At 36.0% G+C, this 72,089-nt stretch overlaps 4 protein-coding genes across 7 annotated transcripts in view; 3 read left to right on the top strand and 1 right to left on the bottom strand.

The window, feature by feature from the left end:
- LOC109063460 (gamma-aminobutyric acid type B receptor subunit 1-like) overlaps positions 1-21,782 on the top strand; it is a 130,604-nt gene extending 108,822 nt beyond the window's left edge. The window contains exons 16-24 of one of the 2 annotated variants that reach the window (XM_042745955.1): positions 964-1,114; positions 1,766-1,898; positions 2,725-2,841; positions 5,899-6,006; positions 6,127-6,220; positions 14,466-14,593; positions 17,708-17,836; positions 18,827-18,970; positions 20,405-21,782. In XM_042745955.1, coding sequence (XP_042601889.1) covers positions 964-1,114; positions 1,766-1,898; positions 2,725-2,841; positions 5,899-6,006; positions 6,127-6,220; positions 14,466-14,593; positions 17,708-17,836; positions 18,827-18,970; positions 20,405-20,689 — 1,289 coding nt within the window. In that variant the 3' untranslated portion in view covers positions 20,690-21,782. Of the gene's footprint in view, positions 1-963; positions 1,115-1,765; positions 1,899-2,724; positions 2,842-5,895; positions 6,007-6,126; positions 6,221-14,465; positions 14,594-17,707; positions 17,837-18,826; positions 18,971-20,404 lie in introns of both variants that reach the window. The other variant, XM_042745954.1, reaches the window with a different exon arrangement.
- A 6,628-nt stretch (positions 21,783-28,410) lies between these two features.
- On the bottom strand, positions 28,411-31,074 carry LOC109063472 (tumor necrosis factor). Its single transcript, XM_019080543.2, has 4 exons — positions 30,784-31,074; positions 30,647-30,674; positions 30,482-30,553; positions 28,411-29,549 (listed from the first exon to the last, which is right to left on the bottom strand). The coding sequence occupies exons 1-4, from the start codon at positions 30,937-30,939 to the stop codon at positions 29,110-29,112; spliced, it is 696 nt and encodes a 231-aa protein (XP_018936088.1). The 5' UTR covers positions 30,940-31,074; the 3' UTR covers positions 28,411-29,109.
- Positions 31,075-37,622: 6,548 nt separating this feature from the next.
- On the top strand, positions 37,623-57,220 carry LOC109111246 (phosphatidylinositol-3-phosphatase SAC1-A). The gene is made up of 20 exons (XM_042745811.1): positions 37,623-37,729; positions 43,733-43,830; positions 45,493-45,567; positions 45,684-45,811; positions 47,953-48,102; positions 48,304-48,363; positions 48,444-48,477; positions 48,713-48,814; positions 48,894-48,979; positions 49,085-49,171; positions 51,302-51,370; positions 51,464-51,543; positions 52,666-52,764; positions 52,863-53,001; positions 53,280-53,349; positions 53,452-53,524; positions 53,601-53,694; positions 53,770-53,862; positions 54,022-54,079; positions 54,942-57,220. The coding sequence occupies exons 1-20, from the start codon at positions 37,701-37,703 to the stop codon at positions 55,076-55,078; spliced, it is 1,761 nt and encodes a 586-aa protein (XP_042601745.1). The 5' UTR covers positions 37,623-37,700; the 3' UTR covers positions 55,079-57,220.
- Positions 57,221-60,039: 2,819 nt separating this feature from the next.
- LOC109110893 (zinc finger and BTB domain-containing protein 12-like) lies at positions 60,040-69,315 on the top strand. 3 transcript variants are annotated; one of them, XM_042745813.1, is made up of 5 exons: positions 60,040-60,300; positions 60,777-60,993; positions 62,779-62,973; positions 66,219-66,410; positions 66,795-69,315. In XM_042745813.1, exons 2-5 carry the CDS (start codon positions 60,790-60,792, stop codon positions 67,812-67,814), a joined length of 1,611 nt encoding a protein of 536 aa, XP_042601747.1. In that variant the 5' UTR covers positions 60,040-60,300; positions 60,777-60,789; the 3' UTR covers positions 67,815-69,315. The 3 variants fall into 3 exon arrangements, with proteins under 3 accessions (XP_042601747.1, XP_042601748.1, XP_042601746.1); XM_042745814.1 differs by having other exon boundaries at positions 60,041-60,365; positions 62,782-62,973; XM_042745812.1 differs by having other exon boundaries at positions 60,041-60,365.
- The last annotated feature ends 2,774 nt before the right edge of the window (positions 69,316-72,089 follow it).

The following is a 72,089-nucleotide window of genomic DNA, read 5'->3' as shown; positions in this document are numbered from 1 at the left end:
AAGCCTATAAATCCTAAACAAAAACTCAAAAATTAATTAAATTAAGTGAGCACATGCGACAGATGAGTCTAAACAAGCATGCAAAGTTTTATGAAGATCGGACCATAGGTGGTGCTATAACAGTCATAAATATTAAAAAATGTCATATTTGTATGATAAGTTAACTGGATTTTCCAAAAATTTGTTATTAAATAATTGATTTAGGTGATTAGAGGCTTGCTAAATAATATGTAATGTATTTTTCTTCTTATATGTTTAAAGTGCTTGAACACAGAGAATTATTAATACTCTGTTTAGCTTTAGTTTATTTAAATTTATTATTTTTATATCAGTTTTAGTACTTCAACTTAAAATTATTTTATTTTGGTTAGTGGCTTAGGCAACATTTAATAAAAAAAAATGTCATGTAATTTTTGTATTTTATTTTATTTCAGCTTTATTTAAATTAACAAAAATAATTTTAAATTGTTTTCATTTTAGTTAACCATAACACTGATCTTAACAGATTAGCAGTTCCTATACATGCTTTTTAAGTATATATAATTTGAAATTAGCTTTATTATATTTTCGGTTTGTAGTTTTAGTGTAGGTTTTTTTGTAATGTTGTTATGTGCTTTTGTCATTTTTAATATTTATCTTTATTTGATGCAATTTTTACATTAACAAAAAATATTTTCAATAGTTTTGTTAAAAACAATAACACTCTACTTTACATATTAGCAGTTTACATACATGCAATGTGTGTGTGTGTGTATATATATATATATATATATACCTGCTTCAGTCCCCTTCCCTCTCCCTCTTTCCCTAATAATTTCTTCCAAAAGCCCTTATTTAGAATGACTAAAGAGCTAGAACCTCTAATAATGTTTTCAGTGTTATTCATGAAAGTATTTTCAAATTATTTCAATGTAATACTGTATAAAATAATCTAATACTAAAATTCCTCATTTCTCTCTCCAGGCTCTGATCCACCTGCTGACCAGACGGTAGTGATTCAGAAGTTTAGATATCTGTCACAAAAACTCTTCGTCTCAGTGTCTGTTTTCGCTGGCTTGGGCATTTTAATGGGGATCGTTTGCCTCACTTTTAACATCTACAACAGCAACGTCAGGTATGTTTAGCTGTGGATGGAAGTATACGCTCCTGCCTGCAGGGGGGTGTTCATTTATATTGCATACTCACGTGTGAGTTCAGTGGAGAGGACAGAGTGATACATGCATACAATTAGCTGGTGTTTCCAAGGGTCTCATTCACATATTTATGCATTCTGTGTGTGTAGAAACACGCCGGTTTCAAACTGGCTAATGCATTGTGAATAGGAAATTCACACATATTCAAACTCCACTGACACATTCAGACTAATGTTTGGCGTTTCAGTCTTTTTATCTTAGTGACACTTACCCTTTCAACACGATTTTCTCAGCAGACAGCTTAAGCTAATACCCTGAACACTTACAAATCTCATCATGCATGTGAGTAAATGTGTGAGCATGTCTATGAATCTTTGTGTGATAAAAAGACAGAGGAGTGTAAGTCCTATTCCACTGTGGGAGATTAACTAAATGAGCTGAATCAGAGTTCACTGTGCTAACAAAAATTACCAAAAAGTATATAAAATATGCATGTGGTAATCATTCCAAGCTATATATATCACAGTATATGGCATGCACTACATTAGCATCTGTTCAATGTATGATCCTGTTTTTTGAACACACATCTTTTTGCAAATTCAGCAGTACTGTATGTATGTCTATATGTAAAGGTACATTCAAAACTCCCAGCCGTACCTGAATAACATGACAGCAGTGGGCTGTATGATGGCTCTGGCTGCAGTTTTTCCTCTGGGAATTGATGGACTGCATGTACGCAACTCTCAGTTTCCTGTGGTCTGTCAGGTAAGCGCTCGAGCATTCTGGATAACACCATTTTGTCATTTATATTGATGTTATTTATAGTACTAGTAATTGAGTTTATAAAACCTCCCTGAACGCTCTTCTTCAGAAGGGCTTTAAGGAGACATATCAGGGAGTTTTTTTTGCTTCATTTTATTTATTTTTTTTCCCTGAGGCACACTGATAATGTTAGTCAAGGTTTCTTGCATCAAAAAATATGAATTATTTATTTTTTCATGACCATTTTTCACCCTCTCTCAGACCCTTAAGTATTAAACACACTTGTTTCGCTGCCTAGCTTTCAGAAATCTATATATATGCCCTCTTCGCTTACACTTACTCATAGGTCACAGGCTTGCCGTCAGGTTCAATTTAGTTTGCACTGTCCCTTTTTTCTGGAACAGCATCTTAGCAAAGCCTGAAGAATTGAACGAGCTGTTTTTGCAGTTTAATTTGAATAAATGCAGTTTTATTAGAGTTTTAGTTTTATTAAACTTTTCTCCTATTTTTACTTTTAATTCCCCTTTGGCAACATTTAACACTTGTTAATTAATTTTTTTAATTTTAATTAAACTTTTTTGATATTTATCAATTTTTCATGTTGTACATTGTAATGTTGTGATATGACAAAACGGAATACATTATTTTGAGGATTTTAATATTGGGCATTTATTGTTTATCTCCCATAACATTAGAATAATTAAAAGCTGATCGATACTTGCAATCATTTTAATATTGGTGCATCCTTATTATATTTCAGTAATTGTACTTTGAAGTCTTTTAAAGTTAAACGCTGAAATATTGGCTTTTTTAAAATTGTTTTTTCTAGTTCCGCTTGTGGCTGCTTGGACTTGGCTTCAGTTTGGCTTATGGAAGTATGTTCACAAAGATCTGGTGGGTTCACACGGTGTTCACAAAGAAGGATGAGAAGAAAGACAAGAGAAAGGTGAGTAGAGAACCAGGGTTATTATTGCTTACACAACTAACACAAATTTTGTTGATTTCCATAACTAAAATTAAAATGAACATGTAAAAAAAAAAAATTAAAATGTAAAATATTACTAAAAACATATAATAGTATCTAAGTGGTACTAAAATAAGACTGTGTGAGGTTAATTTGAGGTGTTTCAAGACAAACTATCTGACCCTTTAAACCCTCATAGGGATTTACTCTAGACTTGCCACGTCAAGGGCTTTCGGTACGCCGCTGGAATTATCAATATATCATAGTGGAATTATTGTTCTTTATAAAATATATATCTCATTCCTCTCTCTGTTATCATCTTTAGATCTCCATCTCACTTCCACTGCCTCACTGGCTTAGCCACCGTCTCTCTGTCTGATCTCATAGAGATGGGTCCCCCGTTGTCCTTGAGCATCCTTAAACAGCACATTTATCATACAGCACAGCTCGATGAGCCAGCAGTCACTCCATCACCACAAACACACTGCAAAAGATCATTTACAGTTGTTATGTTTGATTTTTTTGTAACTCTTTACAATAAGGTCCCATTTGTTAATGTATTAGTTAACACCAGTTAACAATGAGCAAGATACTTTTGCAGCATTCATTAATCATGGGTAACGTTAGTAAATACATATACATACATTTTAGCCCACAGTGCAGTAAATTTATCAATAAATGTTGAAATTAACAATAACTAAAAGTTAATAAAAGTATTTAAATATAAATATTTAGCATTGTTAGTTCTTGTTAACTAATGTAGAGTATCTTGAACAAAGTTTATTTGTCTTACATTTTTTAAAATTCTGTACATATACTTCACTAAATTGTGATGGATTTATGCTTAAAAAAATGAAATGCTTAAAAAAATTAAAATGTTATCTTAATTTGTTGTCTCAATTAAATATATCTTATTTAAGGATGTTTCAATATTTTATGGAAAGACTAAAAAAAAAAAATTAAGAAAGTGATGTTTTGAAGTGCAGACCTCACATCACCAATCACACAAATGCACAGCAGCCATATTAACTAAAATAAGGAAAAGACAGAGATAAAGACAGAGGAGAAAGGTATTTTCAGGATAAGTACATAATGCCTATTATTGAGCATTCATGAACGTCCGTCTAGTGGTGGAGAGGAGCTTATCATGAGCCCCTGTGGAGAGCTCTCTCTCTCTCTCTCTCTCTCTCTCTCTCTCTTTCTCTTTCTCTCTCTTTCTCTATCTTCCTCTACACAAAGAAAGGATTCAGAGATTGAGAAATGATCTGTGATGTGCAGTGGGGCATCAAATTGACAGCTTAGTCATTTTCAAGCGTGCTTCTTTGACTGGGGCGTCACTACTGAGATTTTTTAATGTTAAAAAGAAAAGTTCAAAAACAAACAAACTGAGCATCAGTAAGTTTGTTTGAAGTGGATTCTTCAAAGTCATTGTTAGGGATACAAAAGGGAAATTTTGGAATAAAGAATAGTTTCAGATTTTATTATAGAGCATAAGACAGAAAGAAATATTTGGGACAAACATTCTATTTTAAGTACAGAGGAACTCGTGATGGGGAATTGTGAATTGTCATGAAAATGTCCCCTCAACACATTCAAAACAAGTTAAATACCTCAGATAATGTCTCATGAAATGCCAAAAAAAACAGAACAGAAAATAATTTAGACTTGTCTCTCAGTTTGTAAAAACATACTTGAGATGGAAGCCATGGGGAAACTGTCTGTTGTGAAAGTATAGCCATGAGACTAACCAGTCTTTTTTTTTTTTTTGAAAAAGAAATTAATACTTTCATTTTGCATTAATACATTAAATTTATAAAAATGACATTGTTACTACATTGTTACAAAATATTTTTTATGTCAAGCAAATAGTGGTATTTTGAGTTTTTTTGTAGAAGATAATAGAATATTCTTTATTATAAGTAATAGGTGTACAAAAGCTGTTGTGGTGTTGTATTTTTTAAAGGTGTGCCTTTGTACTTAAAGGGTCTAGATTGGTACTTTAAATGTACATATTAGTACCTAAGGTGTATATATTAGTACCTAAAAAAGGTACAGAAGTGTGAAAGGTACTGCCAAAGTGATTTTGTACCTTTTTTTGAGAGTGTTGGAAAAAAAGTATGATGGTTTCCACAAAAATATTAAGCAGCACAACCATTTTTAAACATTTTGATAATAAGAAATGTTTTTGACAGCTAATCAGCCCTTAAACCTTTGAGTGTAGTGTATGTGTTAAAAGACTAAAGTAAATAATTACTAATCTTGTCTGTGCAAAATGATACAGAGTATTTTGATTTCTGTTTTTACTATGTTGCTAAAAATGTCCAAGCAGTAAAGCCTGTAACATTCATATTATATAAACACCAGAAAATGTATGTTTACTTAGAGAAAAAAATTACAGCAATGCAAAACCAGAAGCTCATCCACCTAGAAAAGTAGTTCCACCACTTAAAGGATGATTGAAGCCCCTTTAGAGCTTAATATAAGCACTTGTAAACCCCCTAAATGTCCATTTCTAGTACATTCTTGTTCATTTTTTAAACAGAGGCATGAGTCAAAGTTCTCTGGTAATTAATAGCAAGCCATATATAGAGCTTAACCTGTTTTGAACCCAGAAAATTCCTTGAGTCAGTTGTCTGGCTATGCGTGAGTTCTTTCATCCTCGCCGTTGTGAAGGTGTGTTTGAGGTTTATGAGCTCTCAAAAGTGATGATAAACAATATGAGTCACAAAGAACATAAACGTTTTTTATGTTGCTCTTTAAATAAATGCTTTTTATGTTTAATTGCTCACAAACGCCATCCAGTGTTTGTTGCACTGTTATGATCTCAGCCGAAATCCATTAAAGACACTTTCCTTACTTAAACCGTAAAGTGCGGCCACCGTGTGGCGGATTGAATTGGCATCCTGATAATGGGCCATTGTTTCCCCTTCAAGCTCTCTGCACTTACGCTCTATATGATGTTATGAATCACGGCGCAAGCTGTGTCTTTCACTGTCCTGGATGGAAAGTTGATTCACTGGTCTTTTTATATCCCAGCAGCACCTGGAGCCATGGAAGCTCTATGCCACCGTGGGAGTCCTGCTGGTTATCGACATCCTGTCCCTTATGATTTGGCAGATTGTGGATCCCCTGCACATCACAGTGGAGGTATGGCAGCGCTCAGTTTTTGTGTTTTTTTTTTTTTAATAAGGTACAGTTGGATTAATTATGTTTGGCCTCAAGTTGCATATAAGAGCTGCTGTTCTGTTTCTCTTTCTGTCTGAGCAGAAGTTCACTAAAGAAGCACCTAAAGGGGACGTGGATCAGCTGATCGAGCCTCTGCTGCAGCACTGCAGTTCAGAGAAGATGAACACATGGCTTGGTAAGAACCTCTCTGGGTTTGACACTGTATTTGTTCACATTGCATCCAGTTCTGATTTGTTTTTGTCATATGTAAATGCTTACACTCTTAAAAATAAAGGTTCCATATTGGCATGTATGGCTGGATGACTAATCGAAAATAAATCAAAACCGTAATTCAGAACCTCTAACTGACGTATTTTTCCCATGTTGGTTATTTTGTTTTTTTTACTCCTATTAATACTTTGCCCTTAAAAATCATGTTTTGCAACGTCTCGCACGTGAGTGTTTATATACATATCTATGCACTCATCAAAGTCCATTCTAAAACAGTGGACCAATCAGAAGACCCTGGAGGCGGGGCAAGCGTTGCAAGCTTTTCAGACTGTTCTGACTCGGGTTGCTATATCTTTTCAGACTGATCAGACTTATGGTTTACCAAGTGCCATGGTTTTCCTGTTTCCATGCTAGAAACAAGCTAATAACATGCTAATCATACTAACAACATGCTAGTAGCATGCTAATCATGTTAGAAATATGCTAGTAATGTGCTAATCATGCTAGAAACATGCTAGTAATATGCTAATCATGCATCATGCTAGTAACATGCTAATCATGCTAGCAACATACTAGCAACATGCTAATTTTGCTAGTAAATTGCTAATCATGCTAGCAACATGCTAATCATGCGAGAACATACAAACCATGCTAGAAACATGTTATCAAAATGCTAGTCATGCTAGAAACACCCTGGCAACCACCCTAGGTAACCTAGAAATATGTTTTATATCTGTTTCAAACTTTAATCTTTACAACTATTTTAAATGTCAAACAACTTAAAAGTGAAAACTTTCAGACTGCTACTTTTTAAAACATTCTGGCTAGGCTTTATCAAGCCAACTTAAAGTTTGTCTACAAACCGTTCAATATAGTTTTAAGAACTGTTCTCTGAAAGGTTCTTTGGGGAACCCAAAATGGTTCTTCTATGGCATTACTTCAGAAAAAACTTATCAAACCTTTAATTTTAATAGTATAGAATTGCATTTTATCAGTTAATGCATTTCCTGACTTTTAGTGTGCTGTTTTTCAGTTCAAAAACCTGCTTTTGATTTACCAACCACTCGTAATTCATTCTAACCTGGCACTATCTGTGCTGATTTATGGCTACGGCAGGCATATTTAAATTAAGATGGTTTTGTAGAAAACAGGCGGTAAACAGAATTTTCTTTGAAAGAGATGTTTGTGTAATTTTCTAGCGATCATGCTGCGAGTGATCCATCAAATGATGATTAAATGATATGTTATAAGCGGTGTATATCTAGATGCGCAGTGTAGTCAAGCATCCTTAAGACATTTGAAAGAGCCGACTGAGATCTCTGGATCACACTGGAGGAGTGATGCTGCATATTTCCAGTAATGTACGACAGAAAGAAGTGAGCTTAATTATTTATTGTTATTATTATCATTATTATTATTATTATTATTAATATTATTATTAATGTTGAAAACAGCTGAGAATATTTTTTTTCAGGTTTTTTAGGGGGGATAAATTGAAAGAACAGCATTGTTTGTTACGTTTGTTACAATTACATTTATTTGTTAATTTATATTTTTAACATCAAGCTTTTGAATGGTATAGTAGTGTATGTTGTTATTGAAACTTCATAATATTTCACTTGATTATACATTTAGTCAGGAATTATAGTTTGGAAAAAGTCTTTGGAAAAAGTCTAACTAGTAAAATGTTTACCGGTTATGTGAAAACTAGTACAAGTATATAAATAAATAAGAGACTTACTCGTGTTTATGGTCTCTGCTGAATTAAGCACTTCATTCTTTTTTTCTGAGGAAATCCAAATCCTCAACTACATCGCATCTTTTTGGGGTGAATTATGTCTTATTCCTCTCATCGCGAAGCAAACAGTAAAATAAAAAAAAAAAACTTGAAGAACAGTCTCGCTGCGTTGTCTTCTGTTGTGTGGCCGTATTCAAGCCGCGCGCTTCAGTGAAACATTTGAATCTCAAAAGCGCATTCAGCGCGGGAGCGTGGTCGCATTATAAGATAATGAAGGGAGACGTGAAAAACGGACATTGCGTTGTTTTCATATGGATTACTTTATCACAGAATATTTGTTTTCCGGCAGCACTTGTTTTAGTTTAAAAGTAGACATGCAGCAGCACTTGTTTAGTTCTCTCTCATGTCTCTGTGTTGAGTATTCACTGAGTTACAGTTCATTTTAATGACGCATTTGTAAATGAAGATCAGCGCAGACAAAGGCTGCAGACAGCACTCCTTGTAAGCCATTTTTATTTTATAAGTGCACAAAGTTTTGTTGTTATTATGTCTGTATACAAAAAAAAGTAGACCCTTTACAGATTCGATTGATGTATTGCTCTTATCTGTACGATCAAAACTGAAAGTGTAATTTAAGTTCTTTTCGGGGTTATCAGGAGAAAATGCCTCATAACGCATATACGCGTTAATCGACTTCAGAGGGTTAATCACTTTACCCCAATGTCGTCCAAACCCATAAGAGCTCCGTTCATCTTTGGAACACATTTTAAGATATTCTGGATGAAAACCGGGAGGCCTGTGACTGTCCCATAGACTGCCAAGTAAATAACAGTGTCATGGACCAGGAAAGGTATGAAAGTCGTCGTCAGAATACTCCATCTGCCATCAGACGTGCAATCTAGGTTATATGAAGCGACGGGAACACTTTTTGTAAGCGAAGAAAACAAAAATAACTAAATTCCCGTCACTTCATATAATTAAAAAACAAACAAAAGATTGCAAATAAAAAGCCTTCTTAAAACTTTTTTAATTACAAAAATAATTTTTATTTTATTTTTTGGATACTTTCGACAACAAATATGCATATTTATACCTGATAAAAAAAATAATTTTTCATCATTCAGACTTTTTTATTGTAATTGTAGGCTTTAAGCCTACTTGCAAGATTCATATAAATGACAAGATCTTTTTTATAGCATTGCAAGATTTTTATTTGTATTATCCACTAACATACAGTAACAATGCTGCAGTGATGCGCAAGCTCCTCCTACACCAGTGGTCAGTTATTATTAAACATACATATATATCACAAGATCTAATCTATATTACGAATTAAACTATGCAACGTAAACATTTTTTGAACATTTTTGGATGTAAACTAACTCAAAAACTCTGAACGCCGGTCTCTGCAATTACACTATTGGCTGAGGTGCCTCACATGACCCAAGCTAGTGGTTATGCTTTCTAAAGCATTAAAACCCCAGACCAGGACTGGAGTGGGAGTCATTTTCAGCCCTGGAGTTTCATGCCTTAGATCGGCCCACTTTGGTTCATGTCTGACTATAGCTATTACAATAATGTAATTAAAACTTCAGTATATAAGTCTGCAATAGTGCACTGTTCTCTACAGGCTGCCTTTTCAGCACTGCCTTTGCACTTTTTTATTATCCATTTTTTAATCAATTATTTTTTGTTCACATATCTCCAACAAAATATTAGTACTTTTCAGCACTGCCTTTGCACTTTTTTATTATCCATCTGTACTCATAATGTCTGCCTGCAGTTAAAACGTTCTCAGAAATAGTCACATTTGTTTTGCTTAACCTGTTTATGTACAGTTATTCTAAAAGTAATTTTAATGCCATAACAAAATTATAAAGAGTAAGATGTACCATTATAGAATTGTGACTGCAAAAGTAGTGTAGTAATTTAGGAGGTGAAAATACTGTGAAATTACATACAAATTGCAAAAAATTTGAAAGCATAACAACGTAACATCTATGAAACTTCAGTCAATAATATACTTTTTTTTTTAAACAATGGCACTTGAATTTGAAGTAAAATAGGCTATTATTGCAACCATACAGCCTATGAATGAATGAAAATGCATATTTTTCAATTAACGAAAACTTAGAGAGTGTGGTCTGCTTCTGGTGCTTGGATTTCTACTTCAATAAAATGAGGTCCAAGTTTAAGAATGCGCTAGAAGTAAAAAAAAATTAAATGCATTTTTTCCCCTCTATTTAACAGCATTAACTTACAGTAGTGAAAGACATCTTCCCTCAGGTAGATTAAATGTTTTCCTGCCTTGCTAAACTGATTTGCCAAAATCAAATTGCAGACGTAAGCGTGAGTCCCGCTCGCTGTGAAGCAGGAGCAGCCGACAAAGGATTCATCAAACGGCTACATTCACAAAGCTCAGAACTGACCCACAAGATGGGAATTACAGTGTGCAGCTTGTGGTCAGCATTATTTTTTGATTATGTTTGCGTCATTACCTGATTTGCATAATTCCTATATTAAATCAGATACTAAACACAGACGGTGCATGCAAATAAACGAGACTAATAGCTCTTGTTCGTCATGATCTTGTCATGGTGTTGGACACACAAAAAAATCTGCTGTCTGAATAAAGCCTGTAAGCCTATGAGTGAAAGGGATTTAATGAAGGTACCCCAGTGGTTTCGACCTTCAGCCTCTCTCCTCAGGTGTTTCCTACTTGTAAGCGTTTAACTAATTAAACAAATTAATTGCTACCTTTATGAGACAAATTGGACCGGCCTTGCTCTTCCAGTTACGGTCTGTAAAATGAGCCTTCTGTGTATTCAGGCAAAGTCCTTGAGAAACGAGCACAGCTGTCTGTAAACAGACCTGTCATACAAATACTTTCTGTCATAACAGTTTCTCTGCATAAACCATTTAGGGCATTTGGTCCAAGGACGCCTGGACACCAGTGTTCTTTCACGACATCTGGATGAGAAAATAATTGATCGCACACAACTAAAACAAACCAAATATAGTAGAGTTCTCAGTGAGATTATAAAGGTGTGGATGTAAGGGATGAATGGTTAGATGCAGGCAAAAGTCATGGGAGCAGGCAGCGTCTGCGACTGACTGATTACCCTGTCAGTGTGATAATGTCCACCTATCATGTTTGCATTGGCCTGAATACATCAAACTAGTGGAAATGGATGGACTAATTACATAGTAAACAGCTCACCCACTCAGGTAGCACCATTTCTGGTCACATCCAAAGCCAAATGAACTTGAAATGACTTGACAGTGAGCTGGTTTTTAGCAAACACTCAGTTAAATTAAATCTGCACCCCCCGTCCGCGACCTTCATTACACCAGCAGTGTTTACTGAGGATTTAATGATCAGACAAGAAGGTGATGATAAATAATAGACAAGCAACAGTCAGTAGGAACAAATGAAAGCTCAATGAATTATGCTTGGTATTGTTGTATATTGTTTTTGAAGCACTGTAAAAAAAAAAAAAATTAAACCTATAATTTTGAGGAGACTTTGATTTGGCTTGATTTAACAGATAATTCACGCTATCATTCAAACGTTTGCGATTGTGAAAGATGTTCTCCAAAGCGGCATTTATTCGATCAAAACATAGAGTAAAAAGAGTAATAATGTGAAATATTATTGCAATTTAAAATAACTTTTCTATTATAGTATATTTTAAAATATAATTTATTCTTGTGATGTCAAAGCTATTTTCAGCATCATTACTCCAGTCTTCAGTGTCACATGATCCTTCAGAAATTGTTCTAATATGCTGATTTGCTGCTCAAGAAACATTTCTGATTAATATCAATATTAATATTGTAAACACCAGGGAATTTTTGATGAATAGAAAGTTCAAATGTACAGCCTTTATATGAATTGTTTTTGATCAATTTGAAGAAAAAAGTGTTTATTTTTTAAACCAAAAAGTTCTCTCTGACTCCAAACTTCTGAACAGTAGCGTAAATAATCAAAATATCATATTATATTGGTATATTAAAGGGATAGTTCAACCAAAAATGAAAATTCTGTCATTAATTACTCACCCTTTTGTCGTTCCAAACCTGTAAGACCTTCATTCATCTTCAGATAAAGGTATTTTGATTAAATCTGAGAGCTCTCTGACCCTCCCATAGACAGCAACGCAACTGACACTTTCAAGACTCAGAAAGGTAGTAAGGATATCATTAAAATAGTCCATGTGACATCAGTGCTTCAACCATTATTTTATGAAGCTACGAGAAAACATTTTGTATGCAACAGAAAGCAAAAATAATGATTTTATGCAAAAGAAAACAAAAATAATGATTTTATGCAATATTTTCTTCTCTTCCGCAGAACGCTTAAATAATACGATTGTTTTTTTTTTTTGTTTTTTTTTTTACCCTTCTATGATTTTTTTATTGTAACGGTAGCAAACTCACAGGAGCTGTCGGGTGTTAATTTGCACTTTAACATTCAAAGTTTTACAGTACTAAGTGGCTTACTTAATGTGGTGTACTAAAAAATTGCTAAATAAACCAGCAGACAATGCACTTACAGAACAGAATGTTATTTTGACAACTTAAATTATTACACAAAGCAGCAAGTCATCTGTAAACAAAAAAAAAACAAAAAAAAGCAACTCTTAATTTAAAACTAGCTAATTGAGGCAAAAAAAATATCGGAATATAATAGCAAAGACCCCAAAGGTAGGCTAAAGCAAATAATGTTGAACTTTTATCAGTACCAAGTTTATGAAACATAAAAGCATTAAAAAAAAAAAAACACTGCCCTTTACCCACTCTTCATCTATAGTGCACATTTTTTAAACACTTAAAATATTCTGAAGCCTATGCAGTAAAATTCACTTCAAAGATTCACTTTTCATTAAATGAAATGTCTATTATAACCAAGAGATGGTAGCGGAGGATCACTCACCTGGGCTGCGTTTCCCAAAAGCTTCGTAAGCCTAATAAGTTCATAAAAATGATCGTACGACTGATCTTAATATTGCGGTCTGTTTCCCAAAAGCATCGTAACTTAAGTAGCACTTGAAAATCATCGTAGATCTACGAGTGCTCTGGAGTAATCGTAAAGCCCAAAGTGCATCATAAGAAGACATATTTATGTGGTCACCTGCAGGAAAATCGGCAGATTACACCTTTAAGTTTATTCAAGTGCAATGTGATTATAATATAAGGATTTGATGTTACTTTATTGTACGCTCTTAAGCGCCAAGATCAATCATTATTGGGAAACCCAGCTCAGTTGCCATTTCCTCATTTTTGTCTTGCTTTTGGATTTATTATAAAATGACTATTATACCAAATATTACTATTTTCTATATATTTTTGTACTTTTTCTTTTTTTGCACTACAGTATGAATAAATAAAGTAATTATTAATGGTATAATAAAATACTTAATGCATTACTATTTAATTATGTTTAACTGTAGAAGCTGCTAAATATATTCAGCCAACACAGACTTGTTACTGCTGTAAGTTTGTTACTCTGAATATACTCTGCATCACTTCATGCACAGGTTTTTTTTTTGACATCTACTTGTCAGATGTTTTGCACGTTATCACTGTCAATCATTGCAATGACTCGCAGAACAATTTAGCGCATTCACTCGCGTCATTTTTTTCACTCGCGTTTGTCATTCCTGAAGCAGTATTCGTGGACAAATAAAACCTTTATATTTTAAATTGATTATGTGAGAAACCTTTTTTCTTGTTATAATGGGAAGATCTGCGAGTGTGTAGAGCTCCGTAAACCTGTGAAAACAATTAGTTCAGTGTGAATTCTGACTAACCAGTAAACACCTCTGATCTGATTCTGAACTGATTTGTGCACGATGCTTTGCTATGGAAATAATAAGATGATATGTATAGATTATTTGGGGGTTGTATAATTACCATTGTCCATTGACACAATATATAACAAAAAAAAATCAAGCTGTACTCTTGGGGGCCCCCTGGTGGCCACAGGGGCCCTAAGCAGCCGCTTAGTTCGCTTATGCCTTATGCTCTGCATTGTGGTACATTTGTAATTGCGTAAAACTTCATAAAATTATGGTTGAAGCACTGATGTCACATGGACTATTTTAACGATGTCCTTACTACCTTTCTGGGCCTTGAACATGGTGGTTGCATTGATGTCTATGGGAGGGTTAGAAAGCTCTCAGATTTCATCAAAAATATCATAATTTGTGTTCTGAGATGAACAAAGGTCTTACAGGTTTGGAACAACATGAGTGTGGGTAATTAATGACAGAATTTCATTTCTGGGTGAACTATCCCTTTAATATAATCTAAATAAACTATATTGCTCTGTTTGTTTTAGTGGCCCAACACAGCAACATTGGCTCTATCAGTAGTGAGAGGTGAAGTGATTTGGGAAGGAACAATGATAAGGACGACAAGGATGTTTTGAAAACCTGTTCATTATTTTTGTCTCTGTTTTGTCTTTTAGGTGTCGTTTATGGCTATAAGGGTTTGCTGCTCCTTCTGGGTATTTTTCTGGCTTATGAAACCAAATCTGTGTCTACTGAAAAAATAAACGATCATCGAGCTGTTGGGATGGCCATCTACAACGTCTCTGTGAGTCTGTTCGTCTTTTTATACTTATCCCTCTGGACATTTTAAGAGCGCCTTGGGTGACATTTGAAATGTCAGTCGTCCCCCAAATTTTGTCCAATTAAAAGGTAGAACTGTTCGGCTGACGTGACTGAAATAGCACCGCAGAGGGTTTTTTTCCTTTCGTTGCTCAAGCTTAGTTGGGAGTCGGCATGTGAATTGGACTCAGCGTCCGTCTATAGCTGTTGTGTGTCACAACACACTCATAAGCAGTAAGAACATGCCTGGAGCTCTTCAGTGTGGCTCTGCTAGATTTGATGGAAGTGAAGTGTCTGAGCCTGCCATCTCGAATGCTGTCCAGGACACAGAGCTTTCCAGAGGACAGGGAAGGGGTGGGAAAAGAGCTTCCCCTCATCACTTGGAATAAGCATGCACGTCAGTTTGACATTACTGGAGCTCTAAAGTAGTTAGAAAACTCAAGTAAAGTGGTCCCTCAGTAATGTTGAAAGTTGTTTGTTTTTGCACATCATCTCGTCTGTTCCGCTTTAGCATTTCAGTGCTGCCCCAAGGCTCACGAGTCAGGAAAGCAGCGCGTACCACACTGATAACACACTCAATGTGGAGGGTAAATACATGGGAATCTACTTTCATTTGCCATAAAGACTTCTGGTCTGTTTTCTGTGGTGAAGGTCAATTGGAAATGAAGCACAAAGCTTTTGTCCATCAGCTTTTTCATTGTAAGCTTTTAATTTGAAGCAGTGTGTCTCTCTTCATCTCGGCCTCCAAGGATTATCCATTATACACTAAACCCAATTTAAGCTCAAATTGAGGGAGAGACTTTAGATCAGCAAGGGGCCGAATTTTGCATTTTAATCTTTTCTCTCTCACTCTCTTTTTTCTAACTCACTGGCCGACTCCTGGTCCTTAGTAAATGCCCATTCTGCTAAAGAAATGATTTCAGATGCCATCTGCCATCACTTTATAGTCTTTCAGCTGTTCGGAGGACAATAATAAAGACAAGAGCGCTGCAGTTCACAGCAAACTGATAAGATTTATTCAATTCAGATTCTGAGGACTAGTTTGACACCCGAATCAAGAAACAGAATGTATGGAGGTTTTTAAAATATTATTTATTTTGGAAGAGACCATGTACAATATTAAACATAAATGTTTTAATTTGATTGGCAGGTCACCATTAATAACCTCCTCTTAGTAAAATAACATAGAACTATTTCTGCATGATGCATACAATATATATTCTGTCATCATTTACTCCTCAAGTTGTTCCAAACCTGTTTTTTTTCTTCTGTTGAACACAAAAAAAAAAAGATATTTTGAAGACTGGGAAACCAAACAGTTTCTGGTCACCATAGACTTCCATAGTATTTATTTTCTTCCATACTATAGAAGTCAGTTGAGATCAGCAGCTGTCCAATTACCCACACTCAAAATATTGTCCTTTGTGTTTAACAGAAGAAATTAACTCATACAGATTTGAAACAACTTGCGGTTGAGTGAATACTAACAGGATTTTCTGTTTTGGCTGAATTATCTCTTTAACGGTCAATATATATTCATTATCTTAAAATTCTTCTTTCGTGTTCCACAGAAGAATTGAGAGTCATATGGGTTTGAGCATGACTGAATAATGACAGTACTAATCCCGTCATCATTTACTCACCCTTGTGTTGTTTCAAAGACATATGACTGTCATTCTTCTTTGGAAGACGAAAGAAAATATTTTAAAGATCGACTTGCTGCTCGTTTGTATTCAGGATTCACTTACTGTTTGCATTATTTAGCATTGTCATGCATTTTAAGCTAAAAGCGTGCAGGTTTTCATACATCATTACTGCTCTGTCATGGGGTGATTCAGATGGGCTCTGTGAAAGCCGTAGGCTACTGCTGAGAGTCCAGTTGTAAACCGCTTTGATTTAGAGAGTGCTTTGCACTTTTTGCCCTGTCCAAATAACTAATGACCCTGCAAAAAAACAGCACCTCTGTTGATGCCAGACAACATTTTCTTTTTGTTAGCCTGGATAAGGTTTTACTGGTTTTGTGAGAAATGACTGACTGATGATCAATATTTATTGAGTCATGCTTCTTTCTCTCCTGGCTTCTGTTCTCCTCTCCTCTGCCTTCAGAAGAATTTTTTTTTGTTATATGAACACATTATAAACGATCTTGTACATATATATAATCATTGATTTTTGCTACATTTCAATAGCCATTTATGCATATACTTTATTACTAAATGTTGAATGAATAGTCATTTATGCATATACTAAATTAATTGCTAAATGTTGTCCCATACCCAGACTTGCAATAAATTATAAAAATTATTTTTAAAAAAAACTGTGAAATTGTGAAATCATTAGAAACCATTTTAATATTTATTGTGTAATCGTTTAGAAGGAAAAGTCAAAGTAAATATAATTTGATAAATTTGTATTTGCCATAATTTCCTATCACAATATCTGTAAAATTATGCAAAAACTGTGAAAATAATAATTGTATGTATTTGGTATATATAAAATGCTAGCTATGTAATTAGTAATTTTATTCCAAAAATGTTTAAAATCAAATTTATAATGCAATACATTATGTAATTCATAATTTAAGAATTTAGAACATTGGTTCAAAAACATAATTTAGAATTTAGTCTTTTGATATTTATTATTTTAGTATTATTTGTATAATATTATGGTATTAATTATTATTTGATTAGATTTGCTTTCTCTGTTATTCACACACACATATATATATATATATATATATATATATATATATATATATATATATACATATTGATGTTTTTATTAAAATGTTTTTTTTTTCTTTAATTCATTTTTATTTTGGTAATTTCAGTAATTTTAGTACTTCAAATTAAGGCAACATTTCTCATTTTTGGTTGTTGAAGTTTTTCCTATAACATTTTATTATTTATTTTTAAACTTTACTTAATTTAATTTTATTATTTCAGTTATTGGAAACAATATTTTTTATAGTTTGACTTAACAGTAACAACACTGTTGGACGTGGTCAGTAGACAAACTGAAGAAATGAGGGGTGAGAAGTGTTATGTAAACATCCATAGCTGAAGACACTTGTACATGTGGTTCTTTGTCTCTGTTTCAGGTGTTGTGTATGATAACGGCTCCCGTCACCATGATTCTGTCGTCTAAGCAGGACGCCTCGTTCGCCTTCGCCTCGCTGGCCATCATCTTCTCCGTCTACATCACTCTAGTTGTCCTCTTCGTCCCTAAGGTACAACAGAAGATCATTTTCTCAAAACAAGAAGGAGCACTAATGTAAATATTGCATTACAGTGATGAATATTAATGATGGATATCTAGAGCAGAGTGATCAAAGAGGCGTGTAAATGTGTGACATATGCATCTCTCTCAGCGGTCTGCTCGTGAAATCTGAAAGCACACTGAGTGGCGATGTTATGGAGATGTGGTGCAATCAGTGTCAGCAGAGGAGACAGGTGTTATAACACATCTCAGGAGAAATGAAAAAGATGAAAGTAAAGACATAAAGTACTTTTGTACAACAGCCAATAATATGTATACACCTAAACCAGTGTTATTTTAGAACTATTTTTATACTATTACAGTTTTTATTAATATTTTAAATTAGCTTTTATTTCTATATTTTCAGTTATCATTTTAAATTTAGTTTAGTAATTTTATTTTCTTTTGTCATTTTTATTTAGTTTTAGTTAATAAAAACCCTGCGCCAGATCTTTTTTGCTGTATGCATAATATGTTTTCTTTCTGTTGCACCCTGATCACCTGTTTCATTTGGGAAAATGTGTGGAACAGTGTATCCCACAATGCACTTTACCCATCCGTTCTCAGTCGGAAGAATGAATTGAGAAATCCAAGCAATATCAGTCAACATTTATGAACCTTATCTCTTTGAATTATTCTTTAATTGGACTGCTAAGAGGCTCTCATATGGAAAACTAAATTGCAATTTTAAATAACAGTTTTCATTTCTAAGATAACAACACTGTGACTCAATAAGTATAGACTAATTTTATTTGAACTCATAATTGCTGACTGTTTTATTCTATATTTTTTGTTTTTTATTACTTTTATTATGTCTATTGTTGTCTGTTGCTTAACTTTCGCTTACTATTTTTAAAAAGTAGTACATAGAAGACTGTATATATTGTGGTATATTCTGTCAACATGAGTCTCGTCTGTAGTTATACCTGGTGTGGTGTGATTGTTTGTGTGTTTGGTGCAGATGCGGAGGCTTATCACTCGTGGTGAGTGGCAGTCGGACCAGCAGGAGACCATGAAGACTGGCTCATCCACAAACAACAATGATGAAGAGAAATCCCGGCAGCTGGAGAGAGAGAACAAAGAGCTGCAGAAGATCATCCAGGAGGTTCTGTGTCATCTTCACTTTGTCCAGCACACTGTTGAGGATGTCTGATAAACACCATACTGAGCACATTTCAGAACTGAATTGAGAATGCCTTTGATTTTTTTTATGCGAATGTGTATTGGGGTAGTAACAATGCAGAATTGTACTTGTTATTAAAGGAACACGAATTCAAGGAAAAGTATATGTGCTGTAAGTGTAGTTTTCAATAATACATTACATTTCATTATATGTATAATTCATTGTAATTTTAGGGACCATAGTGGAAAATCACTTCATTTTCCATGTACATAACTGATGCTCTTGAAAAGATCAGTGGTATAATGTATGCTACTTTCATTCCCGTTTGCCTTAATCTGAAAGTAAAAACACCAAACTTAGTTTCCAATGATTGTCTCTGCCTCAGATATTGAACACTGTGATCTAAGACAGGGTAATGCTCATGATAATCAGATAAATTGGATTTTGTGGATGGAGAACCTTAAGATCTGGTGACAATCATCAGATTTTAACATATGGCTTCCCTAAATATATTGTTCACTGTATTTTATATATTTATCTAATTTTCATGAAAATGATGCTGATATTACTAATATAGAATTGCCATTTCACCATGGCAAAAAAATAAAAATATTACCAAAATTAATGGAATATGGAAGTTGTAGTTTATTATCAGTACACTTGAGCCATGAAAGATCAATAGATTTTATGGATTCCAAATTTAATGTCAAAAATTATTTTATAAGTGATCTGAAAACAATGTGGTAGGTATTTTTTGGTGTTGTTTTGACAGCAATGAGCTTGTTTTAAAGAAACCTGATGAGGAAAAAGAAGGAGTCTACATAAGAAGGAGTAAATCAGCACAGTCAGAATTAATTGTGTAATAAATGCATTTTGTTGCATGCAATAGAAACTTATTTTAGCATCATTTATATACTATTAAAGTATTTTTTAATATTTTTATTGGTTTTCATTTTAGTTTAATAATTTCTTTCAGTTTTAGTCATTTTGCTGTGTTAGTTTAACTGTATTTTAATTCAGTTAGTCGCCCTCTTTAAGTTCTTATCTAATATTTATGTTTTATTTGATTTCAATATTATTTCAATTGATAATTTTTTTTTATAGTTTTAGTTAACAATAACAACACTGAAAGTCTTTGTATTATGATTTAGCAAAATCCTCTTCCTGTCATTCCAGTTCAGCGTCCTGCGGGACGTGTGGCCAGTTCAATTCGAATTCATCTTCAAAAGGAGCTCATTCTTAAATTCTCAAATTGCCCATATTCTGTCTCATACTAAAAATGTAATGAGAGCTGTGGCAGATTGTCACGTTTACTTTCATCTTCCTATTCTCAGTGGTTTTTATAACTTCACTGATAATATTTTTACGCTCAGTAGAAACTACTTTCTCATTTTGCCTCTTGTTTTCTCCCGACAGAAAGAGGAACGTGTATCAGAGCTGAGAAACCAGCTGTCAGAGCGACAGGCCCTGCGCTCCAGGAAACGCCCCACCACCTCCAATCAGAACCACAGCTCTCCATCTCTCCCCGCTCCTCAGAACGATCCCAGATCTCTCCTCCCGCCACCAGGATACCCCCTCCCTGCCTCCGACAAGCACTCCCTCCCTCCCACCTTCTCCAACTCCTCCACCCTCTACCAACCAGACGGCAAGATCAACCGCAACAACTGCCACCCCGGCCGACTGCAGCTCCTCTACAAGTGAACCTGGAGGAACTGGGATGAAATGCAAGCGGGGACTCAGCGAACTGAAAGGGGGGAGAAAAACAAGCTACCTTGATTCGCGGCCCACGATTTTCCCCATCTCCGCCCAGCAGATGGCCTTGTTTGTTCCTTTTGTTTCTGACACTTACTGTGATTCATGGGAGGTTATACACAGGAGGCTTGAGAATCTGGTTTTGATTGCATCATTTTGATGTGTCACCGTATTTGAAAACCACACATGCTATGAACCATTTCAATGTTCAAATGAGTAACCCTCAGCTGATTTAGACTCGGAAAATTGTGGACAAATGATGACATGCTAAAATCATCATTATTCCCTTAAAATACTAATATTTTGGAATCTATGAATATTATAATACCACAATTTTTCGATATGTTTTGCTTTTTTTGTTTATATTTCCTACAGTTCCTACAGTTCAATCAGGTTGTCTGAATATAAGCCATGACACACCAAGCTGACATCGGACAACGTCAGGCCATCGTAGAGCATCAGTCAGACTAGTTTTTGTGGTGTGTTCAGCACCGTTGGCACTATTCAGATCTATTGGGGGCTTTTTGGCCAATTAAGCATGTTGGATCGACATTCATTGAGAGAGAACTCTGATTGGCTGTTCGGTTTAAGAGAATAAAAGCAAAAGTCATGAATGCAAGCAAAGAAGTCAAGATGGCACAGACCATCAAATTTTTTGTCATCTGACCTGAACATCTAATAACCAAATATTTTCAAATTTTTCATCTGGATAAAAAAAACTGGTTTGTATATATGCAGTCTTAGTTCTGGTTCCCCTTTCTGAATGACAAATACAGACTATTGATACACGCAGTTGTTTTGTACCTGCTAGCTGGCCATTGGCTGTAGCCGTCGCAGTATGTTTAAGCCAGATGCGTCAACGTGAGGCAACAACAGTCAGCTTTCATTGCTGCTAGTTTGGTTTGGTGTGTCAAGGCCTTAAAGGGATAGTTCACCCATAAATGAAAATGAATTTATGTACTCACCTTCATGTCATTCTAAACCTGTGAGACCTTCTTTAGTCCATGTCACATGGACTGTTTTAATAATGTCCTTACTACCTTTCTTGGCCTTGAACGTGGTAGTTGCATTGCTGTCTATGCAGGGACAGAAAGCTCTCAGATTTCTTTAAAAATATCTTAATTTGTGTTCCGAAGACGAAAGAAGGTCTTATGGGTTCGGAATGACTTAGTAATTAATGACAGAACTTTCATTTTTATGTGAACTATCTCTTTAAATTTGAACTCTGAATCTGCATTAGAGAGACTGACTGATTCACACACATTTGTTGCAGTGTCAATCGCGATCACATTTTGATATCATGACACTGAATTGCAATATATGTATTTCGATATGTATCATATAGTGAAAATCTTTCCATTTTCATTACAGTCTGCCAAGTGCTTAATATGCAATCGCGAGTCAGTGTGGTAATGACATGGAACATTTTTTACATTTACATTTATTCATTTGGCAGATGCTTTTATCCAGTGCATTCTACAGTACGTCTAACGTTTACATTTTATCAGTATGTGTTCCCTGGGAGTCGAACTTTTGATCTTAGTGTTGCTGGCATCAAACTTGAACTGCGTTTGACTTCTGACCACTTCATATCCTGTTGTTAATCTACCAATTTTCCAATTTCAACATGACCTCATAAACATTCTTTTACAGCTGACAGTATTACTAAATGTCTTGTGACCAAGAACAACAGATTTATAGTTTTTTTTGCCCATTACCTCATTTTGAACTCCCTTTTTAGGGATTCCTGTTTTGCATCACAGACATGATACCTCAAATTGTGTAGTTTGTTAAAGAGAGGTGTGCTATTGCTTTTCTAAGTGATCAGACTTATGATTTTCACCAGGCAGGTGTGAAAATCCCATTAATTTACACTGAAGGAAGGACATTTTTGTAAGAAACCCACCAGTATACCTTAGCAACTTCATAGCAACACCCTGCCAATTTAAGGTGATTTTTGCTTGGACAAGAATCACTCATAATTCCTTTATTAAACAAAAAGTCTAGTTTAACAATAAGCTCCAATGATGTAATGAAATGATGCTGGCTTGCTTATAGCCAGCTTTTCTCCCAGAGCATGCTGGGATAATATATTAACTGTCACAAGCTATTGAAGTCGTTTAAAGTCTTTGTACAGAGGAGACATAATTTCATCACAGATTTGGTGGTTTTGTTTATATTAGATCCCCCTTGTCGCTGAAAGCTGCAGATTGAATCTCCCAGCATTCTAATGCAGTTTGCTTCTGAATGCCAGCTGCCATATTGAAAGCGTCACAGAATGCTGCTACTTTGCAATGCAGATAACATTAAAAGTGCATTGTGCAACCATCTTCATTGTGTGTTTGATACACAGCAATGAAAAAGATTTTTAAAAAGAGGAATTAGTTCATTAGTTGAGCATGCAATACGGTACTTTACTTGGACACGCACATTCACCCACTCATCAGCTGCTTTGTGTCACTCAAACCATGTTACATTTCCCTACTGTACGGTACAGTACAGTACATGATTACTAAACTGTATAAAGGAACTGTAATTCTTGGTCACCTCATCATGAATAAAACTCCAGTTTCCTGTCTGCAGCGCCCCCTAAATGACAGTCTTCAATGGCAGCTTTTCTCCACAGCTGTGTCTGTTTGACCCTCGTATACTCTTGCTTTATCTCGGTGTGTGCTGCTTGGATTCGTCAGCAGGCCTTTACAGCAAAGTTTCCTCGGTTTCAGCTGGACTATAAATGATTCATCTTGTCTGCTTCATTTCCTAATTTGTGGCTCTCTCAAAACTCTCTCATTTGGGGGGACGGGATGTACAGAAAAAAAAAAAAAACCCTACAGGGACTATGAGAGTCATTTGTCTATTCATAAGTGCTTGTGACAATAGCACATTGCTCATTATTTTTGAGAACTCCTGTTAATACCTCATAATATTTGGAATGTTGCTGCTGATTATGAAAAACATATATAGGCTGTGTTTGGAATAGCATGCTAGTATACTACCCTTAGTGTAGTATATAGTGTCCATACTGGGTACAGTATGTGGCAGGGTACCATATACCACAATGAAATCTCTCAAACTGCAATAGAGTGAAACATTCGGGTTCACAAAGTAAAAATCCTGTTCATATATATATATATATTTTTTTTAGGGAAATTAGATTTTTAATAGTAACTTTAAAACTTTAAAGACAGAACTACTATTTTGTTAAAGCCATCAGCCCATATTTTAACACATTTTTTAAATCATGCTTAACGGTGGAGTTCCTTGTGAAAAACTACATTACCCATGATTCTGCAGAGAATCTCCACCAATCAGAGAATTGTAACAAGTAAATTGCGCCAAAAGATCTCATGAAGCTCCGAAAATGATTTGAAGTCGTCATACAAAAAAAAGTCCCACTTGTGGTCTTCAGTCAAAAATGACAGACCATAGGAAATGAATGGGATATCTACAAAATCGCAAAAATCCTGAGAATTTTGGTGTGTACAATCTACAAATCTGACACAATGCAGAAAAAAAGTACACAGCAATGACGGGGTGAAACTCTAGAAACACGCACGTATACACAGACTTATACACACACACACCTATGAACTGGTGTGACTGTAACACAGCAAATAGCCTATGTAAAATAAAAGCAATAATTCAACTACAATGCAGTAAAAAAAGTGGACAGCAAAGAAGGGGTCACACTCTAAAACATCAAGAATGCCAAACAGACACACTCACTTACACACACTCGCAGACACACACAAACATACACAATTATACACATTCAAATGAATTGGTATGGCTATAGCCATATATCCAAAACAAGTCAGAAAACTGAAATAAGAGGTTGAAATCAGATCAAACCTAGAAGGATTAAGCTCTGATAAAACATTTCTGGTTGTTTATGTTACATTTTTATAGAATTTTAATATTTTGTGTAACAAAATGCTTTCTCTGTGTTCGGGTTTGACTGTAGTAATAATAATGCAAAAAGAGTATTAAAGTACAAATAAGTATTTATGTCTAAAAACAATTATAGAATTTATAGGCCTTTTATATAGAGCTGTATAGGAATATGTGGGCTAAATCATGGAATTCATGGCACTAATCTGGTTTCAAAAATGGGATTTTAAAGGAATTTATTTTATTAAAATTTATTTTATTTATTTTATTTTATGAAATACTGCATTCGTTGAAAAGTAATATATATATATATATATATATATATATATATATATATATATATATATATATATATATATATATATATATATATATTCAATGGGCAGAAATTTATAATTATTGCATAAATAGGAATTAGTGCCATGAAATTATATCAAAATACAAAATAAAAAATATTATTGAACAAAAATATATTACATTGATTTTACTGGGGCGCAAAAAAGTTACATTTCAGGTGTCCGTTCACTTTTGACCGTGAATATCACAAGTGTGACTCCCAAATGTGGAGCACCAGAGGGTTAATGCGTTTGTCATTTGCAGTGCTTCATGGGATTGTAGTTCTTTACATCTACACATTTGTCTTTTTGTCCAATTTTCAAATACCTCTTTTGCTTCAAACCAAAAATTGAAGCATGGAATTGTTGAAAAATGTTGTAATTCATCTCGTATCTGGTTGGTTTGGTTCATGACTTGTAACAAAGACTGTTTTTGAATCACTATGGTAAAAATGATTTGGAGAAATACTCCCAGAACCAATAAAGTTGGCAGTCACAGTTGCATTCTATGAACCAATATTAAATAATATTAAGAACCCAAAAGTTATATTTTGTAACTAGGCCTATCAAAATGCATATCAACCATATTTATTTATTGAATGATAACTGGACGCAGTTTACTGTTTGAAAGGTTTAGTATAGAATAATGCATACAGTTTGAGATACAGTGTATACTGGCAGTATAGTGCTATACTCTGCTGCAGTATACTAGTATTCCATTCCGAACACAGATGAAGATTGAACTGCATCATAAAGTCATTGGTTTGATGTGTCATAAGCACTTGTGATTGGCTAAATGGTGCTCAGGTGATTTACACAAACACTGATACAAGATGACTCTCCATGATGTTGTTTACATGAGTACAAACCCCACCATGGTGTTTATTATCGGCCTACTGTAATATTTCATTCATCATTTCTTGTCAAATGGTGGTTCAATAATAATCATGATAGTGATGTTCATGCAGACAATGATATGCACAAATGTTAATTGTGTAAATGCTAAATGTACATGATAAATGTATTCTCTTGCACAAAGTATGAAGTATATAAAGTCAAAGGTATTCGTATGTGGTATTGAAAATATATTTGTATTTGTACTATGATAGATTCTGTACAACGCTATTGGACTGGTGTCTATGGTGAAATAAATGTAGTTTTTGCTACATTTTTTAAAACTCTTCATCTCTTCAGTGGTTTTTGTGTTTGATGAGTCACGTTGCACTCACAGAATCTACTACATTCACTGTGTGAATATGAGAAAACTGATATAATAAAAGAATATGATGTGACATCTGATAACATTTCAGTGGAAGTCACAGTCTAAGGGGATTTCTAGAGTTAATGTCATTTCGATTAAAACTTGTTAGAGATATATTTAGAGCATTGTTTGATGCTTTTTCTGTTTTCCAAACAAGTCTTCTTCATTTTAAAATATGAGTGGCACTTCTAGTTTTGAAGAACTGAAACAAACAATTCTAAGTAATAATGTTGCACTACAAATAATCAGTGTACATCAGTTTGACTGAATGAGCTGTACATTTTCTGTCATTTTAATTTCTCAGGAAAATAATTTAACGCTGGGGGTTTTATTTGTGACATTGGTATCACAAGATACAATGTGTGATGAGCAGGCTTTTTTGTTTGTTTGTTTGTTTGCGACAATATACAGACAAGAAGACAACAGACACTACACTTTTTAATGGATGATATCCCATGAATAATTCATGATTGGGGATTTTGTGGCCTAGTGGTTAGAGAGTTTGACTCCTAACCCTAAGGTTGTGGGTTCGAGTCTCGGGCCGGCAATACCACGACTGAGGTGCCTTGAGCAAAGCACTGAACCCTCAACTGCTCCCCGGGTGCCTCAGCATGAATGGCTGCCCACTGCTCCGGGTGTGTGTTCACGGTGTGTGTGTGTTCACTGCTGTGTGTGTGCACTTTGGATGGGTTAAATGCAGAGCATGAATTCTGAGTATGGGTCACCATACTTGGCTGTATGTTACGTCACTTTCACTTCAATGCTCTAAAAATCTCTCATTTTCTCCCAAATCCTCACTCTCACGCGTGCTTTTAAACACCATTTCTCCCTTTTGTACTTCTAATCTTTATTAGCAAACATCATTTGTTGTCTTTAAAAATGAGGGAAAGCACTTCCATCCATGTTCCAGTTATTAAACATTTTTGGTCAATGCAACATACATTTAACGTTATGTAATTATTCACTTCCATGTGTTACTACTACTTTGCATGTCTGTAATATTGTGGCAGGGGTTGTCTGTTGAAAGTAATTTGTTAATACTTTCACACTTTTAAGTTTCCTTTTGATGTCCCCAACAACCTCTACAGTGGCTTTTAACAACTTGTTAGCATAGCCTTTTTCAAGACGAGTAAAAGCTTTAAAAAAGTCATAAAGGTGTTTTACTGATGTAGTTTATGTGGTTGAATAAAGTGTGAAAATAGCTTGAGCTTGTGTTCACCACAGACCTTATTTCAGGCACTTCACCAAAAACCCCACTCATTTCAACCAGAATTGCTAAAATGTTGTTTTGGCCTACAAAAATGCATCATCATTGTTGAATTGTGTTTTATTTTATTTTTGTATTTTTTTTTTTACTCTTATTGAATTCAACCTTTAAACTAGTTCAATGGCAGTTGCTAATTGTTTACAGTTCAACAGAATTTACTCATAATTTGCACAAAGCGTCTTGCCCTGACCTGAGATTTATGGGAAATACTCATGTACGGAGTAGACAATTCAAACTTTGAGTTAAAAAGCAGCATTCACAGTTAACTCTCTCTTAATAGATGCTGATTGATTTTTCAAGCACATATCTATAAAAACACAGCATTACTATTAGTTGAGTATGAACTCCAACTGATATATGATGGCAGATTATAGCTGTAAGCAAATTAAAATTACACCCATAATAAAGCCTACACATTATCCCTCAATGCCTCAAACACAAGTTTTTCCACTGTATTATGTCACAAAAACCCTCTGATTTTATGCTCCTTAACCACTGTTGATTAATAAGAGTAACAGATAGGCCTGAAGTAACCACAAAAAGGCCCACTCTACATAAGTGTTCCCTGGAGCCTGACATGGTGGTGTGTGTTAGGGAGTTTCCCCTCACCGAAAGCACACAATTTTCTCTGTAGTGTCAGCGGAAACGTGCACATGGAGGGGTTTGCAAATGCATGACTGAAATGCAATTTCCCTAGTACCCTGCTTTCTAATTTTAAATACAAATATCCTGAGGACTGAGGGGACTATAGTTTTGCAGAGATATTTCATCACAGCCGATGTTTCCTCTGCAGTAACGTCTGCACAACCAGTGTTTATACCCTTTGCTCTCTCAGTAGCCTAATATCAGAACCCAAAACAAAGCTGATTAAAAGGAAGGTGGAAACTGCAGAGAAAATGCAAATTACACATCAGAATTACATAGAGGCAGTCAGATTTATTACATGTTTGAATTTCATTACAAAACCAGTGCAGTAGTTTTTCATATTCTCGTTATTTTAATAAATAGTTATATAAATAGGCTACACATAAATACACAATACTGACATTAGCATTACACGTTCATTTAACATAAAAATGAACATGTAATGTAATTTACATGGTTTTTTTTTCTTAAGTATATAAATATGAGACTTCCTAGTTAAATAAAGGTAAATAAATAAATATAAAAAAGTTGAATTGCTTTAATTTAGGATTCATGGAAACAAGCTGAAAATGGCCATGATTTCCCCCACTGATAACTGGATCCCTGGATCTGAGCCATAAAAATACAGATTTCGACCTGTTTTAATATAAAACATGGAGTAGGGGTCATCTCAGTCTTATCATTGCATTGGAAGTTCAGCATATTGCTTTCCTCACCACAGGTTTCCATTGTTTCCTTACTTTTCAAGTTTTGCTTGACGTCGTGCTACACCGTAAAAAAAAAAAAAAAAAAAAAAAAAGGAAAATGTACTGTTTTTTTTTCCTGCCAGGACATTATCCATTAATTTGACATACAAGTCTAAAACACGGCGCAATGCAGTGCAAAAAAATAAATAAATAAAAACGGAAAGTTTCTTCATATAAATAGGTACAGTACAATGTGTCCTGGTTTTTTTTTTTTAGAGTGCTTATCATAAAGCAAACACCCCAAAGAAGGTCTTTCCGTTTTCGCTCTCGACGCGGGGCAGGAGTTCTTTGGTGGTTTCGGTGCGCAGCCTGTCTCTGGCTCGCAGGTTGAAGGCCGCTCCGAGGTAAATGGTGTTGTACCACAGATCTTCAGAGTCAGACGCGTGCACGCAGGCGGAGCGGATCGCGCTGAAAAGAGGCTTGTAGCTGCCGTAGGACTCAGAGTAGCGCAACACTGCGTGGCTCATATGCACGACGTCTTGGTCCTCAGTCACGTCATGCTTGCAGCTGATGTGGAAAGACACCTGGCTGTAGACGAAGTAAATGCCGTCGTTAGGAATGATGATCTCTCTGTCCACTAATTCCAAGCCACCTGAAACAAAAGCCTGGTCCTGGTTCTGTTTCCAATCTAGGTTGTCCTTACACACGTCAGAGTCATATGCACCTAGAAGAGAATACACACAGAAAAAACAAGGCCTGAGTCTGTGCTTCTCAATAGGCTTTTGCTACAGGATGCAGACATCAAGTGACGAACTTAATAAACTGTGCCATAATGGCTTATTTTATGGTCTTGGTGAATGCAATTCATAAAATATGCAAGTAGATAATACATTTTTTGCATTTGACATTGCCTAACTTAACGTTAATTCATATATTATAAACAAACAGTAGTACCCTATAGGCTATGTATACAGTAACACTGAATTAATGAATGCTGTAAAAATAGTTGTCCATTCAATTACGGACACATTACATTGAATGTGTACATTAATGTTCTTAAAATTAATTTGAATGTCTATAAATTTCAATATTTCGTTGTTTTGGCAGGTGCCATACAAACCTCAGTGTTCGTGAAAGTGTGTATCAACTGGAATCAGGGTCATATTTTCTCTTAATTTGTATAGTTTGTATAATATTCAAGGATGAGAGCATTTCATGCAACCAACAATACTGGTGTGTATAACTCATTTCTAATTGACAGATGAATTTGTGTAGAATTATAGTAGAGTTTGACTGCTATACAGTAACTTTGGCCTTTGACTAACAAAAACAGACACATTTTAAACTGTACTTATTTCTAAAGTAGTGAAATCTGACACATAATTGTTTACCCTACAGTTTTAGATACATAACCAAGTGATTAAAGTTTTGGCAATCTTTTGACTTCATACAATCACCCCTAAAAGTATTTGGACTCTTGCAATAATATATATATACATATATATATATATATATATATATATATATATATATATATATATATATATATATATATATATATATATATATATATATATATATATATATATATTGCAATAGTATATATATATATATATATATATGTTTACAGTTCATTCACCAGTGAATCAAGTTTACCTGTTAAATGGATGGCAACCTTGGAAGTGACATTTTCTTTTGAAAGATGATCTCTTAATGTGAGCCTCAGTGCTGATGGGGAAAGACACAAAATAACTCGTATAAGATGATTTAGTTTGACAGAAAATCACATTATCTGATATGAAACTGAGAGTCTGAACTCACCATTTCCACCTTCCTGATTGTTCTGAGACTAGAATGAACAAGAAATGTAACAATAAGTACACAATAACACACAAATATGTGGCTGAAATGGCATATTTCGAATGCCGTGCATGTTGGTTGTGGCTTAGGATAGTCACCTTGTTGAGCGTGAAGCAGACAGCAGCGGCGGCACACAGGGCCACAGCCAGCAGGACCCCACACACCCGCCAGACGCCTGACTTCCTCCTCGACACCATCACCTGTGGCAAGGGCAGCGCTCCTTCTTCAAGAAACTGATTCTCAAGATCCATCATCGTTGTGTCTGTTAGTAAGTTCAGCTATGTCCGAATACAAGAAACTGCAGCCTGTCAGTACACTTTTAAATGCCCTTGTAAAGTCTCCTCAGCGCAGTTTAACACTTCAGTGTTTTGCTCGGTTTCTCTGTCAGTGCTGTGCTCAGAAAAGCTGGTTATTCTTTCTTTTTATAAGCAGAGAGACTGCAAGACCAGGGGAAACTCCAGTGATGTCAGAGTGTGGAGAGAAAAAAAGAGCAGTAGAGGGAGCCTGAGAGGAGAAACCATGAGACACCCACACAGATAGACGCACACCCACTTACACTCACAAAAGGGAATTACTACCACAAAAATAAGCCATTTGTTGTATGGACCATTATTTACAGATTTGTGACATCGTATCACTCTAAAAATAAAGATGATTCTATGAAGAACCTTTGACTTTCATAGAACTTGTTCACTGCACAAAGGATTCTTTACGGTGGAAAAAGGTTCTTTAGATTTTTAAAATGTTCTTTACACTAAGAAAAAAAAATGCTTCTTTTAAAAACTGTTTACTGAAAGGTTCTTTGAGGTTCTTCTACCCATTTGGAACCCTAATTTACATTTATTTCATTTATTTTGGATATCAGTGATGTATGCATTTTTATCATTTAATCATACATGTTTATATAGGTCTAATTTTGTTAATGGAGAATTTGTGGTTAATTCAGATTTTAGATTTGCATTTTCATTTCAAGACCTGTGGGTGAAGAACACAAAAGGCCAGCATGTTGTTACTGGTGCTTTTATTATTTAATTGAATAATTATTAGAATTCATTGAGGTATTGCATAATATTGGATAATATTTCCAAAAATGTTATTTCAAACGTCATTATTCATATAGGTTAAGTGAGTAAAATCATTCAATCTTAATTTATGGTATATCATATTTCTACAGTCCCTTCAATTTAGGATATAAGCCTATACATAGTTTATTGAATTATGTAATTCAGAATATAATCAAGAAGTGTCTCTTTCACTGGTATTCTGTTTGATTTCTCTGTAAGTATTCAACCAAATTATACAGTGCACAAATTTATAGTATTTTACAATAATGGCACCCTTTTGTAATAAATCATTAAAAGTAATCACATTTATTTCACATATTCTGAAAGATATCATATGACAATAGAAAGAGGCTTTTCCTTCTCTTACTCAGAATAAATCAAAAAGTTTTGAATGGATTTTTCTCTGTTTCTTGCAAAATTCTGCTGTCTCTTTGCTGTTTTTTCCAAACTCAGTCCTCCGATGCAAATGAGAGGTGAACGATGTAATTTCCTCTTTTTGTGTGTGTGTGTGTTCATCATGACATGATTTAAAGCGCACAAAGAAATAAGTGCTTTTGACATTTTTATAGGCCTCACAGCATGAGTGTTTGTGCTAGCAGAGGAATTATTCTGTCCATTTATCTCAGACAATGGCTTTTCATGCAGGTCTTACTACATCAATGTTTTGATGACTTTGGGGATGTTAGTGTAGCTCTGCTTACTGCTCGACAGGTACACGCTTGTAAAAGCACAAACACAGAATAGCAACAGAAAGTTTGACTAGGTTATGTCACATCAAAACAGAAAAAAGCTTCTGCATGTAAACAATGATTCAATTTAAAAGTTCTTAAAACGTTTGGCCAAAATATATTTTAAATACATGCTAAATATATGTTGTACACAGTGAAGCTCAATAAAACATTTCAATTGATTAATATATATATATATATATATATATATATATATATATATATATATATATATATATATATATATATATATATATATATATATATAATATATATATATATATATATATATATATATATATATATATATATATATATATATATATATATATATATATATATATAATTAATATATTAGTTCTACTTCTAATGTATTTGTACCTTCTTAGACTGAAATTTGGAGGGCAAAATATATTTTTTAAATGCTGTTTTAAATGTATTTAGAAAAATATACAGAAATAGATTATATATTTACGTAAATATATTTTGAAGCATATTTAGTTTTTTTTTGTATGTTTTAAAATATATTTATGGTATGGGAAGAATTGTTATTGGATAAATTAATAAGACTGTCAGACTGATTACTGAGAGGATGAGAGATATTTATAAAGGCTCCAAATTTCTGTATGATTATTATAAATGTACATATTTTGTACCAAAATGGCAACTTTGTTGAAAAAAATCAAGCTGATGTGATTTTGTCGTATCAGCTATACACATGTGATTATGTAATGTCAAACTCTTACAGAAAAACTCCACATTTCTTTGACCAGGATGTCATAAAATAGTATGAAATGAAGCAAAGAACTTCCACAACACTTCATGAACACCATGAAATATCAAACACAACAAATACTTTAAATAGTCCATGTGTTGTGAAGGTTACTTTGGAAATGTAATATTATTTGTAATATGTAATATTTACTGTAGCTATTTTGATTACTTTATTAAAGTCATGTAACTGATTACATTTAATTCCTTTTTGATAACTTTTATACATTTCTAATCAATGTTTTCAACTATTATTCATTTTCAAACAAGTAAACCAGGCAGGGTTAACAGTATTCAACACTGATTACTGTCAGACATTCAAAATCATTCATCACTCGAGTTAAGATTAGAAAAATGTCACAGCCACCACAAAATCGGACTTTAACACCTCTTTTTACTTTTAGATCATTCTGAGGTTAAAAACATAACACTATAGTTTAATATCAATCAATACTGTTTTTGAAATCAAATCTTTGCATTGCTGTGACAGGAAACACTGGCATCTAACAATGCCTTGGGGGAAAAAAAACAGTTCATCTTAAAAAATAAATAAATAAAGCATATACATAAATCCAAAAAGGGAATAAATCAGTTATTGAGTAAGCATGTGTCCTGTTCTTAAACTTCTGAAACACTGATGTCTCATATTTTAGAGCAGTCGATTCAGTTTGGCAAAGAAATCAATTAAATCTGTGTGTGTGGAAATATTCAGATGTAACCCCCTTTGTAATAGTTTGTAATCATTTTCATAAGTAACTGTAATTTAATTACACTTTTTTTTTCAGTAAATGTAACTGGTTACAGTTACATTTATTTTGTAATTAAATTGCGGAGCTCTGTTACATGTAACCAGTTACTTCCCAACACTTAAAAATTTCATTTTTGATTCTTTATAAATTATTCAGTCAATAACAAATTGTTTTTGCTAGGTTTTTGCGAGAACATAGTTGTATGGCTGCTGTCTGAGTTCGTAGACACATGGAAATGCAAGAAACTATTCCTGCCCTGTATTGCATTCACAAGCAGTTTTTAATCCTTGTCGTCATTACCATATTGCGCACACATTACAAGTTTATGTGGGGTTTATTATGGGAAACTGTGGTATGCCACTATACCAACAACACTGTGTCAAAAAACCCTTTTGATTTAATTTCCAGTGCATTGCCAGTGTATGAGCCAAATGATGCAGGTTTTCAGCGTACCACGTAGAGATGTGAAAGATACGTAGGCTTCTACTGAATCTGGAGAACTCAAAAGTAGGACATTTAAAAATAGTGTTGTGAATCTCTGTGGTCACATTTCAGTGCAAACACTGAACTGAAAAACAGAGCTCTCTTGAAGCCCTTCCTTTGATCTATGACTTTATTATAGAGCTGTAGATATGTGTTAAACTTCATCTTCTTGTTGAGATACTGTATCTCAGGCAAATTTACCACAACATACTTTTGATTCTGTCATTGTAAACATTGACAGATAAAACATTCCCCTGAAATTACTAAACTATTTATTCATCCTCCTCCCCAGTTGTGACATTACTTCTTTAAAATATTGTCAGTCTCTCCAAAGGAAGTGAAACAGAAGGGAAATGAAGAATACTGCTCAAAAAGTTTGGTCATGGGATGCCCTTTTCAGAGGTATACATCATGCTTGTGCTCTTCCCTGGAATATTACATGAAATTGGCCAAGTTTGGTGTATATGACTTCCTCCATGTGCAGCATCATGGGATGAACTGGCTCCCACATATCTGTTGGCAGAGTCTGACAGCGACTGAGGTGTTGAGAGATGAGGGGAATTCAGACGTCTGAGTAATCTAACACTCGTCTGACTAATCTCATCGTCTTTTACAATAACAAAACTTCCTCTTTATTCAAACAGAGGCTGCATGCTAATCTGACAGGTATTGGTGGAAAAATCATTTGCTCATTGGACTGACAAAATGAATGTGTCAGTGTATATTGGAATTAAATATTACAACTGATATTAATAAACCAGTATTATACCAAGCCCCGGGGTTTTTTTTTTTTTTTTGGAAAGAAACATTGTACAAGCACACTGGTTTTAAAATGATAAAACAGCAGATATACTGTTCATAATAAAGTCATTTGGTCTGATATTATCTAATGCTCTGACATTCAAGTGCTTTTAGTGGTTGAGAAGATTTTAATAGTTTTGAAAGAGTTGTATTTATTTGACCAAAAGTACAGTAAAATTGTAAAATATTATTGCAACTTAAAATGACCGTTTTCTGTTTGAATATATTTTAAAATGTAATTTATTCCTGTGATGCAAAGCTGAATTTTCATCATCATTACTCCAGTCTTCAGTGTCACATGATCCTTCAGAAATCATTCTGATATCCTGATTTTTTGCTCAAGAAAAAAATATTATTATCAATGTTAAAACAGGTCTGCTGATTAATACTTTTGTAGAAACCAATATACCCCCCCCCCCCTATATATATATATATATATATATATATATATATATATATATATATATATATATATATATATATATATATATATATATATATATTCTTTTTTCTAGGATTCTTTGATATGTACAAAGTTCAAAAATACACACCTTATGTAACATTATAAATGTCTTTACTGTCACTTGTGATCACATTAATGCATCCTTGCTGAATTAAAGTATTAATTTCTTTCAAAAACAACCTTATTGACCCAGACTTTTGAACCATATATATTCTAAGCACATGATTCTATGGTTTGATCAAGACATTACATATACAAATTCAGTGGATGCGGTGGTGTTCAGGCATCTGTTTCAGGGGAACATCCTTTGTGTACATCTGGTCTCACAGGTGAAACTCACGTTCCTCTGTCTCCTACACTCACCTTTCTGAGTTGAGGGCTTTACCTTGCCCTGACTCATCTTGGGGTTGGGATCGTGGGTGGGGGACTAATCACACTCCCTAAATACTTCAAGGTCTGGGAATTTTTAATGATTGTTCAATTTGAATAGCTGTGGAAAACACACACTCTCTCTCTCTCTCTCACTCTCTCTCTCTCACTCTCTCTCTCTCTCTCACACACACACACACCTCTCTCACACACACCTGACCTTCCGACAACCCTCCAGCACACACGCACCTGCTTCACTTCTGCTGAATAGAAATGTGCTGCTGGTGTCGTAATCCTGTGTAGACCGCAGTTTCCTATCGCTCTGCAAGAACTTTCAAAGTATTGCCTGGGCTACTTCATAGTCATCTTACACTTCTTTAAAAAAGCATTACAATGCAATACGTTGCACAATTTTGTCTAATAATGTGCATATTTACTCATGGAAGCCACTGTTTTTATTTGAGTTTTTCCCACACATATAACATTTAAACATATGTGGTTATTAAAAATGTTCACTTAGGTTCAGTTGGGATTTTTTTTAATGTATTTATTTAAATAAATAACTGTAAGCACTGCATTAAAATAGAGGACAATAGTACAAATAAAACAAAATACTCAAATAAACTGTAAAATGAGATCATGATAGTTCTTACGGAGATTATATGCATATTGAATCCCATTTCTGCATAAGAAAAAAACATGTTTAAGTTAATCATAATTATGAGATAAGTAAAAAATTATGACATACTTGAAAATCTGAAATAATGTTTTTTTTTTTGTTTGTTTTTTTAAAGTCATAATTGATTTAGTATGTCTCCTAATAATGACTTTAAAGTGTCAAAATATACAACTTTTTTGTCCCTTGATTATGACCCAGTATGACATAATTTCATTTTTTTATTTCACAATTTTTACTTTTTTTATCTAATAATTTTTCATTTGTCACAATAATGACGTTTTATACAATAATTTTTCCTTTAATCTCATAACTAATAGAATGTCTTAGCCTAATTTTAACTTTTTATGTCATACAGTAATTATGACTTAGTATTTCATAATTATGAGTTACAAAAGCCTGATTTTTCTCATGAAACGGAAATGGGTCATAGTCTATGAGAATTAAACATAAAAAGACTTCTTGATTCTAGAGTATGAAATATTCACCGCGAAATATAAAGGTGACCAATAAACTCAAAAGCATTATTAATGCTTGAAAAGTAAATAAATAGTTATATCTTTTTCATAGACAGACCTAATAGTAAGCCTACATAAAATCAGACAAATAAATAAATAAAATAAAACTATAGACAAACAACTGTTTAGGATCTTTTTAAAAATGAAGATAATAATTCTTAAGAAACGTCTTATTGTTTTCAACGAATTTAAAAAAAAGATTAGCAATCAGGGAAGTGTCAGAAAGCAACGTTTAGGATCTTTAGGGTTTTTTTTGCTTGTTTGTTTGTTTTTTTAGGATCTTTAGGTTCTAATGAGGCAACCTGCACCGTGACGTCTCAACTGGAAGCCGCACCTTCCAATAGCCACTCCCACATATACGTCACGGCAGACTGACCAAACCCGGAAGTGAAGATGGCGACCGCCTACGAGAGGTTCAACCTGTAAGTTCAAACTTTTATTCGAGCGCAGCGACAGATATAAAGACGTACGGCGCCCGGTTTCGCTTTAATGAAGCTCAGCACTTTTAATGGCAGCGTCTGTGTGCGCTGTCAGAAGTCTTGTTGCAAGTACAGGGCAGTTTAAGCTGTGGTGGAAGCTGCACTGGCTTAAGCCGTTCAGACACTGTTAAGATTGGCTGTGTTTCAAAACCCAGTGAGCTGCACATCTACACAGCATTTAAACGCGAGAGCAGAATCTTAATACTGCATTACGACAACAAAACGCGCCAAGTGCTGTCTATGCAGCTCACTGGGTTAAGATGCATTGATTTGAGTCTGGACAGCATCTGTTCTCATATTTTTAGTAAGTGGTGCACTAGGGTGCTTACTTGGACTGTGCATTAGGATGCTGAGGTCAGCTGAAGCACACTGAGTCAGTGCTGCAGTGTTGGAGAGGCATCAGTGTAAAGATGATGTCAAACAATGCCGATATTACAGGTGCATCTCAGTTAATTAGAATGTCGTGGAAAAGTTCATTTCAGTAATTCAGCTCAAATTGTGAAACTCGTGTATTAAATAAATTCAGTTCACACAGACTGAAGTAGTTTAAGTCTTTGGTTCTTTTAATTGTGATTATTTTGGCTCACATTTAACAAAAACCCACCAATTCACAACAAATTAGAATACTTCATAAGACCAATAAAAAAATTGTTGGCTTTCTGGAAAGTATGTTCATTTACTGTACATGAACTCAATACTTGGTAGGGGCTCCTTTTGCTTTAATTACTGCTTCAATTCGGCGTGGCATGGAGGAGATCAGTTTGTGGCACTGCTGAGGTGGTATGGAAGCCCAGGTTTCTTTGACAGTGCCCTTCAACTCATCTGCATTTTTTGGTCTCTTGTTTCTCATTTTCCTCTTGACAATACCCCATAGATTCTCTCTGTGGTTCAGGTCTGGGGAGTTTGATGGCCAGTCAAGCACACCAACTGGGGCTCTAGAGTGCGACCTAATTTCTCAATGGTGCGACTAAAAAAAATCAGAGGTTGCACCGGTGCGACCAGCCGTTCAAGGGAAAAAAAGTCTCTGCGACTCTGAAAGTCTCCCTGTGGTTCAACAACAGACACTAGAGCCCGACGGACCTTGACTGTTTTACGCCCCTCGAGCCGGGCTTTGGGCCAATTTTCACGTCATAGTTCAAACACGGGCTGGGCCTCCTGCCTGTTTTAGACTTCTCCTTACTTTTATATTTTAGACATCCATCAATTAGTGATGAAACAAAATTGCCGTGCTGTTGGAAACAACACGAGACCGTGTTACCGCGACTGTCAAGAGCGGCTCGACCGTGTTTAGTGTCCCGCCAGCAGCAGCGCAGCTGAACAGCTCTGCGTTCAAATACACAGAATAGGCTCAAGCTTGCCGCAAAGCACCGGCAAAAGTTATTACCATAGATGTGACAGGGGGGTAGATATTTTAATTATTTACTAATAAACTAGTGTTTTCTGAGTCTGTGTCGCAAGCATGAAGTTGCCGATCCTGACTCGCCATCTCCTCAGACGCGCCTTTACAGAGAAGTGCATCTTTATAGATTATGATTATAATGAAAGAGTTTTTGTTTTCGATTTGCTTTATTTCGATAAGTAATCATTTAAAGCTTTCTATAGATATATTTATAATGTCTGTGAGGCATGTTTTCACTGAGTTTCGGTTTATTTTTGTACTCCTGTTAAAGACGACACGACAGAAAGCGCAACGTTTAGTTGATATTGTGAGTGCACACAAATAAAAGTAGACCCTTTGCAGTTGGGAATGATGTATTACTCTTACCTTTATGTGCAAAAATGACTGCGTATCCACTGAAAAAATGCAAGTGATCATGCTGGCATCTCCATGTCCGGAAGCGTCTCCGCACAAACTATTGGATATAGCGCACATTTATCTGGGTCTAACATTGTAACATTATAACATTGTTATATGCTTGAACTGTTTTATATCTATAGATTTTATTTTAGGCGAGTCGTGATGATTTGAGAAGGCTAAATTGATCAAACATAGGCTCACTGTCTAACGCTGGCCGCTTGGACTTACATTTAACAAACAAAAAATTCTTCCTAACGTTTTTCTAAATTATCTTTATAAAAAACGAAACGAAATTAATCACTTTGCTATTACATACAAAACTGAACTATTTCAATAGCTGAGACAGTAGTATAAGCTGTTTAGGGACTGTTTAGCTGTTCAGATCAGACACTAGAGCATCCCTTCATTCAGACACAGTGGAAGATCTGATCAGAATCAGTGTAGAGGGGCCAAGTCTTGGTGATTTTGATGATAGAGAGAGTGTGGCCAGCTGGTTTAGCCAAGGCCAAAGATCAAGAAGGCCAAACTACAGGAGTTGGCCATCCTAGGTGCATGTGACTGCAATGGAGGATAGTCCATAAGACATTGAGCCATGAGATGTTCAGTTTGAAGCCCTTAAAACACTTAATGTAGATTTTCTTTTTATTTCATTTTTCTTGAGATGTTTTAAGTTTAAATTTCAGCTCAGTGAAGCACTTTAAGCAACACTTTTTCAGTAAGTTACCTTTCTTGTAGAATTGTGCTTCAAATAAAGAACTTTATGTTGGCCAGATTGTTAGTTAATCATTTACAAGTTAATATTGCCTATATGGACTACGATTAAAAAAAAAAAAAAACTTGTAACTTGTAAAACTGCGGTGTTACATGTGATGCGGTGGAAAATTTGGGTGCACCTAACTTTTAGGCACACCAGTGCAACCAGTGCAGAAAGTTAGTCTAGAGCCCTGCCAAAACCATGGTCATTTAACCAACTTTTGGTGCTTTTGGCAGTGTGGGCAAGTGCCAAATCCTGCTGGAAAATGAAATCAGCATCTTCAAAAAGCTGGTCAGCAGAAGGAACCATGAAGTTCTCCAAAATTTCTTGGTAAATGGGTGCAGTGACTTTGGTTTTCAAAAAACACAATGGACCAACACCAGAAGACGACATTGCACCCCAAATCATCGCAGACTGTGGAAACTTAACACTGGACTTCAAGCAACTTGGGCTGTGAGCTTCTCCACCCTTCCTCCAGTCTCTAGGACCTTGGTTTCCAAATGAAATACAAAACTTGCTCTCATCTGAAAAGAGGACTTTGGACCACTGGGCAACAGTCCAGTTCTTCTTCTCCTTAGCCCAGGTAAGATGCCTCTGACGTTGTCTGTGGTTCAGGAGTGGCTTAACAAGAGGAATAAGACAACTGTAGCCAAATTCCTTGTCACGTCTGTGTGTGGTGGCTCTTGATGTCTTGATCCCAGCCTCAGTCCATTCCTTGTGAAGTTCACTCAAATTCTTGAATCGATTTTGCTTGACAATCCTCATAAGGCTGCGGTTGGTTTTCTCTCGGTTGGTTATGCATCTTTTTCTTCCACACTTTTTCCTTCCACTCAACTTTCTGTTAACATGCTTTGATACAGCACTCTGTGAACAGCCAGCTTCTTTGGCAATGAATGTTTGTGGCTTACCCTCCTTGTGAAGGGTGTCAATGATTGTCTTCTGGACAACTGTCAGATCAGCAGTCTTCCCCATGATTGTGTAGCCTAGTGAACCAAACTGAGAGACCATTTTGAAGGCTCAGGAAATCTGCATGTCACCATATTCTATTTTGTTGAGATAGTGAATTGGTGGGTTTTTGTTAAATGTGAGGCAAAATCATCACAATTAAAAGAACCAAAGACTTAAACTACTTCAGTCTGTGTTCATTGAATTTATTTAATACACGAGTTTCACAATCTGAGTTGAATTACTGAAATAAATTTCTTTTCCACAACATTCTAATTTATTGAGATGCACCTGTATATTTAGTCAAATATTATTCCAGCTATGTATGTATAAAAAGAATGCTAGAGTATATGGCATACTGTACAACAATGCACAATTAATATCTGATTATTTGACAAATTGTGAAACTGTAGTTGAATAACTGAGAGGGAGGGGAACCTGATGGAATGTCTCCAGCCCACAGTTTGTTATCAGTCGCTCGGATACTGATATGAGTTACAGTGGTGTGCTTTCTGAGTCACTGGCTTCTGAACATGTACAGTAGTTCTGAGAACCTAGATTGTTTTGCACTGACATTAATTATCATGACAACTGAAAGGAAGGAAAAGAAAGGTTACCACTAGTGATGCACCAAAACAATTTTTTTAGCCTAAAATGGAAACTGCAGTTCACTTATTAATCAATTAGTTGTTCAAATTAATTTAATATCAACCCTCAAATAAAATGGAAAAAAGCTAAAAATTCCATGTACTTTTATGTGCTGAGTTTTAATGATATATTAATTTATTGTTGTAATTAAACTAGGGCTGTCAAATGATTAATCACGATTAATCACATCCAAAATAAAAGTTTTGTTTACATAATATATGTGTGTATACTGTGTATATTTATTATCTATATATAAATACACACACATGCATGTATATATTTAAAAAGAATATGTTATGTTTATATATTAAATATATTTATATATAATATAAAATATAAGAATATAAATATATAAATGTATATACATGTAAATATTTTCTAAATATATAATTTATGTGTGTGTATTTATATATACATAATAAATATACCCTGTACACATACATATATTATGTAAACAAAACTATGATGTATATTTTTTAATTTTAATAATGTATCTTTTTAATTCCTTTTAGAATTAGTTACTTTTTTTTGCATTATGTTAATAATAAATTACGCTTTTCACAATTAAGTCACAATGCATAAAATATTGTTCTTAAAATGTAGTTTTTATTTCTTATTTAATAAGAATTCTTTTTTTTGTGGCCTAATTCTTTTTTTATATTACAGATTCACTATTTTGCTTACTAAATACCAGATTATAAATGATTGTTTATATCTTGCTTTATGTAATTAGCCTGTTTTGTAATTTTCTTAGAGATACAGTAAGTACTTCAGTTTTATGAATGGCCTCTTGCACAATAAACAGGACATTGCCAATAGTATTACAGCTGAGAAAGGCTTGTCTATAATGACATAGTTTATAATAAGCCAGAAACCCTTGCACCACAGTGTGTTTGCTGAGACGATGCACATAATTCATAATGCCTGTGATTTGTCATATACAGACACTGGACACAGATCTATAAGGGATGCGAATTTGCCACCACTGTAGCAACAAAACAAAATTGCAGGGTAGAGTTGAACATCTGTGTTGTTTTTACTTGCGTGACCTGATCAAAAGGCTCCGAGAATTGGAGTTGCCATGAAACCAAACTGTGAGCCATCATGTAAATTTTAACATTTTGAGATAGATTCCATAGACCTATTATGCAGTCATGGTTAATGGGGCAGAGGTTAACCATGCAAACGCCGCATCCTTCCCTCATTGCAAGCTCATCAAGTGGTGCACAGAAAGTGGCTGCTCAGCATTTTGGTAAGGAAGGAAGACTCCGGCCATTAAAGTGGGACAAGCATGCACGATGTTGTTACTGAAACAGACTCTCACACTCATCACATTGTAGATTTGAAACTTACATTATGAGACAATATCTATCTGTAATTTTCTCTAAACTTTGCTTAAAAATATGCACGACCGAAACTGCAAAGCAGTTCTGATTTATGACGTTGCTGAAAATCTGCTCTCTCCAGATGGTCTGAGATGTTTCTGATTATGTTTCCGACGCGGTTTTGTCTTATTGATATCATCACCACTCAAAATCTGATTGAATTGCATATACAGTTTCTTTATTCAGTGCTGTGTATCACATTCATAATAATCTCAAAGACATTTGCTTGCATAATGCAGCTAACTGTCAAATGCTAACCAGCCAAACCCTCAGCTCTTTTGTTATACTGGAAAAACCAGTGTGTGTTTAGCAGCACAGTAAGAAAGGTGTCAGAATAGACTTACTGGTCTGTTTATTCAGAAAGAGTTAGGTTTATTTGTTGAAAACAAATCATTCTTTTCTGCTTTTTTTCATAGGCATGCAACGCCTGAGAAGTTCTACATTGAGGCCTGTGATGATGGAGCTAATGACGTGCTGGTTATTGATAGGGTGTCCACCGAGATGACCCTCGCAGGTACAGTCTGACTACTAGTAAGAATGGAAACCAGTTCAAATATGTTGTATCACATTTCGTCTTAAATGCAAAAAGCCCATTTTATGATTACAGGTTAGTAAGATGTTATTTTTTAAGAACTTTCACTCACCAAGGACACGTTGACAGTAAAGACATTTCAAATGTTACAAACAATTTCTATGTCAAATAAGTGCTGTTCTTTTGAACTACCAAATAGTCTTTCACAAGCATATGAAGCAGTGCATAATTTTCAATATTGATAATCAGAAATGTGTCTTGAGCAGCAAATCAGCATATCAGGATGATTTCTGAAGGATCATGTGACTCTGAAGACTGGAGTAATGATGAAAATGAAGCTAAAATTAAATTTGAACATATATTCAAATAGAAACCAGTAATTTTTAATTGTAAATATAATTCACAATATTAATATTTTTACTGTATTTTTGTCAAATAAATGCAGTCTTTGTGAGTTTAAGAGACTTCTTTCAAAAACATCCCCAAATTATGAATTATTTCTTATATTATATCTAATTATGTTTAATTGTAATGTTTATTTATTGTCTATTGCAAAACTACAATGTTTAAAGGGTTAGCTCACACAAAAATGAAAATCCTGTCATTTATTACCCTAATGTCGTACCAAACAAATTAAGATATTTTTGATGAAATCTGAGAGCTCTCTGGCCCTCCATAGACAGCAACACAACCGAAATGTTCCCAGAAATGTAGCAAGGACATTTACGTTCAGCATGCACTCTCTTTGTCCTGAACGTGAACAGTGCTGATTACGTTGATTACGTTCTGGGGAAAGCACACCTGTGTGTCGTGGTACTCTCCAAAATGGGGAAAGATATTAACTCAGGGAGAAGAATTATTGAATAAATTATTATTTTTGTTTTCTTTGCACACAAAAATTATTCTCGTAGCTTTGCAAAATTAAAGTTGATCCACTGATGTCACTTAAACTGTTTTATCGATGTCCTTGCTACGTTTCTGGGACTGGGAACATTTCAGTTGTGTTGCTGTCTATGGAGGGTCAGAAAGCTCTCGGATTTCATCAAAAATATTTTAATTTGTCTTCTGAAGATGAACGAAGGTCTTACAAATTTGGAACGACATGAAGGTGAGTAATTGATGACAGAATTTTCATTTTTGCAGTGAACTAACCCTTTAAACTGTATTTGATTATGTCCCAAATAACAGTAACATGGTTACTTAAAGGGAATAGAATGATAAAACAGCACATTTAAAATATAGTTTGTCTTCCTGAGGTTGGCGATGAACATTTTCTGAAGGTTAAGGAGCTAATTTCTCTGACCGTGTGAGAAAGTACAGTGAAAGATTTATAGTTTGGGCTGCTGTGATCTGACATTTATGAACAGCTACAACTAATGAGGGAATCAGACCTTTCAAAGTATACAGACATCGATGAAGAGTTACGGCAGCTATTTGGACTTCTCTGTTTTAATGGTGACATTTCATCAGTATTGTCAGTGTGACATTTTATGTTTGAGGTAGTTGCTGGGGGTTTTTTGTTAAAGGTGTATTCCAGGAATAGCACAGCACAGGTCTGTTACTTCCTCTTATCAAAGCAGAGAAGTATATTAAATGCACAATCTGCAAATTTGAATGGTGCATTAATGTTTTTTCCTCCTGAAGGTATTAAGGACATCCCTCCATCAGGCGTAACCAGGCCCATTTGTGGAATCATGGGAACTATTCGGCTGGTGGCTGGTAGGTTCTGTGTTATCACGATGTTCCGATTTTTCCGTAGAATTCGGAACGTTGTTTGTATCACGTATACTTTTGATTACCGTGACGCATGGTTTTTTTCTTTTTTGGTTCTGCAGGGATGTACCTCATAGTCATCACACGGAAAAGAAAAGTGGGCGACCTGTTTGGCCACACTGTGTGGAAAGCGCTGGAGTTTGATGTGATTTCTTATAAGAAGACCATTTTGCACCTCACAGATTTTCAGGTCATCAAAGTCCCTAACCTCAACCTTCAGTTTAATGCTGATGTGTGTAACACCTTGAGTAGAAAGTGGGCTCTAAATGTCATTTGTTGTTTGATCAGTTGCCCAGTGCGTCTCTAAATCATAACGAAAGGTTTCCTGCTCTGAACTTTTTGCCTTACACAATTTTCCATTTACAGTTTACTCAGAAGTTCTGTAAGAACAAAGCAGCAGATTCACCCTCGGCTTGTGAAATTGGGTGTACTCATACAGTAAATTTTTCATTTGAGCCCATCCCTTGAGCGCAGCGATATCTCATTACAATGTTGTATACTTGCTGCATTATTTAGCGAGGATAAGACTTCGGCTGAAATGGCCTTGGATGCAGCCTGTGAGTAGATCAGTATTGGACATGGGAAGTGTTTCGAGTTGAAACAAGTACACGGGAGGCTTGACTGCAAACAACTAAATCATTAAAGCACTCCAGACCTCTCTACTGTTGTCAAAAGGTTCAATCTAAGCGCATGAGGTATGCAGTGAATGCATCTAGCTACACTAGCTTGGTTAGTTTCGTTCCGGAATGTGTCAGCAAACAAATAAATAACAAAATGCAAGTGTGTTTTGCAATCTCAGCAATGTTTGCATACTTGTCTAAACTATGTTTCTGGCCTGGATGAAAGTGCCACACCTTTTTGAGAAGCTGATGTTTCCTTGCATGAATTGTCTACATAATTTTTGTGTTGAATATTGCGAAATTGAATGAATTGCATGTAATTATAATGCTGTGAGAGTAGAGTTTGTGTACAAAGGCAAATGGTTCTGCTGACCAGGTTCTTCTGGGAGGAGAAATCAATTCAGGTCGTTCCTGATCCACTCCATTCCCAGAGCCAGAGCTTACTGGATAGTGATCCTGTTACTGCAGAAAGCATATGCTGAGATTGAAAGGCCTGGCATTGGTTGAGAGCTTAGTTTTGGCACCTGCACATGGAGCAAAGCTTGTTTTCAGGAAGAATGAATTGTACTAATGTAAGAGTGTTGTGTGATGCATTGGAGCAGATTAACTCATCAACATGCTTGTTTTGAATACATATGCACTTCGACTTTAAACAGCCTTTTTAGAACATGTCAAACCACTTCCTTTTGTCAAAATCATTCTGTTATGCTACAGACACATTAACCCCCGGTTTCACAGACAAGGCTTAAGCCTAGTCCCAGACTAAAGTGTAATTCTGAGCTGTTTCAGATGAAAGAAGCTTGCACTGACAGATCTTAAACCATATCAGTGCCTTTGTTTGGTCTTAAGGTGAACACCAGTAATGTTTTTTATAAGGCAGGTTAATAAAAATGACTTAAATGTCCTAATTGAACTATGACCTAATCCTGGCTTAGTCTGAGCCCTGCTTGTGAAACCGGGCCTAAGTGTTCATGAGAGAGATACAAATTCAGATTTCAGAACATTGAAATCCAAATTTGCTAATTGTCAGTTATACATTTAAGTTCAATTTAAAGTATTTGTTTGTTTGTTTGTTTATTAAAAAGAGAAATTCAAAATAGTTTTATCATTAAATAATATTAATATTATATTATTAATTGAAACTAATTAGTAGCATAATTTTAGTATTATTAATAATTATGAATAAACATTTATACCGGTAATTAAAAAATAATTTAAATATTAGAATATATTAAAATAATTAATGTTATCAAATTAACTGGGGCAGCTGTGGCCTAATGGTTACAAATTTATATATATATATAGTATTGTTGTTACAAAATTCAAGTCAAATTTCAAGTCAATTATAAATTAGAATATTACTATTATTTTTTTCTAAGGAAATGTATTTCAATAATTTGGAAAATGCCAAAGGGACTTTTTTCAGTAGTTAATAAAAAAAAAAACAGTCACATTTTCATAAAAATCTATATATTGTGAAATATTTTTATATTGACTGCCAGGTTTTAATACCAAAGTAATATTGCCGAACGCTACCTCATCCCATTTCTCCATCTTCTCTCTATTGTCCTGTCATTACTTTACTTTTATGCCATAAAAATGGAAAAGGCCCCAAATAAATTAAGAATTAAATCAATAACCCTAGTCTTCTTACTGTTCACATCATGTTTTTTGCCAATAATCTTATCCACTCACTGTTTCCTTCTCACAGATGCAGGACAACAAGGCATTTCTGTCTATGCTTAGAAATGTCCTAAACACAGACGGTTTCTACTTCTGCACGGACTATGACCTGACCCACACCCAGCAGCGCCTGTCCAACACCAGCCCGGACTTCCAGGAGATGAGCCTGCTGGAGAGGGTGAGCAGAGCAAAGACTGAGGGATGATAGTGACTGACGGTAGAACAGAGAGACAGAGCTGTTTGGAGTTTCAGTGGCAGAGAGAAAAGCAGAGCCTTCAAACCTCTCGAGTACATTTGGTTACTCTGTTTGTGAATTAGACCCTTCGAAACAACCATAACTTCTCAGATGATTCCTGTCTTCTATCATGTCTCCACACAGGCAGACCAGAGATTCATGTGGAATGGAAACCTTTTAAGAGAAATAACCGCACAGCCTGAGGTATAAAAATAAACCTAGTTCAGAAACCATTAAACATATGAGAAAATTGCACATGCTAAGTCACTGATTCCCCTTTTCAGCTCCATAAATTTGCATTTCCTGTCATCCACGGATGTATCCTTTGAGAGGTGCCATGTTGTTTGTGGTTAAAGTTGCTCACTTTATTTAGCCCTATGAACTGTGAACTGTTTCTGTTAAAGATGAGATTATGTAACTGGTCATGATTAGTTGATAATATTGTCCATAATCTAAAAACACATTTGCATTGTAAATTGCTTGGGATGAAATTGAAGAAATAAGTAGTAGTTGGAAAATGTGTGTGATATTGAGGCTTAACCCACTGCTTCAGTTATTGTGATGAATCCGTGCTGCATCAATGGGAAGGTGTTTGAGTGGATCCTCATCTCTAGACGGAGCTGTTTCAGAGCGGGGGTCCGGTATTATGTCAGAGGTGAGATATGTTCAAGCATATATACATATTCACACAGTAGTGTTTGCTGCAGATATTACAGTTTTCCCCTGCGCCTCAGGCATTGACTCTGAAGGACATGCTGCTAACTTCGTTGAGACAGAACAGATAGTCCAGTACAATAATGCCCGGGTGTCCTTTGTGCAGGTCGGTGGAAACTACTGTTGGCCTCCATTACAAGAATATTTGTTTTTGACTTCCCAGAATTCACCTCAGATTTCATTTGTGCTCTTTCACTCTTCTCTTACACAGACTCGAGGCTCCATGCCCTTTTTCTGGTCTCAAAGACCCAACCTGAAGTACAAGCCCAAGCCACAGATAAGCACTGACACCAATCACGTAAGACCCCTTATGCTGCTACAGGAACTTTTTTTTTCAACTATCAGAAGCTGAAAATATCTGTCTGTCTGTCTGTCTGTCTATCTATCTATCTATCTATCTGTCTGTCGTTCTATCTATCTATCTATCTATCTATCTATCTATCTATCTATCTATCTGTCTATCTATCTATCTATCTGTCTGTCGTTCTATCTATCTATCTATCTATCTATCTATATGTATGTATGTATGTCTGTGTGTCTGTCTGTCTGTCTGTCTGTCTATCTATCTATCTCTCAATCTATCTCTCTATCTATCTATCGATCTGTCTGTCTGTCTGTCTGTCTTTCGTTCTGTCTATCTATCTATCTGTCTGTCTGTCTTTCGTTCTATATATCTATCTGTGTGTCTGTCTGTCTCTCTATCTGTCTGTCTGTCGGTCGTTCTATATATCTATCTGTCTGTCTGTCTCTCTATCTGTCTGTCTTTTTGTCGTTCTATCTATATCTATATCTATCTATCTATCAATCTATCTGTCTGTCTGTCGTTCTCTACATCTGTCTGTCTGTCTGTCTGTCTGTCTCTATCTATCTGTCTGTCGTACTATATATCTATCTGTCTGTCTGTCTCTCTATCTGTCTGTCTTTTTGTCGTTCTATCTATATCTATCTATCTATGTATCTGTCTGTCTGTCTGTCATTCTCTATATCTGTCTGTCTGTCTGTCTGTCTGTCTCTATCTGTCTGTCGTACTATATATCTATGTCTGTCTGTCTATCGTTCTATATATCTCTCTGTCTGTCTCTCTGTCTGTCTGTCGTTCTATATATATTTGTCTGTCGTTCTATATATCTATCTGTCTGTCATTCTATATATCTGTCTGTCTGTCGTTCTATATATCTATCTGTCTGTCTGTCTGTCTGTCTCTTTATCTGTCTGTTGTTCTATATATCTATCTGTCTGTCTGTCTATCGTTCTATATATCTGTCTGTCTCTGTCATTCTATATATCTGTCTCTCTGTCGTTCTATATATCTATCTGTCTGTCTGTCTGTCTGTCTCTTTATCTGTCTGTCGTTCTATATATCTATCTGTCTGTCTGTCTCTCTGTCTGTCTGTCATTCTATATATCTATCTGTCTTTCTTTCTATCATTCTATATATCTGTCTGTCTGTCTCTGTCTGTCTCTCTGTCATTCTATATATCTGTCTGTCTCTCTGTCGTTCTATATATCTATCTTTCTGTCTGTCTGCCTGTCTCTTTATCTGTCTGTCGTTCTATATATCTATCTATCTGTCTGTCTGTCTGTCTCTCTGTCTGTCTGTCATTCTATATATCTATCTGTCTTTCTTTCTATCGTTCTATATATCTGTCTGTCTGTCTCTCTGTCTGTCTGTCGTTCTATATATATTTGTCTGTCTGTCTCTCTGTCTGTCTGTCGTTCTATATATATTTGTCTGTCGTTCTATATATCTATCTGTCTGTCTGTCATTCTATATATCTGTCTGTCTGTCTGTCGTTCTATATATCTATCTGTCTGTCTGTCTCTCTGTCTGTCTATCGTTCTATATATCTGTCTGTCTGTCTCTCTCTGTCTGTCTGTCTCTCTGTCATTCTATATATCTGTCTGTCTGTCGTTCTATATATATGTCTGTCTGTCTGTCTGTCTGTCTCTCTATTTGTCTGTCTCTGTCATTCTATATATCTGTCTGTCTCTCTGTCGTTCTATATATCTATCTGTCTGTCTGTCTGTCTGTCTGTCTGTCTCTTTATCTGTCTGTCGTTCTATATATCTATCTGTCTGTCTGTCTCTCTGTCTGTCTGTCATTCTATATATCTATCTGTCTTTCTTTCTATCGTTCTATATATCTGTCTGTCTGTCTCTCTGTCATTCTATACATCTGTCTGTCTGTCGTTCTGTCTGTCTGTCTGTCATTCTATCTGTTGTTCTATCTATCTGTCTGTCGTTCTATATATCTATCTGTCTGTCTGTCTGTCTCTCTGTCTGTTGTTCTATATATCTGTCTGTCTGTCTCTCTGTCTGTCTGTTGTTCTATATATCTGTCTGTCTGTCTGTCTGTCTCTCTATCTGTCTATCTGTCTGTCTGTCTGTCTGTCTGTCATTCTATCTGTTGTTCTATCTATCCTTGCAGATGGATGGATTCAGGAGGCATTTTGAGTCACAGGTTCTCATTTATGGCAAACAAGTCATTCTAAATTTGGTGAGTACAATCTTTTAATCCACCTGTAGAAAATTGTAGTTGGTTGTGATTGGTGATTGGTCAAATAGTTAAAGATAATTGCTTTATCTGCAGGTGAATCAGAAAGGATCTGAATTGCCTCTTGAACAGGCCTTTGCCAAAATGGTCAATGGCATGGAGAACGGACTCATCAAGTAATTCAAGCAGTTCCTTTTAATTCCTACTGATTCATTTTTGTGGTGTTTGCCAAGGCAATTATTATTGCTCATTCTAGGAATATACTTTGAATAGACACTGAAAAGGGATAATCACCCAAAAATTATATTAATTACTCACCCTCATGTCGTTCCAAACCCGTAAGACCTTCATTCATCTTCTGAACACAAATAAAGGTATTTCTGATGAAACCCGAGAGCTTTCTGACCATCCATAGACAGCTACACAACCACCACGTTCAAGGCCCAGAAAGGTAGTAATGTGACATCAGTGCTTCAACCATAATTTAAAGAAGCTATGAGAATACTTGCATGTGTCGTGGTACTCTCATGAAGGCATGTCGAAGACTGAAATGAAGAGAAGAAATTGTTGAATAAAGTCGTTTTTTTTTTTTTTTTTTTATGCACAAAAAAAGGATTCTCATAGCTTCACTAAAATAAGGTTGAAGTACTGATGTCACATGGACTGTTTTAATAATGTCCTTTCTACCTTTCTGGGCCTTGAACGTGGTAGTTGTGCTGCTGTCTATGGAGGGTCAGAAAGCTCTCAGATTTCATCAAAAATGTCTTAATTTGTGTTCTGAAGATGAACAAAGGTCTTATGGGTTTGGAACGACATGAAGGTGAGTAATTTATGACAGAATGGGTGAACTATCCCTTTAAGACTAATAATTAACGTGCGTCATTTGTGCTACAGACATAATCAATGCCTCAATACATGCAGCTTATTAAGGAAAAGTGTGGTGTTACTTTTCTAAGTATTCAGAGTGATCAGACTTTAAAAGTGTTGGCTGACTTTCACCAAAGCATTTAATTGATCAAAAAAGTAAAAAACAGTAATATTGTTAAATATTACAGTTTAAAATAACTGTTTTGTATTTTAATTTTTATGTTTTAAAATGTCATTTATTCCTGTGATGTCAAAGCTGTATTTTCATCATCATTACTTCAGTCTTCAGTGTCGCATGATCCTTCAGAAATCATTCTAATATGCCGATTTGCTTCTCAAAAAACATTTATTATTATTAGCAATGTTGAAAACACTTGTTTCTATCTGCTACTCGTATATTGCTGTGTAGTGACTCTTGCATCTCTTTTGAGGTACATCGCCTTTGACTTTCACAAAGAATGCAGTAAGATGAGATGGCATCGCCTCCAGATTCTCGTTGATGCTGTTTCTGACATGCAAGAGGAGTTTGGGTTTGTATTCATTTCTGTACCTTTCTATAGGAAAGACTGTGGTCTCTGATGCTGTCAGTGATTCACTTTGATCTGGTTCTTGAACGCTGATTCTGTAGGTACTTCATGGTGAGCTCAGACGGGAAGGTGATGTCCGAGCAGTCTGGAACCTTCCGCAGTAACTGTATGGACTGTCTGGACCGCACTAACGTCATTCAGAGCCTGCTGGCCAGACGCTCCCTACAGAGCCAGCTACAGGTGACGTCACATCACATATAGCATGTCTGACGCATCCTAACTTGGTGTGATGCAATTGAGGACACTTACGCAGTAGAGAAAGCTGACTGGCTGTATTTCTGTGGCTTTACGTCAGTCAGCCCCACTTACTTGAAACTTGATGCATCAGGTTTGCTTAGGAAGTCTAAAACACTTTTATGTGGTCATGATTGCTTGGAGACATTTAGAAATCTGCTATATGGATTAATAATGTGGTTAAATATTGATTTGTCATCACCTTGAGCTGTATGTCATTTCAGAGGATGGGTGTCCTCCACGTAGGTCAGAAAATTGAGGAACAGGCTGATTTTGAGAAGATTTATAAGAACGGTGTGTTTGTTTTGCTAGACAATTCCCTTTAGTAGACACAATTCTCTTGTTGGAGACCGTAAATAAAGCAAGAAACATCATTATTTTCCTTTTCTGTTTCAGCGTGGGCAGACAATGCCAATGCTTGTGCTAAACAGTACGCAGGAACCGGTGCATTGAAAACCGACTTCACCAGGTATTCATCCCAGACTCCTTTCAGAATATGTGCAGTTGTGTGCGTCCACCGCTGTAACCTTCACCTTTGACCTCAGAACCGGGAAGAGGACTCACTGGGGATTGGTAATGGACGGCTGGAACTCAATGATCCGTTACTACAAGAACAATTTCTCAGACGGGTTCAGACAAGTGCGTATGAATTCTTTGTCTTTATGTCTTTCAATCAGACTGCATTGAATTTTAAGTAGCTGACTTTCCCCACAGGACTCCATCGATCTCTTCCTCGGAAACTATACAGTAGATGAAACCGATGGGTTGACGCCTCTGCATATGCAGAAGGACTGGAAGTTCCTCTTGGTCAGTGCTTTTCCCATACTGCTTGTTGTAAGAGAGAGATCTGAATTAAAAGAGGTCATTACTATGACCAAGACAATTTACTCCAAGCTGCTTCATGCAGTCCTAACATTTATAATGGTCATTCCCTGCTTATTTTATATTCATAAATATCTTCTACAGCTTCCTGTTATTATGGTGGTGGCATTCTCCATGTGCATCATCTGTCTCCTAATGGCTGGTAAGGTCTGGCATTATAACACAACATGAAATAAAGCAATAGGGTCAATAACATGACACATTTTTATCCAAATCTATAGACCTGAGTCAGGTTAGACGCCAAATTGAATTTAACAACTAGGCTGTGAGGGATAGATTAACAATGGCAATTATTTATTTAATAATAAAATGGAATTCATACATGCAGTGACTTAAAAACAATGTTTTTAATATCAGAATTATGTTTCACTTTGATGCAAATGTCCTGATATCATTAATAAGAACTCAAATAATCAAAGTCATGTGATGTGACCAAGAAAGTCATAGGGTGCAAACAACATGTAAAACAAGTAAGAATAAAAAAACAAAAAATATAATTATATCATGTCTAGGTCAAGAAGTCTCTCAAAATCTTAGACATATTTTATTAATGCAAGGTTAGTTCAGATCGTCAAATGTCATGTGGTGCAACTCCCTAAAAGCTTGATATTTATGTATTCATAAATAAGATTTGTTGAAAAAAATGTAAAAATATACTTTATATATCTTTAAAATATATTTTTTTAATAGTTAAGTTTTTTAATAATTAAATACATTCACATGTGTGGAATGTGTAAAGGAAATGTTACTTTTAATAATATTACACCACATGGTTTATATGCATGAGTCATTACATTTAAATGGAACTAACATGAATACCAAAAATACATGTTTAAGAACCTGACAGGTTTTAAACTAGATTTGTCAAATATTTTTCCTTTATTTACCATTATATGTCATTGACCCACAAGAGATGTGCGTTACAATGATTTTAATCACTATACAGTTCCATCACTGTTGCTTCATTTAGTTTGTGAATAATGATAGATCTGGTACTCTGTCAGGTGACACGTGGACGGAGACCCTGGCATACGTGTTGTTCTGGGGAATGGCCAGTGCTCTTACGGCTGCTGTCATTGTGGTCAACGGACGGGAGTTTGTTGACGCACCGAAACTGGTCCAAAAAGAGAAGATGGATTGAATATCAAGAACTTCTTCCTTCTGTTCTCTCTTGTTTCCTCTTTATTTTCTTCCAATACTGACCTGCTCTCCACACCATCCTTAAACTTAAGCAAAGCAAGCTTCCCTGTTTTCAGCTCCCATTGATGAAGCATATTACCATATTTCACATCAGTTACTACAGATTTCCTTTGAATCATAGTACATGGTGTCCAAACTTCACAAACTTTCCTTAACGATAATACTTGCATCACAGAATTGCACATGGGTTGCACAACATCCCCAGCCTGTAAGTGCATTGTGGAGATTGTGTCTTACTTTAACGCTGCTGTGTTGTTAATGTTTGGCGATCGATCTAAATTGACCCGTTGTGAAATTAAAGTTATTGTTTTGGCTCTAGAGAAATTGGACACCAGACGTGTGCCCATGGCCAAGTCTATGGGTTGACAGATCAATGAAGGTCTATTGTAATTAGATTGTTACACAAGGGAGCATTACATGATGCATCAGTGGCTCATCCCTTGGTCATTTCCATTCCTGTCCTCTCAAATCTGTGCTAAAATCAGCCTTATGCCTCGGTTTTATTTTCAGTTGTTCTTTGCAATGGCAGTTTGGGTTTTAATGTGGTTTCCTTTTGTTCTGCCAGCATATTTATGGGGTTGTGTCTCTCATAAATGATCAAATTAGACAGCTGTGGGACACACTGGGGGAGAGAGTGGTGTTAAGCACTGTTTCTTTATGAGTTTACAGAAAAATATGAACAGCACTTTTCCTGTGTAACTTCTTTACGTCTCTTCAAGGACCAGTGAACACTAACAGATATGGCACACATAAAGTCGCTCTTTAATGGCTCTTCGACTGCACTTCTCTTCAACGTTACCAATTCAGTGGCAGTTCATTAGATGGAAATAGACTTCCATCAGAATACCTGTCAAATTGACTCGCACTTTTAATTGAATTCCCTTAAACTATACTGACAATTCAGAAGGCATTCGCTTTTAACTAAATTATTTAGACAAGTGGCTTTCAAGGACGTCATATAGCAGAAAAAATTTCAGTTTTATTGATGTTCACTTGCATGATGGTGCATTTCAAAAGGCCTTACCTTTAACCCACCAAATTCTTTTCATTTTGACACATTCAGCAAGATGTTTTTGGGATTGGGAGTAGACACTGAAAAATGGTCTTCCTTTTGAACTTATTACTACCTTTACAACTGAATGCTCATTGGTTTGGTTTAATGTTGACAAAGAATGTAGATTGTGATGCCTTTATATGTGTGTTTTGTAGTCATCTCCAAATGATAATCCAAGCTGCAGTAATATTGGACGCATCTCAACAGGAGACTGCAATTGAGAGTTTCATCAAATTCATATGGGCCGTATTTTATTGATTTTCTTCGTGTGCAAATAGCAAGAGAATATGCAGTACAACTTGGAATTAAAATGGCTGGATGGAAACAGAACACTGATAATTAAATCCTTTATGTTTGATGTTTACCTGTATAAATCTGATGTGTAAACTGTACATTGGGAAGAAATTAGGAGATTTTTTACGTATATATGTGTGTGTGTGTGTGTCATTGTAACCATGTACTGTAAAGTGTAGTTTATAACAACATAGCTTTAGCACTTTCTGGTTGAGTTATTGATCAATCAAAGTGATGTTACTGATCACATTCTTCCATCACAGGGCTTGATGAAAATAGCTTTCATTGCCCTAGATTATGAACCGCATCGTTGTATTTCCAGAGTGCACTCTGTGTGCAATAAATTGCAGATTATCAATATTAATTGTGTTTTTGGACTTGATCCTGACAGTTTAAAATCCCTCTTGTCTTGTTTGATTAAGAGACTATATGCCTCAACATTACAGTTGCATTTCTGATCACTGTGCTCATGCACAAGTATTCAGTACTCGCCCATGATTTCAAGGGAATGGTTTGTGAAACATCAGTTGTCTTTAGTAGTCTATCAGTCCTTATCAGTCTCAAACTTCTATAATTCTGATGAAAACCACATTGAGACTATTGCTCATAATCTAGGTATTGTTTTGTTTTGATCACTGAGGTGTCATTTAATACATTTTAAAAGACATTTCAACCACTGTAACTGATGGTTTCTTGATGAAATTATGTTTAATAAATTCTACCAATAAAATGCAACTTGTCCTGCTTCTTACTGATGCATATGCTATTAATAGGGCTGAAACACAAACAGACAAAATTAGATCTGAGTTGGTTTAAATGGTTCTGTGGTTTACGCTGATCGGCCACAACCACTTACAGGTGAAGTGAATAACATTGATTATATCGTTACAGTGGCACCTGTCAGAACAGTCCGAGCATCTCTATAATGCCACGTCTTGTAGGGTTATTTCCCCACAAGACTTGGCATTTTGATTAGTACTAAACAAAAGTGGTGCAAAGAAGGGCAACTTGAACCCTGTCCATCACTGAAAGTGGCTACAATGGGTATGTGAGTGTCAGAACTGGACCTTGGAGAAATGAAAGAAGGTTACCTGGTCTGATAAATCACATTTTCTTTCAAATTCAGTGGATGGCTAGGTGCATGTGTGTTGTTTACATGGGGAAATGCTTGCAGCAGGAGGATGCACTATGGGAAGAAGGCAGGCCAGCGGATGTGTGTGCAGTGTTCTGCTGGGAAACCTTGCATCCATGTGGATGTTACTTTGACACATAGATCTCTTCATGGCAATGGTGTTTGTTCCCTGATGGCAGTGGATAATGCACCTGCCACACTGTTTAAAAAAAAAAAAAAAAAAAAAAAAAAAAAAAACATTCAGGATTGGTTTGAGAAACATAAAGTTCAAGGTGTTTCTTTGGCCTCCAAATTTCCCAGCTCTCTATTTGATTGAGCATCTGTTTTAAGTGCTGGACCCACAAATCCAATCCCACCTTATAACTTTATATTCTGCTAATGTCTTGGTGCCAGAGACCACAGGACATGTTCAGAGCTCGTGTGGAGTCCATGCATCAATGCATCAGAGCTGTTTTGGCTGCATGAAAGGAGCCTACACGATATAAGGCAGGTGATCAATACATGTCTAGTCTTCAATCAAACAGTGCTGTGCCATGTAATAACAAATGTAATCAATGATATTAACTATTATATTAACATGGTGTGAGATCCCAGGCCTTCATGAGGCCATACAGCAAGTGTATTAGACTTGCATTTTGAGATAATTTCATCTCGTTTTAAATTGTCAATCACCAAAGCACTGGGAAATGTGTTACAACCATAACGAATGCAAGAGTCAGTAGGCCTACTTGAGTTGGGGCTTCGGCATATGTCTCATCCTTTTCATGTTATAATCACCTTAATGGGTTTTTCCCCCATGTCTCTCTGTATCCGTTTGCAAATTATTTATTTTATTGGAGTTCATAGCGCCTCCGCGTGGTTATCTACTGGATACAAATTATCATGCAAACAAAAAAAGTAAAGGCTTTTTGGCACTCTAAAGACTTTTAAACTCAGACCATTTAAATTTAAAATTACAATCTATAAGTGATCAACCTAAGGAATTTTAAATACAACAGTCATTTTCTCCATTACTATTTTAAGCAAGCCTAATGTGGGCTAATGATTAATCGATGGTATATGCTTTTGTAGAAGTCCGCATCATTTAAAAAAATTAAATAACCGCGTTTAACAAGAAACTGTTTTGCTAATAGGCAAGCGCGTTGTAGAGTAAACAAACAGACAATCACTATGAAGGTAAAATGACGTCAAAAAGATTTGCATACGCAGGGTAATAGCCTATTTGTGGAAGTGTACATAAGACTGTAAGTGTAAATTAAATTTGCATGCGCGAGAAGCTTTGTAAAGGTGTAAATCGCGTTTCAAGCGTAAGAAAAAATGATTTGCAGCATTTTACTCTTACTTGTAAGTGTAATTCATGTATTGTGAAACTGCAGCTTCATGCTAAAGCAAAATAAATATAATTTGCATGGTTCTGACTTCCATTTTTCTGCGCTTACACTTTTGACACGTTTTTTTTTTTTTGCCAAAAGACGGTCAAAAGCACTGCAAGCCTGTGAACGGTGATTTGCAAGCGAAAACAACAGTTTAAAGAACTGCAAAACAGATTGACTGCATAGAACCAATCTGTATGTGTAAAAAAAAAAAACTGTTGCAAATGTCTAAATGACCTGTTGTGCATGAGGGGCAAAAAGTTTCCGAAATAATCCGATATGTACAGCTCCGTCTTTTCTCTGCGCTTACATTTTGGCACGATTCTCTGACTGAGTTTTGTAAGCGTGAGGGGGAGGGCGGGGCCACCTTCTTCTTGTAGCCAATCAAATGAGCCTCTCACAGACTCTTCATTTACTCTTATCTGATTGGTTCAATAAACACATCATATGCCATTTAGTTCAGGATCGTTCTTGCTGCCGGAATGGTACTTTTAACATACACATACAGTTAAATAAATAAAAATAACAACTTAATTAAAACATGCTCCTTTCATAAGCTGTGTTCATACTGAATTGTGAGCTAGTGTTAACATTATTTGATTTGGCTTTACACATACAGATTAGTTTCATGCAGTCCATCTGTTCTGCAGTTCTTTAAACTGTTGTTTTCACTTGCAAATCACCGTTCACAGGCTTGCAGTCCTTTTGACCATCTTTTGGCGAAAAAAAAAGCGTGCCAAAAGTGTAAGCGCGGAAAAATGGATGTCAGAAGCATGCAGATCATATTTATTTTGCTTCAGCATGAAGCTGCAGTTTCACAATACATGAATTACGCTTACAAGTAACAGTAAAATGCTGCAAATAATTTTTTTCTTACGCTTGAAACGTGATTTACACCTTTACAAAGCTTCTCTTGCGCATGCAAATTTAATTTACGCTTACAGTCTTATGTACACTTCCACAAATATTACCCTGCGTATGCAAATCTTTATGACGTCATTTTACCTTCATAAATTGGCCCTTGTGAACTAGACGTTGTCTAGACGGGACTTTTATTTTGAAAATCATCTTTCGGATTTCTCAGTTTCCTGTTAACTTTTACTTCATTGCATTCTACGAATTTTAGCTGTGATTTGTTTTAAAACACACGGAGCACAACAGAAAATATATATAGTAGGAATGACCGAAATCAGACTCACAAAGACAACAGACTTCTGTGAACGAGATCAGGGCGAGTGTTTTCGTTTGGCGTTTTCGCTCGTGCAGTGATGTGGAGCTGGATTGATCTCTAGACATCATAAATGTGATAAGTTCGTGTTTATTTTATTTTATTTTATTTTTAGGACTATTGGTTTCTCCTCACTAGATCACTCAAGTAAGTTCATGTTTATCAGATCAGTAAAGTGTTTGTATTGTATTGAGGGCAATGTGTTAAACAGTCTGTCTGAAACAAAAGACGCTACAGCGCGAGCTAGCGTTACTTTAGCTGAACACTGATGTAAACATGCCATGACCATCATCAGACACAACTCCTGTGCCCCTTATTTCTTCTAAATGTGAATTTATGGCGTTATGAGAATATTAATGGACACATTGTTTGTTTTTGTTAATATTTCATTTCCATAAATAAAAATAACTGAAATATTCAGAAATATTAACTGTTCAGAAATCCTTTAAATTATGAAGAATAACAAACTCCATTATATTTAAGTGTAGATATCAGTTGTTTGTATTAATATACCAAATAAATGGGGGTTGTTGTTGTTGTTGTTGTTGTTGTTTTTAGCTGTAGTAAAATCATGGATGTGGTGAGTTTTCGTTTGCCTGCGCATGGAGACACCGCCCTGAGCAACATGAACTTCCTGCGGACACAGCAGCACTTCTGTGATGTCACCATCGTGGCGGGGGGCAGGCGCATGTTCAGGGGTCACAAGGTCGTATTGGCTGCTTGCTCTGCTTTTCTCAGGGACCAGTTTCTCCTGAACCCCTCGTCAGAGCTACAGGTGAGGGGCCTCTCATGCATCTTCTGTGTCGTTAGTGTTACATTGGTCTGTATTAGTGAATGAAATCCAATTAAATAGTGTCAGACTTCATGCATAAATAAACTAGACTTTATGCATAAATTAAAAAGACAGACAGCTTACTTGTACAATGTAGTTGTGAATTCCAAGCAAGTCTGGAATTCCATTATTTCCCTCCAACGGTCCATTCAAGGACACTCTCATTTCTGAATATAACATGTCCAGAAAGACTTTGGTTCAATGGACCCTTTTACGGCTGACGTCACAATTACGTCACAGCGCTAGCTGGAGGCGGCCCATTTAAACCACACAGATTCGGCTACATAAGGAGCTTAAAATATCATCTTGTTGTGATCTTGGGTGCCAGAATTGACGTAATGCATGCTCCAATGTGAAATTTTATTGTATGCCTGCTGGCACTGCCAGACAAAAAAACAGACGACAGCTGTGGTTAAATGTGATAAAACAAGTGGACTGGACAGAAACGATCAAAAATGCTTGCATTTGCAACGCACGCTTCTTATCAGAAAAAAATGTCTTTTATTGTTATATGGATTACAGTTTGTGTTACGCATCTAAAGATTTCTGATGCATATCATGACTGTCGTTTGTGAAATAATTCAATTCAAGTTTATTTCTATAGTGCTTTTCATGATACAAATCGTTGCAAAGCAGCTTAACAGAAAATTAAGTTTCTACAAAATATTTAGTAGCTTATCAGTGGTGACTGTCAGTTAATGTACATATGGCAGGAATGTATGGAAAAGTCAATTAAAGATGCAATCAAACAGACGATGAACACTATTAACAGCAACTGTTATATGTTGCAATCAAATTTTTATAGTCAAATTTGGTAGCTCTGAATGTTGTTTCAGGGTTGGCAACATCTGAGGTCCTCTGAGAGGTGGGCATCTTCTCTTCTCAGGTGTTCTGGATCCAGACTGAAGCTTGTGGCAGAAACAGAAACAAATGGAGACACAATTAGCGTAGCTGCTGTTCCAACCAAGCAAAGTTGATTTATTTAACCCAAGCTAAAGAATAGTAATGTGCATTTGTTCAGATATAACTTCAGTACCATATTATGAGATGCATTATTTGAATGCTTGGCCAAAGAGATGGTGTGTGTGTGTGTGTGTGTGTGTGTGTGTGTGTGTGTGTGTGTGTGTGTGTGTGTGTGTGTGTATAAAAATATAAAAAAAAAAATTTCAGTTCACTTAGCTGTAAAATACTATAGTTGCCTGTTGAAATTGAAATGTATAAACATCCTTATGACTAGAAAGACAGGTTAGGTTGTAGATAGAACTGTAATTTTACTATTTTAACAATGTCCTTACTACGGTTCTGGGCCTGGGAACATTTCAGTTGCATTGCTCTCTAAGGATGGTTAGAAAGCTCTCGGATTTCATCAAAAATATCTTAATTTGTCTTCTGAAGATTAACGAAGGTTTTATGGGTTTGGAACAGCATGAGGGGGAGATTAATGACAGAATTTTAATTTGTGGGTGAACTAACCCTTTAATCAGTGGCATGAGTTTAGGGCAGGGGAGTGTTTAGGAAACTTGTTTGAAACCAATCATTGTTTATGCAGTTCCAGTTGGTGTTGCTAGTGATGCAGAATTTCAAGTCTGCATAAAATGCATGTTCTTGACCTTATTGTGAATGAGTCATCCATGTAGAGGTTAACATTTTTTTTTTCCATTATTTTTATTTTTTCCATTATTTATCATTTTGTTGCTTCGATTGTCAACAAATACTTTGTCTGTCCAGCAGGTGTCGATGTTGCACAGCTCAGCGGTGGTATTTGAGCTCCTCCAGTCCTGTTACACAGGGATGCTGCGGTGTTGCACAGATGAGATGTTTTTCTGTATGTTTGAAGGCAGCTACCTGCAGATGGAGCATGTGGTGGAGAAATGCAGAGGAGCCCTGAGTCAGTACATGCAGCCCCGGAATCGAAGCCCCATTGTGAGTATCCCAGCCTCAAACACTTGTCAAACATGATGTGCAGTGATTTCACAACAGGGTTCGTACAAGGTGCTTGAAGTACTTGAATTTGACTTTTTGAAATTGAAGTCCTGAAAACCCTTGAAAACAGCCATATTTTTGAGAAGGTACTTGAAAAGTACTTGAATTTTTAAAGGGCGCAATATATATGAAATAAGTGTGAGTTTGTTTGTTTTTTTACTTGACAAAACAATCTTTTTATGCAAAATTAATGATGCAGTGCGTCTGATATAAATAGAGCCGTTTCTCCTGGCTTTTTGTAGTGCACGAGATCTTGCGATATTACTCCTTGATGCGAAAAGTGAAAACTTTTGATAGTGCTTGCTTGCATTATATTGTTCGGCCTTTAATTGCGTGTGCTGTTTGTTTGGGTTTCATTTGGGAACGCATATAAAGTCTGACGCATTTTGTGTTGCACTGTTATCATTTACAAGAGTGGAGCGCATCTTCATCTCAGCAGCTCAGGACACACTCTTCCTCTGCATATACTGTGTTGTTTGTTGCTTAACATTCATCTAGGAAAACAGTGCATGTTATCTCACTAGATTTGTAACATAAATCATTTATAAACCTATGCCAACACAGGAGAATTCATCAACATATTTAGAAGTATGCAATTTGTTGTACATCGCAATTTCAAAATAAGTTCAAACCCTTGCTCTGAGTTTGCATGTGGCCAAATATTAAAATGAAATGGATTTAAACATCCTTGAATCACACTGTAAAGTGAAGCATGGCCAGGCAGTTGCCGCCCTCTGCAGTTGTTTGTTATAATACATAATATACTTAAGTTGGTTATGTTCATATTTTGTGTAGGCATATTACATTACGTCAGCCTATTTTATCAGGGTTGTTCAATAAAACCATGTAATTACTTGGTTTTGATACTTTATTTGAACCAATTATTATTGCCTCATCGTTAGTTTATATATAAATGGTCATACTAAAGCCTGTTTTTCACTCAGGTCTATTTGTATTACTAAAAAAATATCAGATTACTCAGTGGTCAAAATAATCAGTAGATTACTTGATTACCGAAACAATTATTAGTTAAAATATTTCAAAATACAACTACATTGTTTTGATTTGTGTGATTTAAAAGATAAATATTTTGTCATTAAAAAAAAATTCTTAATAGTATTAAAATATTGTCTCATTCTAGTGAACCAGGTATATATCTCATGATATCATTTAGTGTATTGTCAAACACGCTAGTGTTTAATCAGTTTGAATAAGGAAAGCGATAACTTTGGCATAATATCCTTTCAATTGTTAAAGTTGCCACAGGCATTGCATGCTTTTGTGCTGCTCTTTATTTGTGCCATTTAGTTTATTAGAATTTGAAAGATAATAACAAAATAGTCCTTGTAAACCAAAAAAGAAGTTTTGAAAGTCCTGGAATTTTATTTTGCAGTTTCTGTACGAACCCTGTCACAATCATGTTGCACTGTGGTCTATGGAGCTCCCTTGGTCAAAACTGAGGGGTCAAGAACCTGTCCATATAAACTTCCCTTGTCCACTTCATGAAACATAAAAAATTCTCAAAATGGTGGTGGGGATTCCCCCGAGGGGAAGTGCTTAGGGAAGTTCACGAGTGTGTGTGTGTGTGTAAATGCTAAGTGGAACGCAGCCTTTGTAACCCTTTGACCCTGATAAGCTTGTTCAGGTGTGTTTGATTAGAGTTGGAGCAAACCATTGCAGGACTGTGGGGGACCACGGCTGGCCACCCCTGGTCTCAGCAGTTTGGGTGGAGGTTAACAGCTCATTCCACCAAAGAAGAGCAAGGAGGGTGAAGGTTTGGGAAAGCATCTTTGTGCCACATTAGCTATAATTCCATCTACCTCTTTTTGTGCACATTTTGAAGTATCCCATCAGAAACGAGTGATGGAAATGCCACATTTCGAAAAGAAATCCCTTAATTAGCATATAAGTTTTTATGCTCGCTTGAGGTGGTTTTTGACTTGTTTGAAAAAGGGGTAATGCTAATAATGGGAGATGGAAATGCGTTTTGTAAATAAATTCCTCCAAGCGCATCAAAAAACCTCATGTGATTTTGCACTATGGGACGGTAAATCCTGACTAACCAGCAGACCGATCTTGTTCCACAGCATCTGAAATGTTGTTACATGGTCATTCGGAAATTCCCGAGCAAAGTCTGTCATCAAAGTATTTCTGTATAATTGCCTCCCAGAACTGTTAAACGACTACGTTCAGAAAAAGCAGCATCCACCTCCGAAAGCAATGACCACATTCATTGTGTTTCGTCTGCTTGTTCTGAGGTGCAGGTACAGTTGCATCTCAATAAATCAGAATGTCATGGAAAAGTTCATTTATTTCAGTAATTCAGCTCAAATTGTGAAACTTGTGTATTAAATTCAGTGCACACAGACTGAAGTAGTTTAAGTCTTCGGTTCTTTTAATTGTGATGATTTTGGCTCACATTTAACAAAAACTCACCAGTTCACTATCTCAACAAATTAGAATACTTCATAAGACCAATAAAAATAAAACTTTTAGTGAATTGTTGACCTTCTGGAAAGTATGTTCATTTACTGTACATGTACTCAATACTTGGTAGGGGCTCCTTTTGCTTTAATTACTGCCTCAATTCGGCGTGGCATGGAGGTGGTCAGTTTGTGGCACTGCTGAGGTGGTCTGGAAGCCCAGGTTTCTTTGACATTCTAATTTGAGATGCACTTGTAATTTATTATATAGGAAAATTATTATATTCAGTAGCTTCTCCTACTTTTCTTAGTGATGTATAGTGCCAGTTTATCAGGAAGTGACAATTTATTTCTCTTTGACTCGTTGGATGGTAACAGTGCTTGTTTGCAAATGTTTTGTATAATATTCCAATTTTGCACATAAGGTTAAATTTGCAACCTTGGATGGAAACCCGACTATTGTAGATTATATTCAAAGGCCCACTACAGCTACTGTTCTCTCTGACAGACAGAATGTTTCACAAAATCTTAAAGCATAGTGTCCAAAAAAGACTAGTAGACAACAGTGTAAAACACCATAAAATGGGTCCATGTGACTAGAGATTTGCATTCCAAATTGCCTTAAGCCATAATATTGTTGTGTGACTGGCTCTTTTGGTATTTGCTGGGGCTTGACAGCCTATGCTGATTGTTTAATTAATTTTAGTAAAATGATGCATTGTTTGTCCTTCTCTCTCTCTGTTTCTTCCATTAAATATTCAGAGTGTGAAATCAGAAGACCCTCAGTCTATGCTAGTGATTGTCAGTGGAAGTACCCATTCATTGGGATCCATTTCATCCCCTTCTGATACTGCATCACTGCATCCTCACAGTTCAGGAAAGGAGCTCCAGGCTGCCGATGCCGAACTCTCCAACATCCCTCACAAAGATGACAGCAATTTGACCATACACCATGTAAATATCTCTTGGATTTGCCACATATATGCTAACAGTGCCAAAAGATGTAACGGTAATGATTATTACCCTTTTAAACTCTCAAGCTTACTGTTTTTGCAACTGAAGTTTATAAAAGGTTTATAAAATATTTCATTTTGCTAGCACAATTGCAAGTTTTGAGACAAGGGAGAAGGGTCTGAATTTGTGAAAATGGTCTTCTGGAAATTTAATAGCTAAATGAAAACTGCAGTAAAATTAATGCGAAATTTGCCTGCGAAATCAAACATTGTTGCTATATTACTGTGTATTGCTGGCAATCCTATGTCAAAGAGGGTCATATCAGCACTTATTTTGGTAGTTTGCTCAGTTGTGGTTTACTAATTTATGTTTTTACCCTAACAGGTCAGAGGATCAGATGCATCTGGTCACTTCGAGGGAGAAGACGGGCCTGAGAGTGATGTCTTTCAGGTGCAGATCAGTGATGAACATCAAGACCCAGAGAAGACCTCTGGTGCTGAGGAGGAAGACAGAGAAGCTGTTGTTATGTTGGATGACCACGGTCAGCTGGACGCAGGTGTAGAGGAGCACAATATGGAGGGGCGAGCCAAAGGCAACGGCATCAGAGGGGCGGGTCGCGTGTGGAGACGACGGCACGGAGAGCAACGGGGAGGCAGAGGAAGAGGCTTTAAACACAGGAAGCGGTACACTTTCAAGGATCGCAAGCTCATGGGTAACTATCAGGAGGCCTGGCGGTTCCCGACCCCTGATGAGATAATGGGCAATTTTGGAGCAGACTTTGGGGCTGATTACCTGTCCAATCAGCATCTCGCAGACGGTACCGTCCGCATCGAGTACAGGCCTGGAGAGGGACAGGGAGAAGAGATTGGCTCTGATGGAGGTCCTGCACACTTTGGTGTGGAAGCTTCCAGCGGGGAACAGGGAATGGGAGTCGGGACACATACAAATGAACATGGAGCTGCTGACGAGTCCGTGGCAGTGGTGGGATCCACGTCCTGTGTAGCTGGGCCAGTGGTGTGTGAGCAGTGCGGACTAGCGTTTTCGTCAACGCAGGACTTAGCCATGCATTCTCTGTCAACACACCGGCTTTACGTGTGTCCATGCTGCGGGAAGCACTTCAGCCACTCCAGTAACCTCAATCGCCACATGATCGTCCACCGTGGAGTTTCCAAGCTCCACTGTTGCCCCCTGTGCCACAAGACCTTCACTCAGAAGTCAACACTGTGCGACCACATGAACCTGCACAGTGGAGAGCGCCCACATGTGTGCGCGTACTGCCACGTCAGCTTTGCCCACAAGCCTGCTCTACGCCGTCACCTGAAGGAGCAACACGGAAGAACCACGGCCCAAAACTATCTGGAAATGCAGCGAAACAATGAGGGTGGTGCTGGGGACGGGGTTTAGATCACATTTAAATTGTGTTAATGAAATCAGAAATAACACTATTTACTTTCTTAATACACATTTCTAGGTTTATTGTGCACAATTTATCAGTGCACGTTAGGTAAAAATGTACGTCTTTGTAATCAGTATGTAATAACCGTATCGATGATTCAGAATTGTCAATGTGCAGGCCGAACACTGCCAAAGCATTTAAGCCTGTAGAGAATGAATGAGTTCATACTCTCACAGCAACCGTTACATTTAGTCATTTAGCAGACGCTTTTATCCAAAGCGACGTACAAATGAGGACAATGGAAGCATCCAACAGTCAATCCAATATTGAAAATTCTATGATTTATTCACCCTCGTGTCATTTCAAACCTGACTTTTTTTTTCCCGTGAAACACAAAAGAAGATATGAAGAGTTCATTAGCAAAAACTGTTAAACGCCACTTGCTACGCATTATTGTCCACATATAGCGCAATCTGAACCCTAAACACGTTTTGTCAAAAAAAAACGGTATTGTCCATTTTCAAGGCATCGCTACTTCACGTTTTACCAAAGAAGCCATGGATAATTTCGATGAACTTGATGAACCTGTGATATCTTCTTCGGTGCGTAAAATAAAAGCTAAAACTTTTTCACGATAACTTGCAAAAGAAGCACATTACAATGCTGAGGGAAAAGCTCTGTGTGTTGCATGTAATCCCATCCATACAGTTTATGATCACAACCACAACATTGTTGTCAGGCATCTACAATGCCATCTGAGGAGATTACAAAGATTAAACTTGTGTTTTTGTTTAACTCTGAAACATGAAATGTGGAATTATCTGCTTTTGCCAAAAAACGACTGTTGGAGTTATAAAACAAACTTTTAAAGTGTATATAAAAAGAAAACATACTTTCAAATGAACTCTTCATATTTTGTCTGAATTTTTCATTCAAGTCAGTATGTGCTTTTTTTTTTTTTCATTCCATGCCAATCTGGCCCATCTGGTATAGATATGGTTTAATTTTCCACTGTGGACCTGACAATCGAGCTCCTAATACAAATGTGTCAGTTATTGCCTTGGTAATGCAAGTGTTTACATGCGGTACAAGATGGATAGAGACTGTTACGGAGGATGATCAGATATTTCCCTTTTACTTCACTCAAACAGTGTGCTTGGCCAGCTGCTGAGAGAAACTAGCAGCCAGAATCAGACAAACAAGTGACCCATCCTGAGTGGCCATCCATCACTACACTCACTCTACCAACATGGTTCAGCTCATATGGAAGTCTAACTGTAACCATTCCTTACTGTTCTTAGAACCATTCAACCTGACAGTGGAAAAGCGGTTAATGATGTTGGTGAATTTTCCGTCTTTATACCACACAAGAGCACAAATACTACAGTTTTCTGTTGTGATGAGGAAAGTAAGAAAATGTGTTTTGTCATTTTTGTTGTAGTGCAACTTTAGTGTCCGTATGTTACTAATTCAACAAAGCCTATTAAAAAGATTTTGTCCCAACTGGAACTTTCTTGCTGTGAATTAACATTACATTGCCAGGACAATGCATCTGAAAACACAAAAAAAAGCAACTTGGTCAAACAATACACATAACAGGATGGTCAGGAAACTGTAATCAAAAAAAGTAACACCCTCACAGAAAGGACTGGATCCTGACAATAATTCCTTTAATTGCTTAGATTTTTTTTTTTGTTTGATTGATTTGATGATGTTACTGTTTTAAAAGGGCATGTCTCTGAATTTGTATGCGGCTGATGCAGTATATGCTAAATGCGGGACCAGGCTGGAGCACTGCCTCAAAAGAGGGTGGTTGCACATGACCAAAATGCGTGATAAAAAAATTAAAATCTATAGTTAAATCTATTCTACACTACTAAGATACATGCTCTTGTTACCTTAGGGAGCTATTTGTGTTTGATCTAACACTCAAATTTAATTTATTCACTATTATGTATTAATTTAGTGATGTTTAAAGTTTTCTAACTTTAATGAAATCAATTAATTTTGATGTTACCTTTATGAAGCACATTTTTAGGTTAACTTTTTTTTTCAGTGTAGATGCATAAAGTGAAATATCTGTAAATCTTTGCAATTTCACATAGTCTCTACAGTATCTAACACTAGTCAGTAATATTCATCATTGAGCCTAACAGCTAATTTCAGGTGAATGCTTTCATTCTGCAGGACCTATTGAATATAATTTCAACAGTCACAGTCAATTTCACAATTCAAAGAAATAAAACGTTTAAAGGAATATTGATTATAATAGTTATTTACAAACTAAACCATCTAAGTTGCGGATGGTTTAGTTTGGATGGTATGGTAATTTTGGATGCGGATGGTAATTATAATAGTAAGTTCTGGAAAATACACCAGTAAAAACATGGATGTGGTGAGTTTCCGTTTGCCTGCGGATGGAGACACCGCCCTGAGCAACATGAACTTCCTGCGGACACAGCAGCACTTCTGTGATGTCACCATCGTGGCAGGAGGCAGGCGCATGTTCAGGGGTCACAAGGTCGTATTGGCTGCTTGCTCTGTTTTTCTCATGGACCAGTTTCTTATGAACCCTTCATCAGAGCTACAGGTGAAGCCATTTGTTGTCAAGTTCTTGTGAAATCTTCTGTATGATTAGTGTTACTTTGGTGCATCTTATTTTTTATTTATAAGGTAAAATCTAATAACATCTGGACAGCCTGAAGTAATAACCGTTTCTGCAGCACATCAGTTTTTGTGTCATTGATTTCAGATCAACCCATCCCTTAAAATCATGCAAAAATGTTGATATACATTTTCCACCCGACGTGGATCTGTCTCTGGGGTTCATCTAGTTGTCCTGGTCTCCGCTGAAGCTGTAGAGGTAGAGGTCTTCTCTAGGTTCTGACCCACCATCTGGGCTCAATACTTACTGGATCTGTTGGCTACGGTGATCTCAGAATAAGAAAGAAACAGATTAATATTTACATAGATGCTATTCTTCTTACAGTGTAACAAGTACATTGTGTGTTATTGGAAGTGTTCCCGGTTCCGATTGACCTAATTAATGCAGCCTAACAATACTTTAACGGATTTGAATATTAGAAATGTGTAAGTGTGTTATGTGTAAGCCAGGTTAAAGAGATGGGTATTTGATCTAGATTTAAACTGTCCGAGTGTGTTTGCAAAAATGTTGATATACATTTTCATTTGAACTATTTTAAGCAACCTCATTGTCTCTTGTCAAGTCACCTTTATTTATATAGCGCATTTAACAATACAGATTGTGCCAAAGCAGCTTTACAGTATCAAATAGGAAAATAGTGTGTCAATGCAGAAGGACACTAGTAAACAGTTAAATGCAGTTCATCATTGAATTCAGTAATGTCATCATCCAGCTCAGTTTAGTTTAAAGAGTATCTGTGCAATCACGTCGACGATATCGCTGGATATTAAGTGTCCCCAACTAAGCAAGCCAGAGGCGACAGCGGCAAGGAACCAAAACTCCATCGGTGACAGAATGGAGAAAAAACCCATGGAAGAAACCAGGCTCAGTCGGGGGGGCAGTTCTCCTCTGGCCAGACGAACCAGCAGTTACATGCTGCAGCAAAGTTAGATTGTGCAGAGGACTCATCTGGTTCCGTGCCGTGGTCTTGTCCCGATGGCCGTCTAAGAGACAAGGTCTTCACTGTGGATCTGTCTCTGGGGTTCATCTAGTTGTCCTGGTCTCCGCTGAAGCTGTAGAGGTAGAGGTCTTCTCTAGGTCCTGACCCACCATCTGGGCTCAATACTTACTGGATCTGTTGGCTATGGTGATCTCAGAATAAGAAAGAAACAGATTAATATTTACATAGGTGCCATTCTTCTTACAGTGTAACAAGTACATTGTGTGTTATTGGAAGTGTTCCCGGTTCCGGTTGACCTAATAAATTAATAACAATACTTTAACGGATTTGATAAGTGTAAGTGTGTTATGTGTAAGCCAGGTTAAAGAGATGGGTATTTGATCTAGATTTAAACTGACCAAGTGTGTTTGCCTCCCGAACAATGTTCGGTAGATTATTCCAGAGTTTGGGCGCTACATAGAAAAAGGATCTTCCACCTGCAGTTGATTTTGATAATCTATATATTATCAAATTGCCAGAGTTTTAAAAACGCAGCAGACGTGGAGGACTATTATATGATAAGAGCTTGCTCAAGTATTAAGGTGCTAAACCATTCAGGGGTTTATAAGTAATAAGCAAGATTTTAAAATCTATACAATGTTTAATAGGGAGCCAGTGCAGTGTTAACAGAACCGGGCT

Source organism: Cyprinus carpio, chromosome B19 (assembly GCF_018340385.1).
Source record: "Cyprinus carpio isolate SPL01 chromosome B19, ASM1834038v1, whole genome shotgun sequence".
NCBI lineage: Eukaryota > Metazoa > Chordata > Actinopteri > Cypriniformes > Cyprinidae > Cyprinus > Cyprinus carpio.
Note: the sequence above shows the minus strand (reverse complement) of the source record. Positions and strands in the feature narration are given on the sequence as shown.

Coding starts and splice junctions, on each gene's coding strand:
- LOC109063472 (XM_019080543.2), bottom strand. CDS start 30,939: ATGATGGATCTTGAGAATCAGTTTCTTGAAGAAGGAGCGCTGCCCTTG. Junction 30,554..30,646: donor CAATCAGGAAGGTGGAAATG/GTGAGTTCAGAC, acceptor TTTCCCCATCAG/CACTGAGGCTCACATTAAGA. Junction 29,550..30,481: donor GGTTGCCATCCATTTAACAG/GTAAACTTGATT, acceptor ATTCTCTTCTAG/GTGCATATGACTCTGACGTG.
- LOC109110893 (XM_042745813.1), top strand. CDS start 60,790: ATGGATGTGGTGAGTTTTCGTTTGCCTGCGCATGGAGACACCGCCCTG. Junction 60,994..62,778: donor ACCCCTCGTCAGAGCTACAG/GTGAGGGGCCTC, acceptor TTGTCTGTCCAG/CAGGTGTCGATGTTGCACAG. Junction 66,411..66,794: donor GCAATTTGACCATACACCAT/GTAAATATCTCT, acceptor TTACCCTAACAG/GTCAGAGGATCAGATGCATC.
- LOC109111246 (XM_042745811.1), top strand. CDS start 37,701: ATGGCGACCGCCTACGAGAGGTTCAACCT. Junction 43,831..45,492: donor CACCGAGATGACCCTCGCAG/GTACAGTCTGAC, acceptor TTCCTCCTGAAG/GTATTAAGGACATCCCTCCA. Junction 45,812..47,952: donor TGCACCTCACAGATTTTCAG/GTCATCAAAGTC, acceptor TCCTTCTCACAG/ATGCAGGACAACAAGGCATT.